The following is a 72,089-nucleotide window of genomic DNA, read 5'->3' as shown; positions in this document are numbered from 1 at the left end:
AAGACCATGAAGAGCGACCTACTGGACGAGAGTTGGCTTCTCTGCCATCCCCGTGCACATGGTCCCTCGACCACCGTGCACACGGCCTCCAGCACCCCCGTGCGCACGGGCCATACAGTACAGCAACATCGACTACAAGGCTATGGCTTCTTCAACACCTTTGGCATCTTCGCCAAGTGACTTCAAGGCATCTTCGCCTTCGGACGTACGGCATCTTCGCCTACTCCACGAGCTCAAGTCCACTACTCCCTCGAGATACTACGACCTCGACACCAACCACAAGATTCCTTTCTATGGGACTCTAGAACCCGAGGAGTATCTCGAGTGGGAGCGTTTGATGGACGACTACCTCAAGCTACATCAAGTCCCTCTCGAAGATCAAGTGAAGTGCGCCTCAAGGAACTTCCACGACTACGCGTCCTCATGGTGGCTTCACACACCTTCGGAGAACTACGACATGAGTTGGCCCAAGACGAAGAGAGTTTTGCGGCGAGAGTTCGTGCCTCCAACCTACATGGAACAACTTCTACGCCAATTGGAGAACACCATCCAAGGATCGAAGTCCATCGACGAGTACTTCAAGGAGATGAAGCATGCCTTGCGATGTGCCGGCGTGGACGACCCCATGTCAATGAAGTTCCACTTCATGATGGGATTGAACAACGACATCTCCAAGCCTATCTTCCTCGAGAACTACAAGTCCCTCGACGACAACTACATTGGTGCTCTCAAGGCGAAACAAGAACTCATGACGGCCAAGGCTTCTCCACCCCAAGCACACTTCTCGAAGACCAAGCTCCAACACGATGAGCATGAGGCTTGTACCACCACGATGTCCAAGCCCGACGAGCTCCAAGACGATGCTCCCAAGTTCGACTTCACCGCCATCCCTCTTTGTGGCATTGATGATGCCGAGTCTCTATGACTCTTTTTCAAGATGGTGCGGCGACGAGTTCAACTACGGAGACCTTCAAGACGGTGCGGTGGCGAGCAAGGATGATGCTTCCATCTTAGGAGGCGAGAGTGATGTTGTGCCATCTTCGGCCTTCATCCACGACGACGACTATGAGACGGTTGAGCATGTGATTTTCCCTTCAACCACGGCGACAAATGATGACTTGAGTGACTTTAGCCACCGTATTGAGAGTGAGAGTGATTTCACCACTAGACCCATATATGATGTGTTTCCACTATTCCCATGTGAGGAGAGCCACAACCCCCACCTCTTGAGTAAGAAGAGTGACTCCACCATATGTGAGTTTGAGTGCACCTATTGTGAGGGAGTGAGTGAACCACCACATAGAGAGAGTGATGTAGTTGATAGGGCATGTGAGGCCACTATGATTTCTAACGACTTGACCTCTACCTCTATTGTGTCTTCTCATTTGGTGCTAGGTCCCTTATATGATGACGCACCGATTCTCGACGACTTCGTCCTACCTTTGGACAAGACAATGGCCATGGTGGAATGTGATGCACCCCCCACATGGTTCCATCAAGATGAAGATGACCACCATTTGGTCTTTCCCACCTCACCTACACCACATGAGTGGAATGACAAAGGTAACATAGGTGAAGGTGATGCTCTAGTCCCACTAGTGGACATTCTTGACGTTGATTGCTTGCATGATGTTGATCAACCTATTTCCATGATTCATGCTAGTGTGACTTCCCCATGCGATGATTTACCCATTTATGATGAGCATGATGATTGCCATGTGGAGTCTATTAGTTGTGATGCCATGTTACATAGGATTTCTTGTGCTAATTCTCTCGTTCACACCATGTTTGCCAATCCGCTTGACTTGTCATATGCTATGCATGAGATCGACCACATGTCATATTTGCAATCTCTTCATAGTGACTATGCATATGCCATTCAGATTAACCCAATTTGCACTTATGGCATAGATGACAAGCCCATGGTTATTGGCATTTGTTTTTCTTGTGATGATATTGATATGCTCCCTTTGCATCATTTATCTCATATGCCATGCCATGAACACCTAGCTTCGGATATGCATTTTTTGGATGTTGTCCATTTTCTCCATATGATGTTTCCATTATTGCTCATGAGGAGACCCCCATAGTTTCCTCGTACATTTTAGGAGATTTTGATTCATCACATTCATTGCATGATCCCAATACTTGTGCGCACAGTATGCTTCCCATGAACAAACATGCTATTGATGTGCCATATACTTGTATGCTAAATTTGCATCCCCATCGTGTCATACACCATAACTATTCTTTCATGATGGATGACATGTTCTTATACCATGCATCAAATTTCTTTGAACAATGCTTATCTGGTGCTAACTCACACGTGCACATACACATCATGATGGATGATGTGTACATTTACCATGCGCACAATTTCTTTGGTTTGTGTCTCTTTTGTGTAGGTACCCATGAATACTTTTCAACCTCGCAATCCCACGAGTGACAAAACGAGCTCTAGAGAGCAATGATGACTTGGGATCCCATGGATTGTCTTTCCCACCGCTCTCTTCGCGAAAAGACTTCGCATATTTCTTCTACATGACCCTCACTTGGCTATGGGTTATTGTTCATTACATATTCTATACCCATCTTGCCATGTTCACTTTGAATGATATACTCATTCATATGCTTTTGACATGCATTTGTGACCCGTGCTTTGCATTACACATGATGATTGATTCTAATACTTGTATGTGTATTTGCAAGCTTGGTGGAGATATTACTTGTTATTGCCATATTTGCTTTGTGCCCCATGCCTATGATTATACTATGATCTTGCTTTGTGTTCGTGCTTGCGATATGTCATGTGCATTGCCTATGACTATTATTTTCTCTCATGACATGATTGCCATGATTTCCTCTAGTATGTTGCATCTTCGCACTACTAGCTTGCACGACTTGTTTCCTATGATTGCTTGCCTTGTTGCAACACCGATGACTCATACTTGCTCACTTCATGCGGTTGATGACAACCATCTACATGCTTATCACATGATTATTATTGCTTCTTGTCATATATCTCCACATGTTGCCTCTCTCATGCTAGATGATTTTCCATGTATTGAGTGCAACTATGCCTTTAGTCTTGCTAATGAGATTGCCCCCATAGCATTCTCGCATATATTTGGAGATTCAGACATATTTCTTGTGAAGCATGCTTGTCTTACCCCTTTGCACCATATACCCAGTGCCATGAATATTGCCATTGTTGCATCATATTATTCATGCACTTGTGCTTCTAATGGTTATGTGCAAAAGAAGAGAACCATCATGATGGATGATGTGTTTATCTACCATGCGCATACGTTCTTTCTTTTGTTGTGTGCATGTGTAGGATACTTGGACTTCGTGTCAACTTCCACGTCACATGAGTTGACCATTCGAGCTCCTGAGAGTGAGCCTCATACATTCGACCACGACTCGCTTCTCCAACACCTTTGCTACCTCTTAGGCATTGTGAAGAATGCCCAAGGACACGCCTTCAAGGTGACATCTTTCTTGAGCATGGCTATTGCGGATCATACTACTTGTGTTGCTTGCACCATGAGACTTATTGTTCATCATGATATATATGCCTTGTGTGTTGCATCCAATTCTTGGATTACTTGCTCCTCTCATATTTTTGGTTGCAACAATGTCATCATTTCACATATGCCATGTCCCATCGATTGCTACATGCTTGCCTTGATTCCCTCACACATGATGAACACTTGCTCTTTCTATTGTGTTGAGTGCCACACTATATTCACTACACCCCATGCACATTATGCTTGGATTGTCTTGCACTTGACCTATGTGTTTAGACACTTCATTTTATTTGGTGTTGTGATGCTTCCTGTGCCTACCATAGACCTTTCATTGAGCAATTTGTGAATTCTTGCTATGATCTTGAGATTGATGCTTGTTCACTTGTCACACATATTTGCATCATTTCCTCACAATTGCATGCTTGTCCCCATGATATCTTTGCTTGTGCTCGATTGATATGCTTACATGCCATGTCACAATCCTTTGTCACACCATATGCTTTGCATGATGACGACACTTGTTTGGTGACTCACCTCTTGAATGCTTGGTTTTGCTCACGCCAACCACATTTGTTTTTCCAAGTGCTTGTTATCTTTGCTCCTTTTGAAGGAATTACAAGACGGTCCGACATTGGGGAGTGCCCATTTGAAACTACAAGATGATGAATGCTTGGTAATCGTCAACTTCTACACGGCAACATCATCTCTTTCCCATGGTGATTTGGATTTTGATCCGAGGTCGGATCTTTCCCAAGGGGGAGGGGATGATGCGGAGCATCCTATGGACATCACCAGGTCAATTGGCAAGTGACACATGCCACATCTACTTCATACATACAAAGGTGAATCATCTCCTTTACACGTGTCCCCTTGTACCTTTCGAGGATGGTATACTACTTGAACCCTCTCTTGTGTGCATACATAGGTGTGAGCGGAGCTACACACTCATCGAGGAGGAGTCAAAGAAGAAGAGAACATCTACACCATCCAAGAGGGAAGCCTCGAAGCAGAGAAGGAAGCGCCAAGAAGAAGGCAGCAGCTCCCAGGCGACCCCGTGCGCACGGGCCCCTCCGACCCCGTGCCCACGGGCCTCCCAAGCTGGCGGTCCTGAAGACCCCGTGCGCACGGGTGTGTACCCTGCCCGCGGGACCCTTGTGTCCACGGGCCCCATGGACCCCGTGCGCACGGGCTCATGCATCAAGTTTCTGGATACCCCGTGCGCACGGGCTCCACTTACCCCGTGCACACAAGCCCCCCTGTGCGTTGCTGTTGGGCTTGGCCCTTGTATCACCATCTCGTCCCTACTTACCCCTTCTTCCCTTGGACCTATATATACTCCCCTTCCTCCTCCATTTAGACTTAGCTAAGAATAGATCTAAACACTAGAGCTTAGCTCATGTATCTCCCCTTGTGGGATTCCTCTTGTGAGAGAGACACTCCATTGGAGTTCAAGGCCTCCATTGGAGAAGATCCCTAGTGGACGAAGAGCCCCCTTGAGAGAAGGATCTATCTAGATCATCAAGCCCTCATCTCCTTCATAGGATTTGGGATGAACTCTACCATGTAGCTTATTTCCCTTTGATTGTTCATGTACCTTGTGGATCTTGCGTGTTTGGTTGTCTAGTGGATGTGTGATTGGACTTGTTCTTGAGTGTTCCTCTTGTTTTCCCTCTTGTGTTCATCTTGTTCTTGGGGATTCCCCCTCCAATTCGTGAATGATCTCCACTTAGGGTTCCACCCTACACCAAAACATCAGCTCCACATCGGCCCTGAACACTCCGAAAAGATGGATCCGACAGTGGTCTCGTACTTGAACGAACTACTAGATCGCATCACCGCCCTGGGAGTCGCAATAGACTATGATCGGATTGGGCTTAAAGCCGATTAGAAAGAAATCAAATCCCCACCGATCACCCATCTCGTAGCGGTCGTGGAGGAACGAGCCGAGAATACTTCTCCCCCTAAGTTAAGAACAAGCTCTATTCAGATTTCCGAGCCCTGCGTGTCGGATACTCGTCCACGGGAAGAGACTGTATGTCCTCCGAACATAGATCAGGTGTCGAGCCTGAAAGTCTCCAAGACCTTTCGGATCCTAGACTAGCGATGATGAGGACATCAATACCATTGTTACACCCACAGCCCCTACTGTTACATCTACTGGACCAATTACTAGAGCTCGCGCACGCCAATTAAATTACCAGGTACTTTCGTTTCTTGGTAATGATTCTAATGTTCATGAGATTATGATGCTGCCTAAATTGGATACATTTGTTTTGCTTACAAATGAAGGGCCTAGCTTAGAGAAGGATGAACATTGGAGCAAGAACACGCATGGAGTTGATGGCATGCGCAAGGGGATCAAGAACGGAGTTACAAGTGATGATTTCAGGACTTTGAAGCCACCATAAGGAGTGCATGAAGCCTTGGACGAAATATACAAGATGCCACTTCATAATATTCGTCCATAGGCTATTCTAGGTGCTGCGTCACCTTATTAATGGGCCAGGCCCATGTAATTTCGAAATACTTAAGTATAGGCTATTTTTAGAGTCCGTATGTGTGGGGAAACAAGAGTTAGGGTTGGTTTCGGACCCCACCCTCAAGGGCCACGAAATTCCCCCCTCTTCCTCCATATATACAGCCCTTAGGGCGTCGTTTAGACTTTGGGTTTTGTTTAGATTAAAAGTTCGCCATAGCTGCAACTTCGCGTACTTCGTTTGTGTCCAACGACCAGACCAAGACGTCACAGAACCCCACCTTGATCAATAAAGCTTTCATCTTATATTCGCAAAATCCCGATTGCAATCTCAGTTTCTTGCTTGTTCTTCGTTTGCTCGCAGGAAACAGACCCTCGTGGTCAGGTTGATCGTGCTCCAGCGTGGTCAATAACCCTCGGAAGTTGGTTTAGCGATTGCTAAGGCGCGACGTCTCGCACGTTCGTAGTCGGATCGTCAAGGTCGACTCCCACAGAAAACGATAGCCACCATCTCATCGAAACATCGGGACACCTTAGCCTCTATCAAGTGGTATCAGATTTCCAGGTTGCTCGTTGAGATTTTACAGTTTTTCGTAGATTAGATCGAGTCTGTTCTTCATACCTACAGTCCACGAAAAAGCCAGAAAAAAAATTAGGGTTAGTTCATCATATCCGAACCAATCTGAGCCTTTGCATAATCTTTTTAGGGTTTTTGCTTTGTTGAATTTGCGGTTGCATCGTCGTGTCAAGTTGCTGGTCTTAGAGTCTAGTCTTTTAGAGTTTCGAGTTCTGGTCATAAGTTGTCACGCCGCCGCCGCACCATCATTATCGCCCATCTACCACTTTTGCCTATCCGCCACCGCTCTGAACCCATATCCATATACCACCACCAATCCGTATCCATATACCACCACCAATCTGTATCCATATACCACCACCGCTACCATATACCACCACCGCTGCCATATACCACAACCATATATCCACCACCAATCCGAGTTCTTCTCATATTAGGTTTGTTCTTGAGATCAATCTAAATTATGATTCGTGTTTCCTTGCCTGCGTAGGTCTCAAAAAAAAGAGTCTGGAGACCCCCGGGCAGTTTTTAGACCAAAATTTTCACGGGCAATTTTTTTCCCTATCCTATTTTTAGGCTTTTCTGAGTCTTTTGAGCCACGTGCCATCATAGTGATTTTTTGTCGCACTTTTTCGTCGTCGCTGCCCTGATTTCCAAAAAAAAGTGCAAAAAAATTTCGTGCTCATCCTATCAGTTTGACGAGGGAAGAGTTTTGAGACACTCGCCATTATAGTGATTTTTCGCAAAAAAAAGAGGAGCGCAAAAAAAAAGGTGCGCAAAAAAAAGAGCGAAATAAAAGAGTTCCAGAGTGTGCTTTTCCCTTATTTACGTGCAGCGCCGTGATTTTGTTAGTGTTCTAGGCTCGCGTCTCTAGCACGGTCTAGCCTAGGACCAGCACAGTACCGTCGTTGAGCGTTTATTCAACTTAGCATCTCTGAATTGATTATTGCTGACCCTTTTTGCTACCATACTATAAGCCTTCCTAGCTCAACATACATCTACGTCGTGCGTTTGACTCTCCCTGGCAATCGCTCTATCCAAGCTTTTGAGAAGTTTTGACTACAACGGTTGCCGATCACCACCTGCTGCTGGGTAAGAACTGGTAAGAATTTGAGATTTGCTTGACGGATTTGTGACACCCGCCACCACCACCACTTGTTAGTAGTCTGTAGGATCATATTCTTGTGTGTTTCTATTGCTGCTAACCATGCCAGGATCACAAGACGACGAGACTGACTGGGAGAACTTGACGAACAAGGAGCTTCATGATACGTTTCAGCAAATGATGAGTGGACAGGTGCAAGATGTGATAAACAGATTTGAAGAGGCCATGGAGAAGATAGATGGCATGGAGAAGACGTTTGAAACAAAGCTCGATAACAAGTTTGCTTAATTGCTTTCGCGTTTTCCACCACCACCACCGGCTGCTCCTGCCGCACCTCTGCAACAACAGCAACAACATCGACTACCTCCATGTCGGGAAACAGCCCTCCGCCGAGCGAGCCGTGTCCCTCTTCAGTCGGGCCAAACTGCTGGTGCTGCTGTTGATACTTCTGTGGCTCCTACTGCTGATGTGGAGGAGGATGATTATGTGGGAGATTATGAGGATGAGGTTGATCAAAATCAGAACTACATGCCACCACCAGCACAGCAACCACCAGGTCGTCCACATGCAAATAATGGCAATGGTAGGGCTCACCCTCAGGTACGAGATCATGACCATCTCCCTAAATTAAAATTGAATATTCCACCATTTGAGGGTAGATATGTTCCTGATATATATCTTACTTGGGAGTTAGAAACTGAACAACGATTTACATGTTTACAATATCCCGAGGAGAGACGTGTTCCTGCTGCTGTTTGTGCATTCACTAGTTTTGCATGTGTTTGGTGGTCTGAGCATTGTAGATTATATCCTATTCCGGCTACTTGGGCTACTTTGAAAACTGCTATGCGTACTCGTTGGGTTCCACCATATTATCAACGTGAATTACTTCAAAAATTGCAGCGCTTAAGACAGGGAAAAAAATTCTGTAGAAGAATATTATCAGGAATTACAAACTAGCATGATTAGATGTGGTATTGTTGAGGAGAATGAAGCTATGCTTGCACGTTTTGTGGGTGGATTAAATAGAGAGACTCAGACCATTCTAGAGTATAAGGAGTATACTAATATCACTCGTTTATTCCATCTTGCTTGTAAAGCTGAACGTGAAGTGCAGGATCGACAGGCTTTGGCGCGGACTAACTTTTCTGCAGGTCGACCTTCATCATGGACACCACGTGCATCATCTACTTCCACATGTTCTGCTACACCGGCGCCTCCGTCGGCTACCACCTCCAACCGTGATACAATAAAGCAGGCACAATCACCACTATCTGCCAAGAGCACACCTTCTGGGCCTGCAAAGAGCTCTTCTTCATCCATGGCATCAACAGGGCAAACATATGATATTATTTGTCGATGTTGCAAGGGTGGAGGTCATTATGCGAGAGAATGCCCATCTAAGCGTGTGATGATTGTTACTGAGGATGGTGGGTATGAGTCCGCTAGTGACTATGATGAGGAGACTTTGGCTCTTATTACACGTGAAGAACACGGTGGAGACGATTCTGATCATGAGACACAATACATGGCTCCTGAAGATGCTGACATGTATGAATGTTTAGTTGCTCAACGTGTTTTGAGTGTGCAGGCTACACAAGCTGAGCAAAATCAGAGGCATAATTTGTTCCATACAAAGGGAGTTGTGAAGGAACGTTCTGTTCGCGTGATCATAGATGGAGGGAGCTGCAATAACTTGGCTAGCATGGAGATGGTGGAGAAGCTATCTCTCACCACAAGACCACATCCACATCCTTACTACATCCAATGGTTCAACAACAGCGGCAAGGTTAAGGTAACACGTACTGTTCGTGTGCATTTTAGTATCTCTACATATGCTGATTATGTTGATTGTGATGTGGTACCTATGCAAGCATGTTCCTTATTACTTGGTAGACCATGGCAATTTGATAAAAATTCTGTACACCATGGTAGAAACAATCAGTATACTCTTGTTCATAACGATAAAAATATTACTTTGCTTCCTATGACTCCTGATTCCATTTTGAAAGATGATATTAATAGAGCTAATAAAGCAAAATAGGAGACAAATAAGAGCGGAAATCAAATTGTGGCAAAAGAATTTGAGCACCAAATGAAGCCTAATAATAAACCATCTACTGTTGTTTCTAAAATTAAATTGAAAAGTGCATGTTTACTTGCCACCAAATCTGATATTGATGAGCTAGATTTTAGCAAATCTGTTTGCTATGCTTTTGTGTGCAAAGAGGCGTTATTTTCATTCGAGGACGTGCCTTTTTCTTTGCCCCCTGCTATCACTAACATTTTGCAGGAGTTCGCTGACGTCTTTCCACAAGACGTGCCACCGGGATTACCACCTATTCGAGGGATTGAGCATCAAATTGACTTAATTCCCGGTGCTTCGCTACCCAACCGTGCACCATACCGTACCAATCCAGAGGAGACGAAGGAGATTATGCGTCAAGTACAAGAACTGGTCGACAAAGGTTATATACGCGAATCCCTTAGTCCTTGTGCTGTTCCTATCATTTTAGTGCCGAAAAAGGATGGTACATCGCGTATGTGCGTTGATTGTAGAGGCATTAATAATATTACTATTCGTTATTGTCATCCTATTCCTAGGCTAGATGATATGCTTGATGAATTGAGTGGCTCTACAATATTCTCCAAAGTTGATTTGCGTAGTGGATACCATCAAATTCGTATGAAATTGGGTGATGAATGGAAAACAACATTTAAAACTAAGTTTGGATTATATGAGTGGTTAGTCATGCCTTTTGGGTTAACTAATGCACCTAGTACTTTCATGAGGTTAATGAACGAAGTTTTACGTGCTTTCATTGGACGATTTGTGGTAGTTTACTTTGATGACATATTGATTTATAGCAAATCTTTGGAGGAACATTTGGAACATTTACGTGCTGTTTTTATTGCTCTACGTGATGCACGTTTGTTTGGAAACCTTGGAAAGTGCACCTTTTGCACCGACCGAGTATCTTTTCTTGGCTATGTTGTTACTCCATAGGGAATTGAAGTTGATAAAGCCAAGATTGAAGCTATTGAGAGTTGGCCGCAGCCCAAAACGGTTACACAAGTGAGGAGTTTCCTTGGCCTTGCTGGTTTCTATAGGCGTTTTGTGAGAGATTTCAGCACCATTGCTGCACCTCTCAACGAGCTTACAAAGAAGGATGTGCCTTTTGTTTGGGGTACTGCACAGGAAGAAGCCTTCACGGTATTGAAAGATAAGTTGACACATGCTCCTTTACTCCAACTTCCTAATTTCAATAAGACTTTTGAGCTTGAATGTGATGCTAGTGGAATTGGATTAGGAGGTGTGTTATTACAAGATGGAAAACCTGTTGCATACTTTTCTAAAAAATTGAGTGGGCCTAGTCTGAACTATTCTACTTATGATAAAGAATTATATGCTCTTGTTCGGACCTTAGAAACATGGCAACATTATTTATGGCCCATGGAATTTGTTATACATTCTGATCATGAATCTTTGAAACACATTAAAAGTCAAGCAAAACTGAACCGTAGACATGCTAAATGGGTTGAATTCATTGAAACTTTCCCTTATGTCATTAAACACAAGAAGGGAAAAGAAAATGTTATTGCTGATGCCTTGTCTCATCGTTATACTATGCTTTCACAACTTGACTTTAAAATATTTGGTTTGGAGACCATCAAAGATCAATATGTTCATGATGCTGAATGTAAAGATGTATTGCAGAATTGTAAGGAAGGGAGAACTTGGAACAAGTTCGTTCTTAACGACGGATTTGTGTTTCGTGCTAACAAGCTATGCATTCCAGCTAGCTCCGTTCGTCTTTTGTTGTTGCAGGAGGCGCATGGAGGAGGATTAATGGGACACTTTGGCGTCAAGAAGATGGAGGATATACTTGCTACACATTTCTTTTAGCCAAAGATGAGACGGGATGTTGAGCGTTTTGTTGCTCGCTGCACTACATGTCAAAGAGCTAAGTCACGACTCAATCCTCATGGTTTATATATGCCTTTGCCTGTACCTAGTGTTCCTTGGGAGGATATATCTATGGACTTTGTTTTAGGTTTACCTCAAACAAAGAAGGGGAGGGATAGCATATTTGTTGTCGTGGATAGGTTCTCGAAAATGGCACACTTTATACCATGTCATAAAAGCGATGATGCTATTAATGTTGCTGATTTGTTCTTTCGTGAAATTATTCGCTTACATGGTGTGCCAAATACTATTGTTTCAGATCATGATACTAAATTTCTTAGCCACTTTAGGAGATGTTTATGGGCTAAGTTGGGGACTAAGCTGCTTTTTAGTACTACTTGTCACCCCCAAACTGACGGACAAACTGAAGTAGTCAATAGAACATTGTCTACTATGCTTAGGGCTGTTTTGAAGAATAACAAGAAAATGTGGGAAGAATGCTTGCCTCATATTGAATTTGCTTATAATCGTTCATTGCATTCTACTACTAAGATGTGCCCTTTTGAAATTGTGTATGGTTTCCTACCTCGTGCACCTATTGATTTGTTGCCTCTTCCATCTTCAGAGAAGGTTAATTTTGATGCTAAAGAACGTTCTGAATTGATTTTAAAAATGCATGAGTTAACTAAGGAAAACATTGAGCGTATGAATGCTAAATATAAACTTGCTGGAGATAAGGGTAGAAAACATGTTGTGTTTGCGCCTGGAGATCTTGTTTGGTTACATTTGCGTAAAGATAGATTTCCTAATCTGCGCAAATCAAAGCTAATGCCACGTGCTGATGGTCCTTTTAAGGTGTTAGAGAAAATAAATGATAATGCATATAACCTTGAGCTACCTGTAGATTTTGGGGTTAGTCCAACTTCTAACATTGCAGATTTGAAGCCTTATTTGGGTGAGGAAGATGCGCTTCCGTCGAGGACGACTTCATTTCAAGAAGGGGAGGATGATGAGGACATCAATACCATTGTTACACCCACAGCCCCTACTGTTACATATACTGGACCAATTACTAGAGCTCGCGCACGCCAATTAAATTACCAGGTACTTTCGTTTCTTGGTAATGATTCTAATGTTCATGAGATTATGATGCTGCCTAAATTGGATACATTTGTTTTGCTTACAAATGAAGGGCCTAGCTTGGAGAAGGATGAACATTGGAGCAAGAACACGCATGGAGTTGATGGCATGGGCAAGGGGATCAAGAACGGAGTTACAAGTGATGATTTCAGGACTTTGAAGCCACCATAAGGAGTGCATGAAGCCTTGGACGAAATATACAAGATGCCACTTCATAATATTCGTCCATAGGCTATTCTAGGTGCTGCGTCACCTTATTAATGGGCCAGGCCCATGTAATTTCGAAATACTTAAGTATAGGCTATTTTTAGAGTCCGTATGTGTGGGGAAACAAGAGTTAGGGTTGGTTTCGGACCCCACCCTCAAGGGCCACGAAATTCCCCCCTCTTCCTCGATATATACAGCCCTTAGGGCGTCGTTTAGACTTTGGGTTTTGTTTAGATTAAAAGTTTGCCATAGCTGCAACTTCGCGTACTTCGTTTGTGTCCAACGACCAGACCAAGACGTCACAGAACCCCACCTTGATCAATAAAGCTTTCATCTTATATTCGCAATATCCCGATTGCAATCTCAGTTTCTTGCTTGTTCTTTGTTTGCTCGCAGGAAACAGACCCTCGTGGTCAGGTTGATCATGCTCCGGCGTGGTCAATAACCCTCGGAAGTTGGTTTAGCCATTGCTAAGGCGCGACGTCTCGCACGTTCGTAGTCGGATCGTCAAGGTCGACTCCCACAGAAAACGATAGCCACCATCTCATCGAAACATCGGGACACCTTAGCCTCTATCAAGCGACCTCAGAGATTCTTCAAGCTCCAGATCCAATGGTGGGTTAGGGTTCGGATTTTTTCCCGCCGACCCACCACAAGCAATACTCCCCAAGAAATTCAGGTCCTCCAGACGTATGTGACATGATGTACATACGACAACAGCCTCAGGAAACGGTCCATCACTTCTGGGCCAGGTTCCTCATTAAAAACAAGATTAAAGATTGTTGCGATGACGACGCGGTTTTAGTCTTTTGCCGTAACTGTACGGACGAGGGAATCCTCAATGCCCTCAACCGCCGCTGCATACTACACTTTGCAGATTGGGCACACATAGTACAAGTACTGCACAATAGAAAGCGCTTGGAAAGCCCAGACGGCCCGATGGGATCCCCTGCCTTCAAGCAGCCCGCCGGATGGGCAAAAATGATGCGGGCCACCCGACTATCATCTCATTGACAAGAGAACCAAATCCTTGACAGGACATAGAACTGTCCTTGATGAACTGCTCGACAAGCCCTATCAAATACACACTACGCCGAGTACCGAACCAACACAGAGCCTTCGGGCATGTTGGGTGCTTCAGCAAGTGGCTAAGAATGGCGAGGCCAGCCTCACCAACTTCACCCCGGAGACGCACTCTTCGGAGGATGACGATCTCAATGTCTTTATGGTCTTCGAGACATTTTATTCAAATAATCGGCGCAAAAGGGCACTCCGCGACCTCGCTGAAGTCAACCACATAGCCACAATAAATCCCTAGAACGATATGGCAATGACTTTTACTGTCGATGATGAACCAAGGGCCAGATCAGTCTAAGCACCTACCGCCTTGGTCTTAAACTCAATTGTGGATGGTTTCGGGCTCACTAAAGTGCTCATGGACGGAGGCAGCGGACTAAACCTCATCTACGAGGATACGCTCCAAAAAATACAACAGACAGGAGTCGCATTGAGCAAAGCTGCACCACCTTTCGAGGCATTATCCCCAGTAGTGGAGCACGAAGCTCGGGGAAAATTAAGCTTGATGTGGTGTTCGACACGCCGGAGAACTACATGTCCGAAGAGTTGCTCTTCCATGTGGCACCATTCAATAGTGGATATCACGCCCTGTTGGGGCGAGATGCATTCACACACTTTCAAGCTATACCACATTACGGGTACATGAAGCTCAAAAAATGCCAGGGCCCAATGGAGTTATCACTATCACTAGTGATCCAGATATAACACTCCGCGGTGAAAACAAAATCGCAGCCTTAGCCCTCGAGGCACCGTCCGAGGCCCTTGCGGCCGAAGAGTTAACCACTCTGCGCTCCATAGTGGACAAAGACGATGTAATCCTCGACAAGAGGTCCAAATCCACATCTTTCAAGCCAGCAAACGAAATAGTTAAATTTCAAGTGCACCCCACGGATCCTAACAAGATAGCCTCCATCGGAGCACAACTGGATCTGACGGTCAACATCTCCTTGTGAGCGTTCATGCGTGAAAATTGGGACATCTTTGCTTGGCATCCTTTAGATATGCCAGGAATCCCACGCAGGCTGGCCGAACACAGCCTCAACATAATAAAGGGGTTCAAACCAGTCAAGCAAACGCTGCGACGATTTCCTGAACCCAAACGACAAGCTTTGGGCGAAGAGCTAGGCAAGCTACTTTAAGCCGGGTTCATCAAAGAGATCAAACACCCGGACTGGCTAACCTAGTCATGGTGCCAAAGAAGGATAAATCCTGGCATCTTTGTGTCGACTTCAAGGACCTCAGTAAGGCTTGCCCTAAGGACCCCTTCCTACTGCCCCGCATTGACCAAATCATTGACGCGACCACAGGACACGACTCATTGTGTTCCCTCGATGCATACTCTGGATACCATCAAATTAAGATGAAGGAGTCCGACCAAGCTTCAACAGCATTCATTACCCCCTATGGGCCTTTCTGCTTCAACACTATGCCTTTGGGGCTAAAAAACGCTGGCACCACTTACCAATGCATGATTCAAACATGTCTGGAAAAACAAATTGGCAAGACAGTGGAGGCATATGTAGATGATGTTTTCATCAAAACTAAACACATCAAATCATTGGTGGACAATCTATGACTCACATTCGACAACCTCCAAACATATGACATACGAGTCAATCCGAATAAATGTGTCTTCGGCGTCCCAGCTGGAAAACAACTCGAGTTCATTGTTTCTAATAGAGCAGTTGAAGCGAACCCAACACAAATCCGGGCCTTGTCACAATTGTCAACGCCAAGAAACTTAAAGCAAGTCCAAAAATTAGCGGGGTGGGTGGTAGCCCTGAGCCACTTTGTCTACAGGTTGGGAGAAAAGGCGCTACCGCTTTATCGATTACTCCGACACACCGACCACTTCGAGTGGACGGATGCGGCTACAGCCGGATTGGAAGAAATAAAAACTTTGCTAGCAAGTAACCCAATCCTTGCCGCACCAAGTGTTGGTGAACCCATGTTGCTCTACATATCTGCGACTCACCAGGTAGTGAGTGCGGTACTCGTCGTCAAACGACAGGAGCAGGGAAATAAATTTCTTCTCCAGAAACTAGTGTACTATGTATCGACGGTTCTAACACCATGCAAATCTAGACACCCAAACTATCAAAACATAGCATATGCGGTCTTCATGGCATTCCGGAAGCTGCGACACTACTTTCAAGAGTGTTCGATCATGGTGGCTTCTGAAGTTCCCCCAATGACATCATAAATAATTGGGATGCCACCGGCCGCATTGCCAAATGGGAAATTGAACTCTTGCCATTTGAAATAACATACAAGCCACGCCGAGCTATTAAATCTCAGGTGTTGGCCGACTTTATTGCCGAATGGAAAGAAGCGGAGCTCCCTAAAGAGTACACCACATACTCTAACTGGGTGATGTACTTTGGCGGCTCTAAAATGTTAGCCGGATTGAGGGATGGTGTCATTCTAACATCCCCTAGAGGGGACATAGTCCGTTATGTGCTAGAAATCATGTATACGGACTCCAATAATGCGGCCGAATGTGAGGCACTATAGCATGGTCTCCGAATGGTTGTTTCAACGGGTATACAATGCCTCGAGGTGCGTGGGGACTCCATCCTCGCAATATCCCACATAAATGGAGATTTCGATGCAAAAGATCCAAAGATGGTGGCATACCACAACACCGTACTCAAAATATTAGCTTGGTTCATAGGGCTCGAGTTTCATCATGTGGCTCGAGACAGTAATCAGGCAGCAGACATCCTTGCTTGAATGGGCGCTAAACTCGACCCCATCCCACCTAACACCTTTGTGGAAAGGCTCTTCAAGCCAACCGTGGTATGGCAGGACGAGAGTGGTAATACCAGTCCGGAGCCGATCATACCCCCAGAAGCCGAACACAATTCCGATATCATCGGGGGCTCGGACACCGAAATGACACCTTCCGCCCATGTAATCATGGCCATCATTGCTCCATGGACTGAACCCTTCCTAGCCTACCATAACAGGCGAGAGCTCCCTGGTGACCAGAATGAGGCTGGTCGCATAGTTCGACACTTGAAAGCCTACAAAGTTCATGAAGGAGAACTCTACAAGAAAAGTACTACTGGAGTTCTTCAAAGATGTATCTCCGAAGAGGAGGGATAGCAGCTCTTGGCCAAAATACGTGCTGGTCTCGGTGGCCACCACGCCGCAGCTTGGGCCCTCATAAGTATGGCCTTCCGCACATGTTTCTTTTGTCCCATGGCCCGAGCAGATGCATAGGCCCTTGTACAGCATTGTGTCGGGTGCCAGCTGTTCGCCAATCAAAGTCACATGCCGCCCCCTGACCTCAAAACAATCCCCATTACTTGGCCTTCCGCTGTCTAGGGGCTAGATATGGTTGGACCCCTTAAAGGGGGTAGCCACAAGAAGAATATTTGCTAGTCATGGTGGATAAATTCACTAAGTGGATAGAGGCTAAACCAGTAAAAACAGTGGAAATTGGGCCGGTGATCAACTTTATATCCGGCATCGTACACTGTTATGGTGTCCCACACATCATCATCACTGACAACGACTCTAACGTTATAGCCGATGAGGTGAAAAACTGGCATGCTCATCTGGGAATTAAGCTCGATTATGCCTCTGTATATAATCCTCAAACAAACGGTCATGTCGAACGGGCTAATGGCCTAATAATGAGCGGCATTAAACCTAGACTAGTGTGATCCCTACGGGAGTCAGATAAACACTAGGTCAAGGAACTTGATTCATTACTCTGGGGACTGCGGACAACGCCCAATCGAACGATCGGATACACACCCTTCTCCATGGTGTATGGTGCAAAGGTTGTTTTTCCTTGTGACATTATTCATGACTCACCAAGAGTGTGCATGTATGAAGAGAGAGAAGCTGAGCTTGATCTGCAGGACGACCTATATGGCCTGGAGGAGGAGCGCGATGTTGCAAAGGCCCATTCCACATTCTATCAACAACAGGCTCGGAGATACCAAAGCAGAGAAGTGCGGGCCAAGACGTATAATGTTGGTGAACTTGTCTTATGCCTCCAGGAGAAGAAAAAGGAAAAACTCAAACCAAATTGGGAAGGTCCCTTCATTATCGGTGAAGACCTCAGAGGAAGATCCTACCGCCTTCGTAATGCATCAGATAATCGCCTCGAGCTGAATCCATGGAACTCTGCTCGGCTCCAAAGATTCTACGCATAAGTTCGGCCATACTTCTTTTTCGTCCCCTTTTCTCTTTTCTTTATTTTTTGTTTTCTCGTTTTTGTATGATTTCCATGATGTGTTCGGATAAGCCAAACACCTAAGGGAGACACATCCTTAAATGTATATATCCCACCATGACTGGGGGCTTCTTTAACCGAAGCTTATTATTGTCCCGAGCCTAGGGCTCACAATATAAGTGTCCTTTGCTGATATATACACTCTTTGCCATTATATTACTTAAGTTTTTTCCAAGATGGGTTGCTTGGCTCATGTGTTTATGCCCTACGTTCCCGATTGTTCAGCTAGGGCGTAAAGGGAGCACCTCTGCGGTTGTTACAAACGGGTCACCGGACATGTACCTCAGACGGGTGAAGCCGAAATCTTGCGTTCTTAAGAGAATAAGTGGTCGGCAATCAAACGACAGATTGTTACATTATTGTAACCATTCCAACATCGTGGCACGCATAATTACAGTATGCCAGCCCAAGGAAAGGAGCCCTTAACGGAACTATTTTCCTTGGAATATGTTTCTTACATATGTAATATAACATATAGCCCGAACTAAAACTTTTTGTCTATTTGAGCATAATGACCGGGTTGCCTAGTTTCCGGACATAATGAATGCTTCTTTTCAAATATCCAGAAGCACTCCACCATTTTTTGGGTTCGGAGGTTAAATCCAAAAGCCTGCGATGGCAAACTCTTTACATGTTCGGGTAAAGGTACAGGTTGATTAATACACTCAATCATAAACCTATTCCTTATCTAGGCCATCTATAAGACTGTCTAATTTACAGTCTTCCTGCGAATACTTTGCAGCTACCATTACTTGGTAATACACAAAATTTATGGGAATTTCTTTCCCGTCTGATCCTTGTGGTTCGACTCAGGCCATATGATTTGGGTTCAGCTTGGTGAAACGTGTGTTCACCATGGCCGAGGCTTCTAGTGCGCCCTCGCGGTAGGCGGACGTCTTACATAGCTCAAACCGCTAATGGGCACCTTTGAACAGGTTTGCCAGGCCCTCCATACTTTCTTGAGGGGTATCGGATGGCCATAAAGCCTTCACCATACTTTTCATGGCCTTCCGGGCCCGAGCATGTACCACAGATAGTTCCTTCAACACGTCACCTTGAAATCCAGATACTTCTTCCTCCGGTCGACCATTCAACAGGCCTGCGGCAACAGAGCCATGACATTCTGAATTAAGGGATTGTACATAAGCACTTAGGATGGTTCTAAATAAGAGAGGAAGACATACCAAACATGCTGCCTTTCTGCTTCCCATTTTCCTTCTGAGCAGCCGATAACTGAGCCTTCAGCCTCTCAATCTCTTCGGATAATTTGTCTTTTTCACTGTCGTGTTTATTCTTCCCGGACGCACTCGTTGCGACCTTTTTCATTTCCGGCAACTCGGCGGTGACAACATTTAACTGTGTCTGATTCGCTTCTAGCTCCTGAGATAGAGTGGTATTCTTCTCTTTAAGAACATGCGGGTCATATCGATCCTTAAATCGTTTTACCTTACCGCTTCAAGTCTCGGGGGCTACTGGCACATGGCTATTAAAAATACGGATAACGATTTCCTTTTAAGAACCCTCCGAATACTCATGATACAGAAGGGATAGAGGCGGGGGTAGTCGGCGGTGATAACCACCTCTGAGCCATCAAGGCTCGCTTGATAAAATACCCTGTTGTCAAACTCTATATATATGTTTGGGTCCATGCAAAAGTCGGGGTCTTCATCACGGTTATGATCCTCTAGCTGGGGAGCGGGACAGTGGACCTCCTCTGTCATCTTCCTCCATGACTATTTGTGGCAACAAAGGGAAAGTATGATAAGTGTCTGTAATGGCAATAAAATAAACATGGACGATCAAAATCTTACCCATTCGATAGGGGTGTACATGGAATAACCCTCCCGGCAGTTTAACCGAAGAAAATCTTCTTTCTCGCCCTTATACAGCTCGGCCAACATTGTGGCCAGTTCGGCTGGGACCCTTCCGTCTGTAACAGGACGCGTCGTCTTCTCCATTGTAACACCATAAGGGAGTTACTCTGGATTGGAGAGGCTGAACGCACCTCTTTATTGCAATCGCCATGACCTCAACTATCGAGAGTTCGGTATGGGCTAGCAACCTGACCTTGCTGGCCAACCTCTTTATCTCCGCACTGTCCTCTTCCTTGAGGCTTCAGGGACGCCAGTTGGGGCACCTCTTTAAAGGTGCACTAGAAAATTCAGGGAGGTCATGCCGAACTGGATCCGGCAATAGAACGTCGCCCATATAGAACTATTTCGAAGACCACTGTGGGCATACCTCTTTAGGTGTTCCTATGAGGTATTTCAAAGAATTTTTAGCAGTTGTATTTGCTTGTGATAAGTTTAGATCTTATATTGTTGATTCCAAAGGAACTGTTCACACTGATCATGCTGCTATTAAATATCTTATGGAAAATAAATATGCTAAACCTAGACTTATTAGATGGGTTCTCTTGTTGCAATAATTTGATTTGCATATTATTGATAGAAAGGGAGCTGAGAACCCCGTTGCAGACAACTTGTCTAGGTTAGAAAATGTTCTTGATGAACCACTGCCCATTGACGATAGCTTTCCTGATGAGCAATTAGCTGTCATAAATGCTTCTCATAATACTCCATGGTATGCTGATTATGCTAATTACATTTTTGCTAAATTTATACCACCTAGTTTCACATACCAACAAAAGAAAAAGGTTTTCTATGATTTAAGATATTACTTTTGGGATGACCCACACCTTTATAAAGAAGGAGTAGATGGTGTTATTAGATGTTGTGTACCTTAGCTTGAACAGGAATAGATCCTATGCAAGTGCCACTCCAAGTCTTACGGAGGACACCACGCTGGAGACATAACTGCACACAAGGTATTACAATCTGGTTTTTATTGGCCTACTCTCTTAAAGGATGCTCGTAAGTTTGTCTTGTCTTGTGATGAATGCCAGAGAATTGTCAATATTACTAGACATCAGGAAATGCCTATGAATTATTCACTTGTTATTGAACCATTTGATGTTTGGGGCTTTGATTATATGGGACCTTTTCCTTCCTCTAATGGGTATACACATATTTTAGTTGTTGTTGATTACGTTACTAAGTCGGTAGAAGCTATTCTGACTAGTAGTGCTGATCATAACACTTCTATTAAGATGCTTAAAGAAGTTATTTTTCCGAGCTCTGGAGTCCCTAGATATTTGATGACTGATGGTGGTTCACATTTTATTCAAGGTCCTTTCCGTAAAATGCTTATTAAATATGATGTCTACCATAGAATTGCATCTCCATATCACCCTCAGTCTAGTGGTCAAGTGGAATTCAGCAATAGAGAGATTAAATTGATTCTGCAAAAGACTATTAATAGATCTAGAAAGAATTGGTCTAAGAAACTTGATGATGCATTATGGTCTTATAGAACTGCTTATAAGAACCCTATGGGTATGTCTTCGTATAAAATAGTTTATGGAAAAGCATGTCGCTTACCTCTCGAACTAGAACATAAAGCTTATTGGGCTATTAAAGAGCTCAACTATGATTTCAAACATTCCGACGAGAAGAGGTTATTTGACATTAGCTCGCTCGATGAATGGAGAACCCAAGCCTATGAGAATGCCAAGTTGTTTAAAGAAAATGTTAAAAGATGGCATGACAAGAGGATACAAAAGCGTGAGTTTAATGTAGGTGATCATATTTTGCTATACAACTCTCGTTTAAGATTTTTTGTAGGAAAACTTCTCTCTAAATGGGAAGTCCTTACATTATTGAGGAGGTCTATCATGCCGGTGCCATCAAAATCAACAACGCCGAAGGAACATATCCGAAGGTGGTAAATGGTCAAAGAATCAAACATTATATCTCAGGTACTCCCGTAAATGTTGAGACAAATATAATTAGTACCATGACACCGGAGGAGTACATAAGGGATACTTTCCAAAACATTTCAGACTCCAAAAAGGAATAGGTATGTGGTACTGTCGGTGTCAAAACCGGCGGATCTCGGGTAGGGGGTCCCGAACTGTGGGTCTAAGGATCGATGGTAACAGGAGACATGGGACACGATGTTTACCCAAGTTCGGGCCCTCTTGATGGAGGTAATACCCTACGTCCTGCTTGATTGTTCTTGATGATATGAGTATTACAAGAGTAGATCTACCACGAGATCAGAGAGGCTAAACCCTACAAGCTAGACTGTGGAAATGTCACGTGTTGTTCCTTTAAGTCCTTGTAGCTTGCTACGACTTGGGTTCATACATTGATGACCGATAATGCATTGCTGGGTCATGTATACTTGTCCCCGTAAGTTAGTGCCACCTTGGGTTTACGAATAGTCATGTTGGCCCAGGTTCTCTGTCATATGGATGCAAGTGACACTCATATACATGAGCCAAAAGGCTCAAACTGTCCTGGGCCAGGTAAGGTGACACCCGTGGGGATACTGTGTGTGAGGCCGCAAAGTGATATCATGTGTTACATGCTAGATCGGTGTGCCAATGCAGAGGTTCTGAGGGCCTCTAGACTAGAAGCTTCAAGAAGAAGCTCGAGGCATGCAGCAGGGGTTGCCTAGATGAGCTGCAGTCCGTGTTGTGGTCCGTCCGCACCATCGCGACTAAGCCCACCGGCGAGACCCTGTTCTTCCTCGTTTACGGGGCCGAGGCGGTCTTCGCGCTCTAGATCAAGCATTGTTACCCACGGGTCTTGGCATTTGACGAGGCACATTATGATGTCTCGTGGGGGACTAATCTTGTGCTCAGAGAGGAGGCCCGCCGCTAAGCCTCTCTCGGTACCGTAAGGTACCAGCAAGCATTGTCGCGCTTCCACTGCCGCAACATCCGCCCTTGGACCCTCGAAGTTGGAGACCTCGTCCTGAGGCAGGTCCTCTCCAGGGAGGGCCTTCATAAGCTCTCGCCCATGTGGGAGGGCCCATCTAGGGTCACCCGCGTCTCCAGGCCTGGCACCGCGCGCCTTGAGACGGAGGACAGGGTCCCCATCCAGAATGCCTGGAACATCCAGCACTTCCGCAAGTGCTACCCGCGTCACTCTCATGTAATAATGAGTGGGGTTGTACACGCCCCGGAGTCTCCCGGCGCATCGTTTTGCAGCCTCGCAGGAGCTCCCACCCACGTCCAAGTGGAAGCCCCATGCTCCGTCCTAGCAGAAACGGTCGAACAATGACTATGCCCACACACAAGTGGAGGCCCCATGCTCCGCGCTAGCGGGAAGACTAGTATAACCATCAGACGCAGTCTTTTTTGCCATCCTCTCTTGTAACCGAATTTGCAGTTTCTTGGAATAAAGTTGAAGTTTTTCACATATTTGTTTGAAAAGGGTCAGGATTTTCTCCTTTTGGTGTTTCCTTTATTGACTCTTGTCTTTTAAGAGAAGTGGCGGCTACCCATGGCTCCCTCCAGCGCGTCCCACGGGTGGCGGCTGGGCAAGGTGTGTACACATGGGCTAGCCCCAGTGGCGTTGAGGACCCAGGCCACAGCAGCCACGAGTCCACCCGTGCACACGCCTCGCCAAGGCTTTGGCGCCTAATTCCTCACGCGACGCTCTCGAGCAAACTGGCAGGCGCGCCTCACCTTCGGCCCTTGGCTTCGGGAGCGCTCACCCCCTGGCCTTGCCGGGCACCATGAACCGGCATACCAGCGGCGACTAACCCTCGCTCGAGGGCTCCAGAAGCAAGATGGGCACCGAGGAAGGGCCTGACGCCTGGAGGAGGTACCTTAAGAGGTCCCGAGCCCTCGCGACCCCCCGCCCCCCGGACCTTGCGAGCCTCCGGAACCGTCCGACCCATGAGGATGAAGCCCCCCGACAAGCTTCACCAGCTACCTCAACACTCCAGTAGCATCATTGTCGGAGCAGGAAGCGCACATAGGACCAAAAACCCCGAAGAAGCATGTTCCACGATGCAGGAGCCCGCCAGGGCCACGAGCGCACCAAGCTAAGTTATCATATTCACGTCAAGTGTGAACCTTACCATTAATGCTCTTTCTAGACTCTCACAACCTCGTTCGGGGGAGGAACCCCCATTCTTTTATCTGTGGGAGTTGTTCGCGTGTCAAGAATGGCCTCGTGAGGAGCGCCTCATGAGCTCCCACTGGACTCAGGGTCGCTTGCCTCTTGGCCCTACACGCAGCATCTCGGCCTGGCATACCAACGATGGTAGGAGCCGTCCGGGGGCTGGGTGATACCAGCGCAGAGCGCTAAGCTATCGGGAGGTCACAAGGGGACTCATGCCCGAACAAGAGGCACTAATATGATTAAAGAGCATGAGCGGGAAACACTAATTTAAAGGGCGAGCGCTGCAGTTCGTAACACGCCCCCACGGGGCTCTTCATGATTTCAGGTGCCGGAAATAAAGACAAAGGAAGCAGCCTCACGAGGGCCTCAACTCCTGAGGCACTGGCTCTGACGTCGCAAAACATAGTTGGATCCCCCCTCCTCCTTGATCGAGGCGCGGCGACACGAGGGCTCATTGTAATTGTCGTCGCTCGAGCTCCCCCTGGAGGAAGCACTACTAGGGAAAACCTTATACACAGAATCTTAGCAGCAGCGCAGTTTAAAAACAGACACTACTGCTATTTAGCAGTAGCGAGCTTCAAGAAACCGTGCTACTAATAGCACGGTAGTAGTAGCGGTCTAGGTGAAACAAGCGCTACTACTATAATTGCCACGGCGTTGCCCCCCGGCTAGATACAGTAGTAGCGCCCTTCCAAGGACGCGCTACTGCTAGAGTACTAGTAGCAACATTTTTCTTCAAAACACACTGCTGCTAAGTATTGCACCTAATTAAGTTTAGTCCCATACCGCTAAGCGAACGAGGTGTTTACCACCTTAAATATGTTACTTCTCAAACTATCTCGAGCACTTGGTCTTCATTGAACTATATGTGTAGGATTTGTGGCTGCAATATGAATCTTCACCAGTGCCTCTACAGGTACTGTGAGGATTCATGTTGACTATTTAGATTCTACACAAAAAGATCAATGATGACCAGTGTATATATTTGAAGTTTTTACATGCTTAGACTTCGTAGTAGCGTTTTTTCAGGGCAAAGCGCTACTGATATTATAAAACAGAAAGGAATAGCTATAGCGCATTTCGCTTAACACGCTATAGCTAACTTAGCTATAGCGTGTTCCAGCCAAACGCGCTGCTGCTAGTTTGAGTTAACCCCCGGCGCGCGGGCTCAAAATTTTGCTAAGTCCTTCCCCTCTACTTCCCCCTCTCGGCCAACTGCTCCATCGCTGTCGTCGCCCTGCCACTCTCGACCTCACTGCCGCCGCCCGCTGCCACCCTCAACCTCACCACTGCCGCTGCCTGCCGCACACATCTCGACGCCGTCCCCGACCCTGACCTCGACGCCGCCCTCCGCCGCGCGCCCGAGCCCCGACCCCGACCTTGACGCCGCCTGCCCCTCCCTCGCCGCAATCACCGTAAGGCTCCGCCTCTCCTCTCCCCTACCCTCCTCTCTCTCTGCTCTCTATTGTGATGATTTATTCATATATATTTGTTCATATGAACGCTAGCTAGATGTGTTCATATATATGTTGCTGCTGTGATGATGTTCATATGAACCCTAGATTTATTTAGGACAGTAGGATTTTTTTAGCATTAAGGAAAAACAATTAGATTTGTTAGGAAATTAGCTAGGGCAATTTTTTTATGAAAATGCCTAAACAGTAATTCCATTTAGCTTTAAATTAACAGAGGGTATATAAATAATAGCATTTAGCTAGGGCATTAATAGAGGGTATATACATTAGCTATAAAAAATAGCATCATTTATCTATAAATAAAACAATAGCATTTAGCTATAAATAAAAACCAATAGTATTTAGGTATATAAAATAGTAGCATTTAGCTATAAACAAGAAACAATAGCAGTTAGCTATAAATAAAAACAGTAGCTATGGCATTTAGCTACAAACAAAAAACATAATTGTTTTTCTTTCAAAAACTTGGTTAAACTAATTGTTGCTATGTAAACAAAAAACAAGATTGTTGTTATATGATATATGTCATTGATGTTCATTTGCATATTCCATTATTGAAGTGGTTCGATTGTGCCCAAGTGGCTTTGTTGTTTCCATGGAATGAAGTCGACTGGCCTATGTTTTGCCGGAATGTTGATTCATTTTTGTTCCGACAAATTTCAGGTTCTCAATTTGTCCACTTTTGAGTAAAAGTCATGCTAAAATTATCCGTGCATTTCGGCATGACTTGTGCTACAAACTTGGACATATCGAGTGCCTGAGATTTGCCGCACCGGGAAGGAGTCAACATTCTTGCAAAGCATAGGCCTTTTTTGATGTCATTATTCATTTTATTAGGTATAGAACTAATTGACTAGATTTAATCATAAGAACTAGTTGAATTAATAGAACTAGTTGAACATGTCATATTTGTTGTTATTTTTTTAGTTAAAGCAATTATTCCTGCATCGACGTCGACGATGCCTACCCCGCATCCTCGTCATTGAGTCGGTGGGAGGACACCTCCGTCACTAGATGGTCCATGTCGGGGACTGGGCTCCACCGGGGTGGTACTGGGAGGCGCTACCTACCGGGGTGGTACTGGGAGGCGCTACCTACCTTCTTTGGTGGCGGTAGCATGGGCCGGTGATGGTCCAGAGGCTCGAGGACCCCGCGGAGGTGGTGCGTCACGGTGTCAGTGAGGATGCGCACGTCCGTCGCTACTTGTTTGCGTTGGAGCACAGGTTCTCCAATACCTGGCAGGTTCTCCAGGGATGATGTAGGGTAGAACCCTAATCGCCCGATCTTTCACGAAAGGAGCGGATCCCGCGAAGAACACGAGGAACACGAGGGGAAAACATGGGAAATCACGAAGGGAAACACGAGAGAATGACTCAACCAACAAGAAATAGTCACACATGTGCTAGATCCTCGAGTACATAAAGTAAGATACACGATCCACAATCAACTAGGGACGATACACGGTAACCGGTCTTCTCCGTGAGGAGGTCTTGAAGTTCTTCTCCAAAAGGACGTCTTGAATCCAACGGGATCTTCTCCGTAGAGGCCGCGGTCTCTCTCGTGGAGTAGATCCGATGTGGATGAGTAATGCTCTATCTCTAAATTGAGCTAAACCAATGCTACCCTAACTAGAAGGAGGTGGGGGAGTATATATAGTCTAAGCCACGAAGGAGTAAGTGGGAAAGAGGGATATATGGGCCCTTGGCCCGTTCACTGTGCGCAGATAGGCGCCGGATATCCGGACTGGGGGCCAGATGTCCGGGGCTTCACGACGGGCCGGATGTCTGGGCTAGCCTGGTTCTTCCAGATGCATTTGGTGATGGAGTGGCCGGATTTCCGGGCAAAGGGGCCGGATGTCCGGGGCTTCAAGAGGTGCCGGATGTCCGAGGTGATGGCCGGATGTCCAGGCTGCGGTGGACCTTTGCGGTGTTCTCTGGATGGCCGATGCCGGATTTCCGGGGCTGGGGCCGGATGTCTGGCCGCTGTAGTAGCTGGCCCTTCTTCCTTCTCCTTCCTTCACTTCCACGCACGCTTGGCCTTGGTCCTTGGGCTCTCCATGGTCTCCTCGGGTGTACTTGAGTATGCACAATGTAACACCCCGAGACCCATGTGCCAGGTGTCCTTCAGTTATTCGCTGTTGTTTCCTTGTCTTTTGCTTGCGTGTCGCATCTTGCCATGTCATCATACGCATTGCATCATCATGTTTTTCAAAACTTGCATTCGTCCGGGTTCTCCGAGTTCTTTCCGTTGTCCGTTCTGAGCCCAGACACATTTGCACGCGCCCGTGGCAAGTCCGAAATAGTATTTTATAAGTGGCCGGAAAATGTTCTCGAAATGGTTTGAAAGTTGGCATGTGGTGTTTTTATGTTGTAGGTAGGCCGCTTACCAAGTTTCATCGCATTCGGAGTTCGTTTGATAGCCCAACGGATAACTATAGCGACATTATAGTCGGTCTAACGTCGGACGTTTTCGGTCTTTGGAAATAGTAGCCGAGCTTCCCTCTCTTCTCTTCTCTCAGCCCGAGACCGTCTACACAGCTCACTACCTACTGCCAGGTCCAACCTAACCTCTCTCGTCAGCCCGCAGCTCCTCGCGCGCGCGTCCGAAAGTTGTCCCGAACCCGACCCGGACAGTCATCACCGTTGTGTCCGGATCATCCCCAAACCTCTACAAAACGTCACCGTTTTCTTATTTGGACGCCCTAGCTATTTTATCCGGAATCGTCCGATTGCGATCGTAGGGTCGAGATAGCCCCTAACCTAATCCGTGATGTATATATATAGTCCACCCCTAGTCTAATTTCAGACCAAATCCCTAATTTCTAGGGATCCTCCTAGCCGCCGCCGCACTCATTCCCCTCTCCGGGATCCTCTCATTCCCCCTGCAGCAACCACTAGCCATCTCCCCTTGATCCATCGATCCACCCAACTGTTCGCAGCCCCCCTCACCTTTTGGATCGGTAGGAACCGCGCCTGGATCCCCTCCCTCTCGGGTCTTCCTTGGGGCTAGCCGTCCCTGCCGGTGATGAGCAGTAGCGCCAACAGGACCTCTCCGTGCGCCGCCAGATCCAGGCCGGGCCTCCTCGCGCCATCCTTCCTCCCGTTCTTCTTTGCCTCTGTCTCTAACCTCTCTCTCTCAGATACGCATGAGCAGCGCCATGGACTCCTCCAGCAGACGCCATGGACGCCAAGTTCCTGCCGCGGCCCTCCTCCAATTCGCCGGCCTCCCTGTTGCCGCGCCTGCATCGCCCTGTTGCCGCGAGTGGAGACGCCAGTGAATCCTGTAGGTCGTCGCCTCGACAAGTCCCTCACCTTGCCGTCCTGTGCCTGGAGCCGCACCCCCCTCCGTCGTCTCTTCCTTGAACCACCGCAGCAGGCGGACCTCCGCATCCGGCCACGCCGCCGGCAAGCCTGCCTCCTCCGCTTCGCCATGTCCCTGCTGCCTCTATCGCGAGGGAGACGAGCGCCGCACCTACACCCGTTGACCGCATCGCTCGCACGGGCCGGCCTTGCTCCGTGCCTTATCCGCCCCGCTCGCGGCCCAGCAAGACGCTGTGGCCCAGTCTCCCCAACCGCAGGCCTCAAGGGGCCCAATGTGAGCAGTTTCCATCCAGCCCAGATCCACCAGATTCGGCCCGATATTGTTTTCCCTGTTGCTTGTTGGGCCAGCATCTATTTCGGCCCATTCATGTTTTTTTCCAGATCCACGTATTTTTTTTCGATTTATTCCAGAGACTGCAGTTTTTCAGAAAAGACCCTCATGTTCATGCATATAATAACTCACAGTTCGTGCATCGGATTAAAATGATTTATATATGAAACTTGCTTAGAATTTCATCTAGTTTAATAATATGCAACTTTCATCCATGTTTAAAATGTCTAAAATGATGTTTGTTTAAATTTGCTCCTATGCCATGCTAAAATGATTTAATTCATAACTAAATAACCGTAACTCCGAATTTAATAAACTTTATATGTAAATGGGGTAGAATTTTGTCTAGTTTAACATGATGGCCGCACTTTGCATGTTTAAAAACTCTAAAATATTGTTTAGGGAAGAACAATACCAAACTTTAAAATATGCATATGAGGATTTTCCGGAAATTGTTGTTCGTTGTTTCCGGCCTCATTTAAACTTGACTAGATAGGTAGTTTTCATTTGCTTCACCTCTTGCCATGCTAACAACATTTAATCTTGTTGGGTACATAAACGAGAGAGAACTAACTAAGTCATGTGGTGTTTCGTCAATATGCAACGCAGTTGCATATTGAGCTCCACTTAATCTGTAGGATTGTTTGTGCACTTTGCCATGCCATGCCATGTATCATTAAACCGGACATGCACCATACTTGTTTGCGCATCGTGCCATGCTTATGTGGTGGTTGTTTACTATGTTGTTTGCTTCTTTCGGGTGTTGCTTCTTTGGGTTGGTTCCGATAACGTCGTGTTTGTGAGGACCCGTTCGACTACGTCCATTTGTCTTCTTCATGGACTCGTTTTTCTTCCTTGCGGGATCTCAGGCAAGATGACCATACCCTCGAAATCACTTTTATCATTGCTTGCTAGATGCTCGCTCTTTTGCTATGCCTATGCTACGATACCTACCACTTGCTTATCATGCCTCCTACTTTGTTGAACCAAGCCTCTAACCCACCTTGTCCTAGCAAACCGTTGTTTGGCTATGTTACCACTTTGCTTAGCCCCTCTTATAGCGTTATTAGTTGCAGGTGAAGATTGAAGTTTGTTCCTTGTTGGAACATGGAGATCTTTCCTTGTTGGAACATGTTTACTTGTTGGGATATCACAATATATCTTACTTGGTAAAGGGTGGAAGGCTCGGCCTTATGCCTGGTGTTTTGTTCCACTCTTGCCGCCCTAGTTTCCGTCATATCGGTGTTATGTTCCCGGATTTTGCGTTCCTCACGCGGTTGGGTAATAATGGGAACCCCTTGATAGTTCGCCTTAAGTAAGGCTCCTCCAGCAATGCCCAACCTTGGTTTTACCATTTGCCTCACCACCACCTATTTTTCCCTTGGGAGTCGCTCTCTCGAGGGTCATCTTTATTTTAACCCCCCCGGGCCAGTGCTTGTCTAAGTGTTGGTCCGAAATGGGCAGCCTGCGGGGCCACCTCGGGGAAACTTGAGGGCTGGTTTTACTCGTAGCTTGACCTATCCGGTGTTGCCCTCAGAACGAGATATGTGCAGCTCCCATCAGGATGTCGGCGCATTGGGCGGTGTTGCTGGTTTAGTTTTACCCTGTCGAAACGTCTTGTTGTACCGGGATACCGAGTCTGATCGGAATGTCTCAGGAGGAGGTCTATTCCTTCGTTGACCGTGAGAGCTTGTGATGGGCTAAGTTGGGACACCCCTGCAGGGATTTGAACTTTCGAAAGCCATGCCCGCGGTTATGGGCAGATGGGAATTTATTAATGTCCGGTTGTAGATAACTTGAACCTTAACTTAATTAAAATGAATCAACAGCGTGTGTTACCGTGATGGTCTCTTTCCAGCGGAGTCCGGGAAGTGAACACGGTGTTGGAGTTATGCTTGACGTAGGTTGTTTTAGGATCACTTCTTGATCATACTTTTATCGACCGTGCTTTGCCTTCTCTTCTCACTCTCTTTTGCGTATGTTAGCCACCATATATGCTAGTTGCTTGCTGCAGCTCCACCTCATACTTTTACCTTACCCATAAGCTTAAATAGTCTTGATCGCGAGGGTGCGAGATTGCTGAGTCCCCGTGGCTCACAGATACTTCCAAAACCAGCTTGCAGGTGCCGATGAGTCCGTGTAGATGACGCAATCTAGCTCAGGAGGAGCTCGATGAAGATCTTGTCCTTTGTGTTGTTTCATTCTAGTTGATTAGTAGTGGAGCCCAGTTGGGGTCGATCGGGGACCTTGTTGCATTTGTGCTTCTTCTTTTATTTTCGTTCCGTAGTCGGACCTTGATTGTATTTGGATGTTGTAATGCTTTATTCATGTATTTGTGTGAAGTGGCGATTGTAAGCCGACTATGTATCTTTTCCCCTTATGTATTACATGGTTTGTGTGAAGATTACCTCACTTGCGACATTGCTTTCAATGCGGTTATGCCTCTAAGTCGTGCTTTGACACGTGGGAGATATAGCCGCATCGAGGGCGTTACAAGTTGGTAATCAGAGCCTTCCCCGACCTTAGGAGCCCCCACTGATTGATCGTTTTTAGCAGCCGAGTTGTGTCTAGGAAAATGTTTTGAGTCATTTAGGAATTATATATCGGAGGGTTTAGGAATTCTTTTTACTTCCCAGTCTCCTCATCGCTCTGGTAAGGCATCCTGACGTAGAGTTTTGACTCTTCTCTTCTTAAATTTCACTAAAAAAAATTTAGGATCACGCGGGTATCTTGGAATCGTTCCAATGGTTTTATGATGAGAACATTGTCTTGGTGCCTCCTGTCAGGGGTTTTGTGGAAGTGTCCCGGAGAGTTGAGCTCCGAGGTGTTGTCGTCATAATTTTATCGTTGCAGTTCTGGAATACCTGAGTTTAGTACGCCGACATCGAAAATCTCTTTTATGCAGTTCGTTGGTGAGATAACCTCGACGCCACCCAGTACTGGGGCGGCAGTTCGGGAGTATTGCCGTAACTCGTATAACGGATGCTTTTCGAAGGTTGAGGTAGATGATTTCCGAAGGTTTCTTGGTTATGTGTTGAAGGATGGATACAGCTGGATGTAGGATTTGTTAGTTTGGGTGAGATATTATGCTTCCCCTGTATCCCCAACACCTGATTGCATAACCGGAAAAGTTTCGGGAGTTTATAAGTGGGAATTCAAGTAGCTCTTAGGATATCTTTCTGACAGATGTATGACATGAAATTGGGGTTCGACGTCTAGTGGTCCGCCTATTCAAGGTCGGTTTTACAGTGGTCTCGTTGTGTCTTAAAGAGTCCTTGGCTATGCCGACTCGGGGACGCTTCGTATGTCATGTGCACTGCCTTGTACATGATGGTGTTGTACGATCGAGCCCGTGTAGGCCCCACCACAAAAACTTCGGGCGAAATCTCTATCATATGTTTGTTCCGGCTTATTCTACAAGCCAATCCTTTGTTTTTTTTGTTTTCAGTTGTGGTATTCGAGTTGCTTCAATGTCTAAATCTTGATTCCATACCTTTTGTAAACGGTGTTCTCATACTCCAATGTGGATACCAATCCTTCATGATAATCGAGATTGTCATGTCAATCCTTTTCAACCGGTGTGCTTCTCTTCAAGTGGATCTGATCATTTTCAACATCCACAAGATCAACTCAAAGTCTTCTCAACGGTGTTCGTTTCATCCGTTTCCAAGTTGCCTTTGTTTTCCCGCCCTCCCTCCCTTGTTTTTCTTCAAGGACTCAGATTTCTTAATCGAGTATCCATTTTATAATGGAAGCCTCTCCATTCTTTTTCCTTCAGGTTCTTATCCAGTGATTCTCTTGAAGATACTAACGGAGCTTCTAGTTCATCATTCTTCGTTTCTTTTATCTTCCCCGGTGGTTTCAAGTCAAGTTTTGGTGATCTTACCCTTTCCTCATTTCAATGCCTTCTCATACCGGTGCACCTCATAATAATTCACTTCTCACTATTCATTTGTCCCGGAGTGCTCAAAATATCTCAGAAGGCTCGTCTTTTCATTCAAGATCAGTTCAACCTATTTCGAGGATGTTATCTCATTCAAGTCATTTAATTCAACCGGTGCAATCTCTCTTTTAAATCGTTCAATGGTGTTTATTTTCAGTGGGCCCTAACCCACAGGTCTTTTCCCAGGATCTTACCTGACTCTTCCAATCTTCCCGGAGCTATCCTCAAATTGCTTTTCGAAGTTTGACGTAAGAATGAATTGTCATCAGTCAAATGTCTTTCTCCTAGATCTCCCAATTCTTTTCATCGTTGGCTCAACCTCTTCGTTTTGATTCTTCCGGAGTGTCTAAATAATTCTTGGTGGTGTTTCTCATCGTCATTCTCGGATTTTGAAGACCGAAGAAGAGTTTCTCTTTAATCTTGCTCCATTCTCTTCAAGATTCGTGATTCTAGCTTGTTGCCATCCTCTCGTATTTGTTTTGATCGTGAGAATTCTTTTCACCTATCCGGAGTGATTCAAGAGTCTTCTCAGTTTGTTATCCGGAGTCCATCAATTCAGGTTTATTCATTCTCAGCTTGCATCTCTCGTTCCCCAAATCTTACCGGTACATCATTCAAATATTCTCTATTAAGCTCGTGACCTATTTGTCCTCTTGTATCTAAATTCTCTCAAGCATCTTCGTTTAATTGCTAATTCTTCCCAGTGTGTCTTCATGTTTTAATCGTTCTTTTCAATTCTTACGGTGGTTCGTTCAAGAGTTTTCTTCCTTCGTGTATCATATTTATGCATTCGTGCTTTTCAAATTCTACCGATGGATCGTTGAAGACTTTCTCAAGTTTGCGCCATATCTCTCTTAATCCTTTCTACGAGAATAAGTAGTGTGCCAAATCCGTTGCTTGTCATCAATTAAATTGGTGAAGGTTAAGCATAATGTAATTCTTATTCTTGTTCCATCCATATGTTAATCTTTTCCTCCGGAGTTTTCTCATGACGAATAGTTTCTTGATCGCTTTGGTTAATCTTTCTTTTACGGAGCTCCAAGTTATTTCAATTATATCATTTCAAAGCTCCATCTAATCATTACAAGGTTTCAATCTTATTCTTTTCATCCTTCACTTCCTTTTGACCATCCTTTTATTACCGGAGATCTCACGAAGGTTCTACATGATGGTTCATCAAGGATTTAATTCCTTCTTGAAGTGTTCATCAAGATTCTTTTCAGAGGAGCTCCAGCATTCTTCTTCTTGCTATCCGGAGTGCAATTCTTTCTTCCGTATCATTGGAGGTGGTATTATGTCATTCTTGATATCTTGAGTTCATGTTTCATGATTCACATGTTATCAAGAATGAGATATTTTAAATCCATCAATCTCGTCATTGGAGTTATCTTAGGTCATATTTCACCTAAAGCCTTCCCTAAGGATTGTTGCTATTTATGGTGCCCATAAATGACCCAAATTCTTCGTTTATCCTCCCGGTGAAATAGTTTCTCGTCCCCTTGTATTATAAATCCAATCAAATCTTTTCCATGAGTGGCAAGTTGTCACCGCATAATGTTGAGATGCCTTCTATAAGCCCACTTCAAGCTTGTCCTTCCGTTGTTGGTGTTCCAACAATTCCGTTCAACCCTTCTCCTAAAGATGCCTTTTCAGGCTCTTTTGTAGCAGAAGTTGGCATTGTCTTCTACATTCGTTTGTCTCAATTATCTTTACTCTACTCTTTCGTTCCGGAGGCATTGTGATGTTGCTCTCTGAAACCCATCTTCTTGTTTTGTCAGGATCGTGTTCTTTTCGTCCTTATCCTTTTAACCGGAGTGTCGTGCCTGCTTTTCGAATTTTTCCCATTCTGCCAAGTTTTGCCTCCCTTCTCAGACAGAGTGCTGCTCAAATTATATCATTCTTAATCCTTCTCTATCTTGTTTTAACCGGAGTGGTTTCAATATACATATTGCCCTTCAACCTCAAGGTTTTTCGCAGTGTTCTTTGTCCCTCTTTTCTAACCGAGTGTTTTCAAATTTGTCATCTCCGTTATTCTTTTTCTCGAAATGGCTTAACCTTTTCAAGGTTCTTTGGTCTCACTCGTTTGTCAAAGAAGCAACTTAGTTTTACCTCTCCTCTTCCTCTTTAGTTTTCCCTCCGGTGCCATTCTAGATCTCGAGACGAGATCCTCTCATAGTGGTGGAGTGTTGTAACGCCCCGAGACCGATGTGCCAGGTGTCCTCCAGTTATTCGCTGTTGTTGCCTTGTCTTTTGCTTGCGTGTCGCATCTTGCCATGTCATCATACGCATTGCATCATCATGTTTTTCAAAACTTGCATTCGTCCGGGTTCTCCGAGTTCTTTCCGTTGTCCGTTCTGAGCCCAGACACATTTGCACGCGCCTGTGGCATGTCCGAAATAGTATTTTATAAGTGGCCGGAAAATGTTCTCGGAATGGTTTGAAAGTTGGCATGTGGTGTTTTTATGTTGTAGGTAGGCCGCCTGCCAAGTTTCATCGCATTCGGAGTTCGTTTGATAGCCCAACGGATAACTATAGCGACATTATAATCGGTCTAACGTCGGACGTTTTCGGTCTTCGGAAATAGTCGCCGGGCTTCCCTCTCTTCTCTTCTCTCAGCCCGAGACCATCTACACAGCTCACTACCTACCGCCAGGTCCAACCTAACCTCTCTCGTCAGCAAGCAGCTCCTCGCGCGCGCGTCCGAAAGTTGTCCCGAACCCGACCCGGATAGTCGTCACCGTTGTGTCCGGATCATCCCCAAACATCTACAAAACGTCACCGTTTTCTTATTTGGACACCCTAGCTATTTTATCCGGAATCGTCCGATTGCGATCGTAGGGTCGAGATAGCCCCTAACCTAACCCGTGATGTATATATATAGTCCACCCCTAGTCTAATTTCAGACCAAATCCCTAATTTCTAGAGCTCCTCCTAGCCGCCGCCACACTCATTCCCCACCTCGGGATCCTCTCATTTCCCCTGCAGCAACCACCAGCCATCTCCCCTTGATCCATCGATCCACCCAACTGTTCGCAGCCTCCCTCACCTTTTGGATCGGTAGGAACCGCGCCTGGATCCCCTCCCTCTCAGGTCTTCCTTGGAGCCAGCCGTCCCTGCCGGTGATGAGCAGCAGCGCCAACAGGACCTCTCCGTGCGCCGCCAGATCCAGGCCGGGCCTCCTCGCGCCATCCTTCCTCCCGTTCTTCTTTGCCTCTGTCTCTAACCTCTCTCTCTCAGATACGCATGAGCAGCGCCATGGATTCCTCCAGCCGACGCCATGGACGCCAAGTTCCTGCCGCGGCCCTCCTCCAATTCGCCGGCCTCCCTGTTGCAGCGCCTGCATCGCCCTGTTGCCGCGAGTGGAGACGCCGGTGAATCCTACAGGTCGCCACCTCGCCAAGTCCCTCACCTCGCCGTCCTGTGCCTGGAGCCGCACCCCCCTTCGTCGTCTCTTCCTTGAGCCACCGCCGCAGGCGGACCTCCGCATCCGGCCACGCTGCCGGCAAGCCTGCCTCCTCCGCTTCGCCATCTCCCTGCTGCCTCTGTCGCAAGGGAGACGAGCGCCGTGCCTGCACCCGTTGACCACATCACTCGCACGGGCCGGCCTCGCTCCGTGCCTTATCCGCCCCGCCCGCGGCCCAGCAAGACGCTGCGGCCCAGTCTCCCCAACCGCAGGCCTCAAGGGCCCCAATGTGAGCAGTTTCCATCTAGCCCAGATCCACCAGATTGGGCCCGATATTTTTTTCCCTGTTGCTTGTTGGGCCAGCATCTGTTTCGGCCCATTCATGTTTTTTTTCCAGATCCACGTATTTTTTTCTATTTATTCCAGAGACTGCAGTTTTTCAGAAAAGACCCTCGTGTTCATGCATATAATAACTCACAATTCGTGCATCGGATTAAAATGATTTATATATGAAACTTGCTTAGAATTTCATCTAGTTTAATAATATGCAACTTTCATCCATGTTTAAAATGTCTAAAATGATGTTTGTTTAAATTTGCTCCTATGCCATGCTAAAATGATTTAATTCATAACTAAATAACCGTAACTCCGAATTTAATAAACTTTATATGTAAATGGGGTAGAATTTTGCCTAGTTTAACATGGTGGCCTAACTTTGCATGTTTAAAAACTCTAAAATATTGTTTAGGGCAGAACAGTACCAAACTTTAAAATATGCATATGAGGAGTTTCCGGAAATTGTTGTTCGTTGTTTCCGGCCTCATTTAAACTTGACTAGATAGGTAGTTTTCATTTGCTTCACCTCTTTCCATGCTAACAACATTTAATATTGTTGGGTACATAAACAGAGAGAACTAAATAAGTCATGTGATGTTTCGTCAATATGCAACGGAGTTGCATATTGAGCTCCACTTAATCTGTAGGATTGTTTGTGCACTTTGCCATGCCATTCCATGTATCATTAAACCGGACATGCATCATACTTGTTTGCACATCGTGCCATGCTTATGTGGTGGTTGTTTACTATGTTGTTTGCTTCTTTCCGTTGTTGCTTCTTCGGGTTGGTACCGATAATGTCGTGTTTGTGAGGACCCATTCGACTACGTCTGTTTGTCTTCTTCATGGACTCGTTCTTCTTCCTTGCGGGATCTCAGGCAAGATGACCATACCCTCGAAATCACTTCTATCTTTGCTTGCTAGATGCTCGCTCTTTTGCTATGCCTATGCTGCGATACCTACCACTTGCTTATCATGCCTCCTACTTTGTTGAACCAAGCCTCTAACCCACCTTGTCCTAGCAAACCGTTGTTTGGCTATGTTACCACTTTGCTCAGGCCCTCTTATAGCATTATTAGTTGCAGGTGAAGATTGAAGTTTGTTCCTTGTTGGAACATGGAGATCGTTCCTTGTTGGAACATGTTTACTTGTTGGGATATCACAATATATCTTACTTAATTAATGCATCTATATACTTGGTAAAGGTTGGAAGGCTCGGCCTTATGCCTGGTGTTTTGTTCCACTCTTGCCGCCCTAGTTTCCGTCATATCGGTGTTATGTTCCCGGATTTTGCGTTCCTCACGCGGTTGGGTAATAATGGGAACCCCTTGATAGTTCGCCTTAAGTAAGGCTCCTCCAGCAATGCCCAACCTTGGTTTTACCATTTGCCTCACCACCACCTATTTTTCCCTTGGGAGTCGCTCTCTCGAGGGTCATCTTTATTTTAACCCCCCCGGGCCAGTGCTTGTCTAAGTGTTGGTCCGAAATGGGCAGCCTGCGGGGCCACCTCGGGGAAACTTGAGGGATGGTTTACTCGTAGCTTGACCTATCCGGTGTTGCCCTCAGAACGAGATATGTGCAGCTCCCATCAGGATGTCGGTGCATTGGGCGGTGTTGCTGGTTTAGTTTTACCCTGTCGAAACGTCTTGTTGTACCGGGATACCGAGTCTGATCGGAATGTCTCGGGAGGAGGTCTATTCCTTTGTTGACCGTGAGAGCTTGTGATGGGCTAAGTTGGGACACCCCTGCAGGGATTTGAACTTTCGAAAGCCGTGCCCGCGGTTCTGGGCAGATGGGAATTTGTTAATGTCCGGTTGTAGATAACTTGAACCTTAACATAATTAAAATGAATCAACAGCGTGTGTTACCGTGTTGGTCTCTTTCCGGCGGAGTCCGGGAAGTGAACACGGTGTTGGAGTTATGCTTGACGCAGGTTGTTTTAGGATCACTTCTTGATCATACTTTTATCGACCGTGCTTTGCCTTCTCTTCTCGCTCTCTTTTGCGTATGTTAGCCACCATATATGCTAGTCACTTGCTGCAGCTCCACCTCATACTTTTACCTTACCCATAAGCTTAAATAGTCTTGATCGCGAGGGTGCGAAATTGCTGAGTCCCCGTGGCTCACAGATACTTCCAAAACCAGCTTGCAGGTGCCGATGAGTCCGTGCAGATGACGCAATCTAGCTCAGGAGGAGCTCGATGAAGATCTTGTCCTTTGTGTTGTTTCGTTCTAGTTGATCAGTAGTGGAGCCCAGTTGGGGTCGATCGGGGACCTTGTCGCATTTGGGGTTCTTCTTTTATTTTGGTTCCGTAGTCGGACCTTGATTGTATTTGGATGTTGTAATGCTTTATTCATGTATTTGTGTGAAGTGGCGATTGTAAGCCGACTATGTATCTTTTCCCCTTATGTATTACATAGGTTGTGTGAAGATTACCTCACTTGCGACATTGCTTTCAATGCGGTTATGCCTCTAAGTCGTGCTTCGACACGTGGGAGATATAGCCGCATCGAGGGCGTTACACACAAGGTCCGTGCTTGAAGTAGCATCCATGTCTTACATGCGGAAAGGGAAGATTCAGAAAGGAGCGAGCTCATGTTGTGTCCAATGGCGTTTGCTCGAGTGTACATGAGGATGATCGTAGGATGCTCCGCATCAAGGGATCTCACTGGAGCTATGATCTTGTGATAGTTGCTTCTCTGTGGGTGTCCACCGCCCGCGCCGATACCCGTCGTGCGCTAGGGTTTTAGTTGTATTAGTGATGTTATATGTATGATACTATTCGGGATGTATTAGTGATAATATTCGACGATGTACGGACACATGAGATGATTTACTTTTGCTTATTGAATGCATGCTAATTTGAATACTTATTTATTTTACGATTTGGTTTTGCTTACTGAGTGCTCTTGTCAATATGACTCCTATAAGATATTTCGAAATGCATATCTTGTTTTGCTCAAATAGGATATGTGCTTGCCCAAGTGGCCGGTCATGTTTGCAGGTTACACCTCCAAGTGGCCTATGTTTTGCTGGAGTGTTGATTCATTTCCGTTCTGGCAAATTTCAGGCGCTCGATATGTCCTATTTTAGCAAAGGTCATGCCGGATTTTTTTGTGAACTTTGGCATGACTTGTGCCAGAATATGTAGGAAATATCGAGTGCCCCGGATTTGTGTGTTGAGTATCATGGTAGTTGTCTTTGATCGATTTTCAATTAATGTTTCAACTATGAACATAGGAAATGTATGACGATGAAAAGGATTTCAGTATTTGCAAATACTGCGAAGACGAGCGCGGCATGTGTGACGGAATCTTCTTAGATGATGATAGGCGCTTCAGCATCAAGCTGGACGAGAACTTCGAAGTGGATACAGTAAGTCACAACGACAAGTCTTTTTTCGTAATTAAGCATGACATATGCTTCATTTGCTTCAACTTATAATTTAATTTGTTTACTATTCTACTAGCGTATCCCTACCATGCAAGAGTTTTTGTCTTGGATAAGATAGGTTTCAGTTGTACTATGGAGGTAAAGAGAGTTTACTTGAAGACCGAGCATGGTTGTATTTCCACGCAAAATTATACAACGCAGATGACTACACCTATTTTGGATGCAAAAATTGGCAAGCACTATTGAAGACTTATGCATTTGAGCTTGATATGGTTATCACCTTTGATATTCGTACGAAAGATGATATTGAAGGTAATATCGACATCTGGGTCGATGTGCAGAGACCTCCAGTTATACCATTATGTGTGTTTCTCAACCATATTTATGTCTTTGATATTGTTTATTCAAAAATAGTTGACAACTAATTTCTATTGTCAGCTTATTTCCGTTCAAGCAAACATGTCCAGCGCTTGGTAGACAGGACCTACTAATGTCCCGGGGCTGAACTAAACTGCGAGGAGGTAAGTCATTATGTTTCATGGCTTGAGGATCTTCATACTATCAAGACAAATTTTCTTCCTGCACTTAGAAATGTTAGTAGTCAAAACATGCGACCAATAGTGTTCTATTGAACTACGGTCACATCTACTTAGGAAAGATGGTAAGATTTTTACTATTTGTCCTCAGTGCATCTTTTGCATACATTATTTTTTAAGCTAAACTTCATTGCTAAGTGTGTTACTATACGATGTTCTTCAACAGGGACTCCCAATGAATGTTGTGCCTCATTGGATCGATAATAAAGGTACCATGAATATTGTTAGCTTATGGCCAAGATATCCTACAATGCACTTTAGTTCATTCAGGATTTCTAATAGCGAGGAATGCTTAATAGTGAAAGACTGGAGCAAAATCATGAACGATCACAGAGAAGTACTAGGGGGCAGCAATCAGAAGCGTAGCCCATGATTAGGAGACAGGTTCATCTGCATGCTCCAACTTGATGAAGGAGGAGTGCTACACATGTTTTATGTTATTTTACCTAAGAGAGAGCAGCAGGAGTGATTAGCTAGCTAGAAATTAGTTTGAAGATGATGATGTGCTACACTATGACTATGATTATTATTATTAGCTAGTGTTGGTGGTGATTAGATAGCTACCGTAGCTAGTGTTGGTGGTGATTAGCTAGCTAGAATGAGTTTGAAGATGATGATGTGCTACACTATGACTATGATGATGATTAAATAGCTTGTGCTGGCGGATTAGATTCAAGTGGAGGCAACATGTGGTGCACATCGAAAGTACTACTAGTCCAAACTAGATCAAGTTTGTATTAGTAGTATACTTTTGACATGCACCATATATTGCCTCCACTTGAACCTAATCCACCTTCATTTGACACACTGTTATGGACATAATGATATAAATCTCATAATTGGTATTGTACCAAAATTTGTATAACGGCGTATAAATACACTAAAAATAAAAAAATAAAAAAGAATACTAGTACCGATGGATAGTAGACATGCTGCTACTAGCTAGATTAGCAGCAGCGCGGTAGTGGACAAGCGATGCGGCTATGTGTCTTAGCAGTAGCGCATGTCGCACGCGCTACTACTAAGTAATAGCTATAGCGCCTTATTAGTAGCGCGGCTGACCGCGCTACTAGAGGGCATTAAACCTGCGCTACTACTAGGGTTTTCCCTAGTAGTGAAGTGTCGTCGCTGCTGGACGTGTCGCGGCCGTTGCCAAGGGAAAGTTTACCGCCGAGGATGTTGCCCCCGGGATGATCGTCGTTGTCGGAGAGGCGGCCCCTGCCGCTGCTATCACCCTCCGGGCAGCAGCATAGGCGCCCGCCGTCCTCCTTGGAGATCTTGACAAAGAGTGATGCCGCCCGATCATACTTGAAGTGGAGGGTATGCCTCCCCTTCAAGCAGCAGGTGCGGGCAAACGTCTGCCACCAGCGGGTCAGGTACACCAGGCCCGAGGAGGTAACCTCAACCTCCACCCATGAGGACCGGTTGCAGCAGCCGTCGGGCTGTAGCCACATCCCGACGGGTCCTCCAGCCGGCAACTCCTCCGCCAAGGAGCGTGGGAGTCGGACCCATGCACCCGGCAGCCTCTCCACCCACACCATGAACTCGCAAGCCGTGTCATCCGAGTGGGCCCATGGGTGAGGTGGTCGGGCGGCCACCGCATGCCTCCCCCCTCGGCCTCGCCCTCCGTAGCTTCCATGGCCGCTTCCGCGGGAAGGACCATTCCCATGGCAGCTGGAGCAAGCGGTAAGCCCTAGAGGGCCGCTGCGGGGCGTTGCGATGGTCTTGCGGCCGCGGCCACGCCCTCTCTTCGGCGGGGGAAACTCTGGCTCCTCCTGCGGTGCCTTCCCCTTCTCGACAGCAGAAAACCTTCTCACCGGCTCCATGGCTGCTGCGGCGGAGGTGTGGAATGGAGGAGCAAGAAGGCACATATGAGTTTAGGGCTCTGCTCCCCTCGCCTTCTTATAGACGAACGAAGAAAGCCAACTAGTGTCCATTCGCATTCGGTCAATGATGGCCCTATAGTGCGCGCCACTCTTTTGTCAGCCTGTGTAGTTGCCGAGGCGACATGGGGAAGTGGAGGCATCCGTGTCCCGTCGTGCACCACGCGTCAAGCCTGGCCCGCAGGCGATTGGGGCCTGTACCGCTTTGCACTTTGCTCCTTGCCTTCGCCTCGAAGCCAACCCGAGCGCGCCTTGGATCCGGGGGCTACTGTCGGTGTTCTGGGACCGGGGGTACCCAGACTTTCCTGCATGCGACCCAGCGCGTGGCCTCACCGACGGCCCAGTACGGCCCAGCTACAAGACCCTATCGACATTCTGGGAATGGGGGTACCCAGACTTGCCTGCATGCGGCCCATGGCATGGCTCCATCGACGGCCTAGTATGGCCCACCTTAGGCATCAACAACTCAAGACCCTCGCGAGGGGCCAAGCCTCGCGAGGCAGATGACACCAAGACCTCCACAAGGAGCGGCCTCCTCAGGATGGCTCCTAAGGAGCGGAGATTTCTACGCAAGCCTCACCTCGCGAGGTTCGGATGATGTGAGCCGTGACGACCAAGGCCAGGCGGGCGCCAGTGGGCGCAGTCCACTGGTTTCCTCTTTGTTGCTAAGGAGGCAAGCGCATGCGCGGAGTCCTGAGGAATCAGCCAAAGGTTTCAATTTTCATGCAAGAAGACTAAGACTGCTAGGACGGCAGGACGGAGGTCATCACAGAGCCCAGCGCGGTGTCATGACTAGAGGCTTTTGCAGGCAAAGACTACTTTTGTCAGGATAGCATGTACTAGATGTCCCCCTTCGAATTTGGCCGTTGTGCGATCCCTTCCCGCCTTCATTTGGGAAGAGGACCAAGGCCTTAATAAATAGGGCCTAGCCACCACCGTGGAGAGGGATCCGAATCCTGGAGATCATCCTCTCCCCAACCAGTTCAAGAACACACCTCCTGGGGTTGTTCTCCCACTATAGTCGGTCATCCTCAGCCCCTTGAGGCCAATCCACCACAAAGGAGGAGTAGGGTTTTACACCGCAAGGTGGCCAGAACATGGGTAAACTGCTCTGTGTCGTTTCCTTCCTGTTCATCGAGTTAGGCCGTGAGATTGGTGAGTAGGCAGACTAGTGATGTCGAGTTCTTCACACGCACCCCAGAGTTCAAACTTCTCAAGGGTCTATGGAACCCGAAATCCGACATTTGGTGTGCCAGGTAGGGGTGTGTCGAAGATCTGCCTCTCTGTCCGCTGCACTCGGTTGTTCGGCTCTCACAGCGGACCCTGCTCCATCAGCCGGACCGACACACGCTTTCGGGGGAGCCGAGGGCCTCCACACTTTCATGCCCAGCCTGCGGTGGGTGCAGGGGGCACCCAAGTTCAGGCCGGAGCTGCCGCCCGATACGGCGGTGCAGCGGACCCGGCAGGATTTCTCGGAGCATATGAGCAGGCAGTTTGGGCAGCCGACGGCGACGACAAAGTCATGGCCAACTGGCTCCCCATGGCCCTTGCGGGTGCGCCGCACGCCTGGCTTCTCAGCCTGCCAGGGTCTTCGGTGGCCTCCTGGGAGGAGCTGCGTGGCCTTTCATCATGCGCTTCGCGGCACTGGTACCCCACACCATCGCAGCCCTGGCACCCCACGCCGTCACATCCCTCTTGGTGGTTCGCAGGCGCCGCCCTCGGACCGACATGTCAAGCAGTTCTTTCACTAGGTGGGTGCCACCCACGTGCAGCGGGGAGCTTCTCCGGGCTGGGCGGCGCCTAAGGCCGACCTCACCTTAGTCTCAAGGGACCACCCCGCGACTACCACAGGAGCCGGCGCGCTCCCGATGCTCTGCACCCCCACCATCTGCAATGTGGCAGTCACCAAGACCCTCATTGACGGTGGAGCTGGCCTTAATGTGCTCTCCGTGGAAGCATTCAGCTTGCTTCACGTGCCCCATGGCCGGCTCCGCCCCACCAAGCCTTTCTCCAGAGTTGTCGACGGATCCACCTGCCCCCTGGGGCAGATCCGCCTCCCCGTCACCTTCGGCACCTGCGACAACTTCCACACTGAGCTTTCGACTTCAGCATCGCTAGCATCGGCCTCCCGTACAACACCATCCTCGGGTACCCAGCCTTCGCCAAGTTCATGGCAGCAACTCACCCTGCCTACAATCTCATGAAGATGCCAGGAAGCAGCGGCGTCCTCACTGTGGCTGGGGACACCAAGGAAGCGTTGCTGGCCCTCAAGCTCGCCTTCAGGGCCGCGGCGGCCACACGGTCAAGTGAGGAAGGAGCCCCGGAGGCTCCGGGGGCTGCGCCAGCGAACAAGTAGTTGTTCTCTCAAGATCGTGTCGAGACAAAGCAGGTGATGGTTGATGAAGATGGGGCATCGGGCACCACCTTCACCATAGGCGCCGGCCTCCCTCCAGATCAAGAAGAGGCGTTGGTCAGCTTCTTCCACAATAATAAGGATGTGTTCGCATGGGATCCCAAAGACCTGGTTGGAATCCCAAGGGGAATAATCGAGCATCACCTAAGGGTGTGCCCTAACATGCACCCGGTGAAGCAGAAGGCGCGGCGGCAATCCACAGAGAAGCAATCAATCATTGTCCAAGAGACCTGCAAACTACAAGAGGCTGGCGTCATTCGAGAGGTGAGGTAGCCGTAATGGCTGGGGAACCTGGTTATTGTCCCCAAGAAAGGCGGGAAGGAGCGCATGTGCGTCGATTTTACCAACCTCAACAAGGCTTGTCCTCAAGACCCGATTCCGCTCCCACGCATCGACCAGATCGTCGACTCCACCGCCGAGAGCGACTTGCTGTGTTTTTTGGGCGCCTTCTCGGGCTATAACCAAATCAAGATGGCGGTGCGGGATGTTGAGAAGATGGCTTTCCTGACCCCTTGCAGGGTGTATTGCTACACATGCATGCCGTTTGGTCTGCGCAACGCCAGAGCAACCATCCAGCGGCTGATGCACATTGCCCTAGGTCAGCGGCTCAGGAGGAATGCTGTGGCCTACGTCGACGACATAATGGTGAAGTCTCAGGAGGCAAGGACCCATATTGAAGACCTGGAGGAGACATTTGCCAGCCTGCGCAAGGTAGATCTACGACTCAATCCAGAGAAGTGTGTGTTTGGCGTCCCCTCCGGGAAGCTGCTGGGCTTCCTGGTGTCGCACAGGGGGATCGAGGCCAACCCCGAGAAGGTCAAGTCAATAGAAAGGATGAGCCCGTCACAAACCCTAAAAGAGATGTAGAAGCTGGCGGGCTATGTGACCTCGCTGGGGCGCTTCATCTCCAAGTGGGGAGAACGCGCCCTCCCGCTCTTCAAGTTGATGAAAAAGAAAGGACCGTTCGAGTGGACTTCGGAGGCTGACACGGCATTCCAAGAACTCAGGAGGTATCTCACCAGCCCACCGGTGATGGTAGCCCCGTGTCCACTTGAGCCCTTGGTGCTCTACCTGGCCGCCACGCCCCACTCTGCCAGCGCAGTGCTGGTGGCGGTCCGGGAGGATCCCCTGGCCAAGGGATTGCAGAGCGGCACTTCGCACCTGGTCGAGACGCTGCGGCCTCAGGACGGCGCTCCTGAGGCCTCGACTACCCCAACAAGTGACCCAGCTCTTCAGGGTGGCGCTCGTGAGGCCCCGGCTGCCCCAACCAATGACCAAGCTCCTAAGGTCCCCCAGTCTCAGGAGGTACAAAACTCCGCCCACACTTCCGCCCTCGTCGAGCACCCGGTGTACTTCCTCGGCATGGTACCCCATGTCGCAAAAGCTCTTGTTCGTGTTCCTTGTCACCTCCTGCAAGTTGAGCCACTACTTCCAGGGTCACCCCATCATGGTTGTCTCAGCTTACCCACTGGAGAGGGTGCTCCAGAGCCCCAACGCCGCGGGAAGGGTCACGGAGTGGAACATAGTCCCCCACCCGGCCCCTCCCCCCTCGAACCCTAGCTTGCGGATGCCGCCGGCACCACCGCCAACCCCTGCTGGTCTGCCCGTTCCTCCTAGCTTAGATAATAAAGTTCAGGTTACCTAGTGATTCCCATACCATCGCCCCACTCCCCTGAGTTTTTAGATGTGGCCTGCGGTGTCCCTCCCCGCCAGATCCACATCCCAGAATGTCACAGCATAAGCTCAACCACGTATCCCAGGTAGCCCGACGAGCGTTCGTCCTAGAAGAGGTTTATCATGGCCTCTCCGGCGGACGTTGGCAAGGTGGCCGCCGTTCGCCCCGACCTGTCGATCCCGGAGCAACACGTCGGCGCAAAAGCCGGCGAAGACGTTAACTACATTGCCATGCCGAAGGCTTCATGTCAATGGGCTAGCGTATTACTATATGTCGAGAAAGCTAGCTACGACATCAAGCTCATCCACAACGACGGCTTCACGCGGGCAATGTCACAGGTTAAGTGGTCCATCCCCAAACCCTCTAGTTCAACCGCCGTCGATCTCTTCGACCGCCCTGCTGATGATCTCCTCCGCCAAGCGGTCAAGGATTTGTGAGCTTTATACGCCATCGAGCCCATTTTGTCATTCCTTAAGGACACATTCCACGGCGGCGGCTTGGGATCCTCAATTGCCAAGTCAGATCTCATCGATGATGACCACGACCACGAGGAGGGCACCCACGAAGGTTCTTCCAAGGTGAAACAGCCCATCTATGACATCAGAGAGCGCACGATGCATAGCATCCCACGACCATGCCCATGGACGCCACCTCAATTATCCACGCTCCAAGTGGGCCCATAACAAGAGCAAGGGCACGTGCTATTCAATACGAGGTGACATCACTCCTACTTGAGTTTCCCTCCTCTTCAAGTGAGACATGGCTACTGCCTAAGTCCGAGATGCTATGTGTGATCAGGTACAATGCTCAAGACACGGAGCCGAGGACTGTAGAAGAAGAGACAGGCGTCAACACTCTGGACCACCCAGAACCTCCAGCCGAAGCCTAGAACTTCCGACCCCGGACATTCCGGCCGACCCGGAGCTTCCGGCCTCCGATGACTTCGACCAGCCCAGGCGTGCCAAATCTCTGGTTAGCCCGGAACCCGTCCTGGACCTTCCGGCGCCCGGAACCTCCGGCCAGCCCGGACCTTCCGGCCACCGGATGCCAACCCAGCTCCACCCGCGCCAACTCTCGGGTTAGGCCGGACCCTCCCCAGAACCTCCGGCCCTACCTGCGCGCAGCGACTTCGGCCGAGGCCCGTGTACCCTTTCGTCACCTAGACTATAAATACTCTTCTCCTACCTATGTTTTAGGGTTAGCAAAGAGATAGCTCATGATTGTGTGAGAGCTTTGCTCATCCACTTGGTTACCTTCTCCTTGGAGATCTCACCTCCTCGGATAAGATTCCCCAAGCGGACTCAAGACCCCTCTCTAGGGAAGAACATCAAGACCTCTTCACAGAGAAAATCGGCTACCGTGTATCGTCCCTAGTTGATCGTGGATTGTGTATCTTACTATATGTATTCGTGGAACTAGCACGTGTGTGATTATCTTGTTGGTTTGAGTGTTCCTCTCCTTTTTCCCTTGTGTTTCCATCGTTTTCCCCTTTGTGTTCTTCGTGTTCATCGCGGGATTCTGCTCCTTTCATGAAAGATCGGGCGATTAGGGTTCTACCCTACATCATCTTGGTATCATGAGCCATGTTGATCACGATTTCGGATCCTCCACGTTGTGTTTCTAGCCTAATTTTGTTGTTTTTCGTCCTAATCCGAAAATCCCCACCATAAATAGCCCCAAATTTTCTTTTGTGATTTGTTGGTGTGTGTTTTGTTGGATTTGATCCGTAAATTTTGTGTGTGGCTCGTAGATCTAGCCTCCTCACCCTTATTTTCCACCAATTTCCTAGTTTTCCCCCTGTGGATTTGGGTTTTTCCTCAAGTTTTTTCGCCCAAGTCCACGATCCCCAATTCTTTGTTCTTGCCAGTTTTCGCGACCTACGGACCTTCCGGACACGCCCGGACCTTCCGGCCGCACCGGAACCTCCGGACCCCGGACATTCCGGCTTCGACAGAAAGTCCACACATCTTCGACGATTTCCGCTACTTCGACAACTCCGTCCACGGTGCAGCGGCATCTTCCCATCGTACTGAAAACCATGCACTATGACAATGACTACAATCTCATCCTTTTGACACCTTCAACTATAAGCAAGAGCGGTAACCTCATCTTGGTAGTGGACATATCACTCTTGCCATTACATTGATAGCCATCATAGCCTTACTTCTTTGCGTTGCTTACCAATCGAGACTAGCCTTTAAGTATTGCCGGCAACGAGACTAGTGCACATTAGTGATCATACTTCCCATAGCATACATACATCATTGTTGCATATATTGGTATCATCCCTTGTGTCACAAAGTTGTTACCGCATACACAATCGCTATCTTGGTTCGTCAAGCATTGCATGAGAAAAGAGCTCAAACATCAAAGAGCCAAACAAGCTTTTAAGCAAAAAGGAAAGACAAGAAAAGAGATTTTAAGAAAGAACCATAGCATCATACAACATTAAGATGGTCATACTATATCATGTTGGGTCATATCATCGGAACACCTTGCATAGAACATACTTGGGATAGAAGTCGTTGCATTTTTGCTAAGTAGGTTGTGCACAAGTTCTTGTATCCGCCTATTGTGCAATCGTTCTAGCGTCTCTCTAGTGTTGTGCAACACGAGCATTTTTGTGGATTCCACATTTTGGCTCATCCTTGGTTGCCCAACCCCACTTATATTTTTGCGTGTGTGTTTCCGTGTACTTTATATGCTTGGTCTACTTGTTACATTGCATCTTGCGAATCTTTTCCAACATTATTGAAGCTCACTTACAAATTGCATCAAATTTTGTGCCACCATCCAAACCAAGCTCCACCATAAGCTTTTACTTGTGTAGGTGTGAGAAACCGACAAGAATTGGTACCAATCGTGCTATTTCCTTCTCCTACATTAGAGAGATCATCGATCCACTTTCAACTCCGGTCAAGGTTCATTTGGTATTCGTTCTTCTCTTTCTAGCACTCACATTTGTCTTGGAATGATGGATAGGCCAAGTACTTCTACATACCCACTCGTCATGGAGCAAGACGATGACATGAACTCCTTCGTCACCAAGAGTCACCTCTTTGGTGCACAACATGCTTTGCATCAAGAACAACAAGCCATGAGTGACCGCATTGACAACCTCGCCACCGACTTGCGACTCTCCGAGCAACATACAAGGGACTACTTCGACCACAAACTCGACGATCACAAGCAAGAGAATGACGCAAGGATGGACGAGATTCACGCTTTGTTGCTCAACCGCTCTTCTTCCACTTCAACAAGGAGCCGTTCAAGTCGCCACTCCAACTTCACCCTCTCCGGCTCAAGTACACCGACATCAAACACTCTTTGTCGTGCCGCGTGCAACGAGCATGAAGCAAACCTCAATCCTCTACGCGACACCGACTCGCAAGAGCACCGACAATGTCAAACCAAGAAGCCTTTGTGCTAGCACGAGAACGGCAACGACAACGCCAACATGAAGAGGAAGAACGGGCATGTCTACACCAAAATGCACAAGATGCCGAGGCACAACGTCAAGAACAACAACTCCGTGACACTCAAGCACTTGAGGCACAACGAGCTCTATGCGTTTCAAGTCGAGCCGTAGCCGACCGAGGCAGACAAGCTCGTGAACATGCAGAAGCACTTCGCGAAGAAGTCCGTGAGAGGATTTATCAAGCTCGCGTGCACCATCAAGTTCCTCCTCGAGCTCGAGAAGCTCCTCCACAAGCACGCCAAGAACAACCAGTTCCTCAAGATCATGAAGACAATGGAGATCCCCCACGACAAGAGCAACACGTGGCTAACAACCCTCCGCGCCAAGAGCATCACGAGTAGAACAATCATCAACAACATGGGCGTCATCATCCCCGACCCCAACACAATGAATAGCAACGCTACAGCAAGCTCAAGTTCACCATGCCCAACTTCAACAGAAGCAACGATCCCGAAGAGTACCTTTCATGGGCATTGAAAGTTGACAAGATCTTCCGTTTGCACAATTATGAAGAAGATAAGAAGATCGCAATGGCATCCCTTGAGTTCCAAGACTATGTGCTCATTTGCTGGGAACAAATCATAGAGCGTCGAGAGGCAAGAGGTGAACCACCCATCACTACTTGGGCGCAAATGAAGGATGACATGAGAGCACGCTTTGTACCTACCTACTACAACCGCGACCTCTTCAAGAAACTCCAACAACTCAAGCAAGGAACCAAGAGCGTTGAAGAATACTACAAGGAGATGGAGATTGCAATGATAAGAGCCAATGTCTCGGAAGATGATGAGCAAACAATGGCACGCTTCTTGAATGGACTCAAATCTCATCGAGCTAGTGCCCCAAGCTACCAAAGCGAAACGCCAAGTGCAAGATGATTTCAAGTATGCCAAGTTCTCATCCAATTCCTACGGTTTCTCCAACAACCAATCTTCAACGACGCCAACACCGACTACAAAGCCTTCTTCTACCAACATTGACAAGTCGACTTCCAAGAAAGCTTCGTCAACTACAAGCCATCCTACTATGAGCAACTTCAAGCCGAGAGCTTCATCATCATCAACCCCAACCGATGAGACCGTCAAGATGAGTTCCTTCAAGTGTTTCACTTGCAGAGGCCGAGGCCACAAGTCCTATGAGTGCACCAACAAGCGAACCATGGTCTTCAACAACGATGGCACTTATGACTCCATGAGTGAAGGCGAAACAGAAGCCCTTGAGCGAGTCGCCATGCACTGCCAAGTGAACAATGAAGAAGAACAAGTCTTTTGTGATGAAGACTCAAGTCCTGGACTTGTTGTATCCAAAGTCTTGACCCTCCAACACCACCAAGAAGAAGACCAAAGATGCCACATATTCCACACCAAGGCCGACTTCAATGGACGATCCGTCAAGGTCATCATCGATGGAGGAAGTTGTCATAATCTCGCAAGTGAAGAACTTTGCTCCAAGCAGCAATTGCCCAAGACGAAGCATCCACATCCATACAAAATGCAATGGCTTAGTGACTCCGGCACCATACAAGTCGAGCACCGAGTACAAGTCTCCTTCAAAATCGGCGCCTACGAAGACACCTTGGAGTGCGACGTCGTTCCAATGTCCGTTTGTCATCTTCTCCTTGGACGGCCATGGCAATTCGATAGAGGATTCGTCCACAACGACCGAACGAACCACTACATCTTCAAGATGAAGGGAAAGGAGTATGTACTTCATCCCATGTCCCCAAGTCAAGTGATCGCCGACAAGCAAGCCACCCATCGTGGAGAGAATAGTGAGAGATTGAGCCAGCAAAAAGAGAATGAGCGCCACAAGCCCAAATCGAACACCTCCACGATGAGCGAAAAGAAGAACTTAGTCCTATTTGCCACCAAACGTGAGATACGAGGAGTGTGTGAGAACTGATCTAGTGTCCTACACTACGTCCTTGTGTGCAAGGACAATGCACCACAAACTAACACTTCTCACCCTCTTCCTCTAGTGTTGTCTTCTCTTTTGCAGGAATTTCACGATGTTTTCCCCGACGAGCTACCTCCGGGACTACCTCCACTCTAAGGCATTGAGCACCGCATCGACCTCATCCCCGGAGCACCGCTTCTGAACAAAGATCCCTACCGCGTCAACCCCAAAGAAACCAAAGAAATACAAAGGCAAGTAAAGCATCTCATAGACCATGGACATGTGCGTGAAAGTTTGAGCCCTTGTGTCGTACCAGTCATTGTTGTGCCAAAACGTGATGGTAGCTTTCGCATGCGCTCCGATTGTAGACCTATCAATGCTATCACCGTTCGCCATAGGTATCCCATTCCACGCCTAGATGATATGCTAGATGAACTTAGTGGTGCCACTATCTTTTCAAAAATTGATCTTAAGAGTGGTCACTATCAAATCCGCATACAAGAAGGTGATGAATGGAAAACCGCCTTCAAAACCAAGTTTGGTTTGTATGAGTGGTTAGTCATGCCTATGGGTCTCTCGGAAGCACCGGACACTTTTATGCATCTTATGAATCATGTATTTCGCCCTTACATTAGTATATTTCTTGTGGTTTACTTCGATGACATTCTTGTCTTTAGCAAATCTATCAAAGAGCATGTCACCCATGTCCCCACCGTTTTGCAAACTCTTAGAAAAGAGCGCCTCTATGCTAATATGGAGAAATGCCATTTTGGTGTTGATAAGCTCGTTCTCTTGGGTTTTGTTGTTTCTTCTAAGGGTGTTCATGTTGATGAGTCCAAGATCAATGCTATTAAGACTTGGCCGCAACCAACCAACTTCCATCAAGTGCGCAGTTTTCTTTGCCTTGCGGGTTTGTATCGTCGCTTCGTGAAGGATTTTAGCTCCATTGCTTCGCCTTTACATGCTTTGAGCAAGAAGAATGCACCTTTCGTTTGGGGACCATCCCAAGATACCGCATTCAATGAGCTTAAGAATTTGCTTACTCATGCTCATGTGCTTGCTTTACCCAACTTCGACAAGCCTTTTGAGATTCATTGTGATGCTAGTGGTAATGGCATAGGCGGTGTGTTAACACAAGAGAAGCGCCCCATAGCTTACTTTTGTGAGAAACTTTCCGGAGCGCAACTCAATTACCCCATCTATGACAAAGAGCTATATGCTTTAGTCCGTGTTTTGCATGAATGGGAACATTACCTTCATCCCCATGAGTTTATCATTCATACCGATCATGAGACTCTCAAGTATCTTATGGGCCAAACCAAGTTGAACAAGCGTCATGCTAAGTGGAGTGAATTTATCGAGTCTTTTCCTTATGTTATCAAGTACATCAAGGGTAAATAAAACATAGTAGCGGATGCTCTTTCCCGCATATGCATGCTTGTTACACAACTTGAGTTAGATGTCATTGGCTTCGAGCATATCAAAGACTTGTATGAGCATCATGCAACTTTTGCTACTCCTTATGCTAAGTGTTTGTCGCACACCTCTTGGGAACGCTATTGCATCAAAAATGGATATCTTATGCGAGCTAACAAACTTTGCATCCCCGAGTCTTCTCTTCATTTGTTGCTTTTGTAGGAATCTCATGGAGGAGGATTAATGGGACATTTCAGACGCGACAAGACGTTCGCCACGCTCTCGAAGAACTACTTTTGACCCAAGATGTTTCGGGACGTCAATCGTTTCACCAACCGATGCTCTACATGTTGCAAGGCTAAGTCCAAAGCTCAATCTCATGGCCTCTATATGCCTCTACCAATTCCATACCAACCATGGGAAGACATTAGCATGGACTTTGTACTTGGTTTGCCTAGGACTCAAAATGGGAAAGATTCCATATTTCTCGTCGTGGACCGTTTCTCTAAAATGCCACATTTCATTCCTTGCAACAAGATAGATGATGCTTCACATGTTGCTAATCTCTTTTGTAGGGAAATATTGCGTCTACATGGTGTGCAAAAGACTATCGTCTCGGACTGCGACGTCAAGTTCCTTAGCTACTTTTGGAAGACCCTATGCTCCAAGCTCAGTATCAAGTTACTCTTCTCCACGGCTTACCATCCTCAAAACGACGGCCAAACGGAGGTGACCAACCGCACACTCTCCGCTCTACTTCGAGTACTCATAAAGAAGAACATCAAGGAGTGGGAGGAGTGTCTACCTATCGCCGAGTTCGCCTACAATCGGGCAAGACAATCAACAACCGGCAAGTCCCCTTGCGAGGTCATCTACGGATTCAACCCGTTGTCACCGTTGGACATTCTTCCTCTACCACTCCAAGAGTGCATCAATTTGGACGCAAATGCACAAACGACACATATCAAGAAGGTGCATGAAGATACAAGAAACACCATCGAGCGCCAAGTACAACGCCTTGTGGCCAAGCTCAACAACAATAAGCAACCTATGGTCTTCAACATTGGTGATCTCGTGTGGCTACACCTTCGCAAGGACCGCTTTCCCCAAGAACGCAAGTCTAAGCTTCGACCACGAGCAGATGGACCCTTCAAGGTGCTCGCACGCTACAACGACAACGCTTACAAGATCGACCTCCCGCGCGACAAGTACAACGTGAGCGACATCTTCAACATCAAAGATCTCTCTCCCTTCCATGGTGATGAAGAATTCAATCCGAGGACGGATCTTCCCCAAGGGAGGGGAGATGATGCGGAGCATCCCACGACCATCCCCATGGACGCCACCTCAACTATCCACGCTCCAAGTGGGCCCATAACAAGAGCTAGAGCACGTGCTATTCAATCCGAGGTGACATCACTCCTACTAGAGTTTCCCTCCTCTTCAAGTGAGACATGGCTACTGCCTAAGTCGGAGATGCTATGTGTGATCAAGTACAACGCTCAAGACACGGAGCCGAGGACTATAGAAGAAGAGACACGCATCAACACTCTGGACCACCCGGAACCTCCGGCCAGAGCCCGGAACTTCTGGACCTTCCGGCCGACCCGGAGCTTCCGGCCTCCGACGACTTCGACCAGCCCAGGTGTGCCAACTCTCTGGTTAGCCCGGAACCCGTCCCGGACCTTCCGGCGCCCAGAACCTCTGGCCAGCCCGGACCTTCCGGCCCCCGGATGCCAACCCAGCTCCACCCGCGCCAACTCTCGGGTTAGGCCGGACCCTCCCCAGAACCTCCGGCCCTACCTGCGCCCAGCGACTTCGGCCGAGGCCCGTGTACCCTTTCGTCACCTAGACTATATATACTCTTCTCCTACCTACGTTTTAGGGTTAGCAAAGAGATAGCTCATGATTGTGTGAGAGCTTTGCTCATCCACTTGGTTACCTTCTCCTTGGAGATCGCACCTCCTCGGATAAGATTCCCCAAGCGGACTCAAGACCCCTCTCTAGGGAAGAACATCAAGACCTCCTCACAGAGAAAATCGGCTACCGTGTATCGTCCCTAGTTGATCGTGGATTGTGTATGTTACTATATGTACTCGGGGAACTAGCATGTGTGTGATTATCTTGTTGGTTTGAGTGTTCCTCTCCTTTTTCCCTTGTGTTTCCATCGTTTTCCCCTTTGTGTTCTTCGTGTTCATCGCGGGATTCTGCTCCTTTCATGAAAGATCGGGCGATTAGGGTTCTACCCTACATCATCTTGGTATCATGAGCCATGTTGATCACGATTTTGGATCCTCCACGTTGTGTGTCTAGCCTAATTTTGTTGTTTTTCGTCCTAATCCGAAAATCCCCACCATAAATAGCCCCAAATTTTTTTTTGTGATTTGTTGGTGTGTGTTTTGTTGGATTTGATCCGTAAATTTTGTGTGTGGCTCGTAGATCTAGCCTCCCCACCCTTATTTTCCACCAATTTCCTAGTTTTCCCCCTGTGGATTTGGGTTTTTCCTCAAGTTTTTTCGCCCAAGTCCACGATCCCCAATTCTCTGTTCTTGCCAGTTTTCGCGACCTATGGACCTTCCGGACACGCCCGGACCTTCCGGCCGCACCGGAACCTCCGGACCCCGGACCTTCCGGCTTTGACAGAAAGTTTGCACATCTTCGACGATTTCTGCTACTTCGACAACTCCGTCCACGATGCAGCGGCATCTTCGCCAACGTACTGAAAACCATGCACTATGACAATGATTACAATCTCATCCTTTTGACAGCTTCAACCATAAGCAAGAACGGTAACCTCATCTTGGTAGTGGACATATCATTCTTGCCATTACATTGATAGCCATCATAGCCTTACTTCTTTGCGTTGCTTACCAATCGAGACTAGCCTTTAAGTATTGCCGGCAACGAGACTAGTGCACATTAGTGATCATACTTCCCATAGCATACATACATCATTGTTGCATATATTGGTATCATCCCTTGTGTCACAAAGTTGTTACCGCATACACAATCGCTATCTTGGTTCGTCAAGCATTGCATGAGAAAAGAGCTCAAACATCAAAGAGCCAAACAAGCTTTTAAGCAAAAAGGAAAGACAAGAAAAGAGATTTTAAGAAAGAACCATAGCATCATACAACATTAAGATGGTCATACTATATCATGTTGGGTCATATCATCGGAACACCTTGCATAGAACATACTTGGGATAGAAGTCGTTGCATTTTTGCTAAGTAGGTTGTGCACAAGTTCTTGTATCCGCCTATTGTGCAATCGTTCTAGCTTCTCTCTAGTGTTGTGCAACACGAGCATTTTTGTGGATTCCACATTTTGGCTCATCCTTGGTTGCCCAACCCCACTTATATTTTTGCGTGTGTGTTTCCGTGTACTTTATATGCTTGGTCTACTTGTTACATTGCATCTTGCGAATCTTTTCCAACATTATTGAAGCTCACTTACAAATTGCATCAAATTTCGTGCCACCATCCTAACCAAGCTCCACCATAAGCTTTTACTTGTGTAGGTGTGAGAAACCGACAAGAATTGGTACCAATCGTGCTATTTCCTTGTCCTACATAAGAGTGATCATCGATCCACTTTCAACTTCGGTCAAGGTACATTTGGTATTCGTTCTTCTCTTTCTAGCACTCACATTTGTCTTGGAATGATGGATAGGCCAAGTACTTCTACAAACCCACTCGTCATGGAGCAAGACGATGACATGAACTCCTTCGTCACCAAGAGTCACCTCTTTGGTGCACAACGTGCTTTGCATCAAGAACAACAAGCCATGAGTGACCGCATTGACAACCTCGCCACCGACTTGCGACTCTCCGAGCAACATACAAGGGACTACTTCGACCCCAAACTCGACGATCACAAGCAAGAGAATGACGCAAGGATGGACGAGATTCACGCTTTGTTGCTCAATCGCTCTTCTTCCACTTCAAGAAGGAGCCGTTCAAGTCGCCACTCCAACTTCACCCTCTCCGGCTCAAGTACACCAACATCAAACACTCTTTGTCGTGCCGCGCGCAACGAGCATGAAGCAAGCCTCAATCCTCTACGCGACACCGACTCGCAAGAGCACCGACAACATGAAACCAAGAAGCCTTTGTGCTAGCACGAGAACGGCAACGAAAACGCCAACATGAAGAGGAAGAACGGGCATGTCTACACCAAAATGCACAAGATGCCGAGGCACAACGTCAAGAACAACAACTCCATGACACTCAAGCACTTGAGGCATAATGAGCTCTATGCGATTCAAGTCGAGCCGTAGCCGACTGAGGCAGACAAGCTCGTGAACATGCAGAAGCACTTTGCGAAGAAGTCCGTGAGAGGATTTATCAAGCTCATGTGCACCATCAAGTTCCTCCTCGAGCTCGAGAAGCTCCTCCACAAGCACGCCAAGAACAACCAGTTCCTCAAGATCATGAAGATAATGGAGATCCCCCACGACAAGAGCAACACGTGGCTAACAACCCTCCGCGCCAAGAGCATCACGAGTAGAACAATCATCAACAACATGGGCGTCATCATCCCCGACCCCAACACAATGAATAGCAACGCTACAGCAAGCTCAAGTTCACCATGCCCAACTTCAACGGAAGCAACGATCCCGAAGAGTACCTTTCATGGGCATTGAAAGTTGACAAGATCTTCCATTTGCACAATTATGAAGAAGATAAGAAGATCGCAATGGCATCCCTTGAGTTCCAAGACTATGTGCTCATTTGCTGTGAACAAATCATAGAGCGTCGAGAGGCAAGAGGTGAACCACCCATCACTACTTGGGCGCAAATGAAGGATGTCATGAGAGCACGCTTTGTACCTACCTACTACAACCGCGACCTCTTCAAGAAACTCCAACAACTCAATCAAGGAACCAAGAGCGTTGAAGAATACTACAAGGAGATGGAGATTGCAATGATAAGAGCCAATGTCTCGGAAGATGATGAGCAAACAATGGCACGCTTCTTGAATGGACTCAAATCTCATCGAGCTAGTGCCCCAAGCTACCAAAGCAAAACGCCAAGTGCAAGATGATTTCAAGTATGCCAAGTTCTCATCCAAGTCCTACGGTTTCTCCAACAACCAATCTTCAACGACGCCAACACCGACTATAAAGCCTTCTTCTACCAACATTGACAAGTCGACTTCCAAGAAAGCTTTGTCAACTACAACCATCCTACTATGAGCAACTTCAAGCCGAGAGCTTCATCATCATCAACCCCAACCGATGAGACCGTCAAGACGAGTTCCTTCAAGTGTTTCACTTGCGGAGGCCAAGGCCACAAGTCCTATGAGTGCACCAACAAGCGAACCATGGTCTTCAACGACGATGGCACTTATGACTCCATGAGTGAAGGTGAAACAGAAGCCCTTGAGCAAGTCGCCATGCACCGCCAAGTGAACAATGAAAAAGAACAAGTCTTTAGTGATGAAGACTCAAGTCATGCACTTGTTGTATCCAAAGTCTTGACCCTCCAACACCACGAAGAAGAAGACCAAAGATGCCACATATTCCACACCAAGGCCGACATCAATGGACGATCCGTCAAGGTCATCATCGATGGAGGAAGTTGTCATAATCTCGCAAGTGAAGAACTTTGCTCCAAGCACCAACTGCCCAAGACGAAGCATCCACATCCATACAAAGTGCAATGGCTTAGTGACTCTGGCACCATACAAGTCGAGCACCGAGTACAAGTCTCCTTCAAAATCAGCGCCTACGAAGACACCTTGGAGTGTGACGTCGTTCCAATGTCCGTTTGTCATCTTCTCCTTGGACGGCCATGGCAATTCGATAGAGGATTCGTCCACAACGGCCGAACGAAACACTACATCTTCAAGATGAAGGGCAAGGAGTATGTACTTCATCCCATGTCCCCAAGTCAAGTGATCGCCGACAAGCAAGCCACCCATCGTGGAGAGAATAGTGAGAGATCGAGCCACCAAAAAGAGAATGAGCGCCACAAGCCCAAATCTAACACCTCCACGATGAGCGAAAAGAAGAACTTAGTCCTATTTGCCACCAAACGTGAGTTACGAGGAGTGTGTGAGAACCGATCTTGTGTCCTACACTATGTCCTTTTGTGCAAGGACAATGCACCACAAACTAACACTTCTCACCCTCTTCCTCTAGTGTTGTCTTCTCTTTTGCAGGAATTTCACGATGTTTTCCCCGACAAGCTACCTCCGGGACTACCTCCACTCTGAGGCATTGAGCACCGCATCGACCTCATCCCCGGAGCACCGCTTCCAAACAAAGATCCCTACCGCATCAACCCCGAAGAAACCAAAGAAATACAAAGGCAAGTAAAGCATCTCATAGACCATGGACATGTGCGTGAAAGTTTGAGCCCTTGTGCCGTACCAGTCATTCTTGTGCCAAAACATGACGGTAGCTTTCGCATGTGCTCCGATTGTAGACCTATCAATGCTATCACCGTTAGGTATCCCATTCCACGCCTAGATGATATGCTAGATGAACTTAGTGGTGCCACTATCTTTTCAAAAATTTATCTTAAGAGTGGTTACTATCAAATCCGCATACAAGAAGGTGATGAATGGAAAACCGCCTTCAAAACCAAGTTTGGTTTGTATGAGTGCTTAGTTATGCCTATGGGTCTCTCGGAAGCACCGGACACTTTTATGCGTCTTATGAATCATGTCTTTCGCCCTTACATTGGTATATTTCTTGTGGTTTACTTCGATGACATTCTTGTCTTTAGCAAATCTATCAAAGAGCATGTCACCCATGTCCGCACCGTTTTGAAAACTCTTAGAAAAGAGTGCCTCTATGCTAATATGGAGAAATGCCATTTTGGTGTTGATAAGCTCGTTTTCTTGGGTTTTGTTGTTTCTTCTAAGGGTGTTCATGTTGATGAGTCCAAGGTCAATGCTATTAAGACTTGGCCGCAACCAACCAACTTCCATCAAGTGCACAGTTTTCTTCGCCTTGCGGGTTTGTATCGTCGCTTCGTGAAGGATTTTAGCTCCATTGCTTCGCCTTTACATGCTTTGAGCAAGAAGAATGCACCTTTCCTTTGGGGACCATCCCAAGATACCACATTCAATGAGCTTAAGAATTTGCTTACTCATGCTCCTGTGCTTGCTTTACCCAACTTCGACAAGCCTTTTGAGATTCATTGCGATGCTAGTGGTAATGGCATAGGCGGTGTGTTAACACAAGAGAAGCGCCCCATAGCTTACTTTTGTGAGAAACTTTCCGGAGCGCAACTCAATTACCCCATCTATGAAAAAGAGCTATATGATTTAGTCCGTGTTTTGCATGAATGGGAACATTACCTTCGTCCCCATGAGTTTATCATTCATACCGATCATGAGACTCTCAAGTATCTTATGGGCCAAACCAAGTTGAACAAGCGTCATGCTAAGTGGAGTGAATTTATCGAGTCTTTTCCTTATGTCATCAAGTACATCAAGGGTAAAGAAAACATAGTAGCGGATGATCTTTCCCGCATATGCATGCTTGTTACACAACTTGAGTTAGATGTCATTGGCTTCGAGCATATCAAAGACTTGTATGAGCATGATGCAGCTTTTGCTACTCCTTATGCTAAGTGTTTGTCGCACACCTCTTGGAAACGCTATTACATCAATAATGGATATCTTATGCGAGCTAACAAACTTTGCATCCCCGAGTCTTCTCTTCGTTTGTTGCTTTTGCAGGAATCTCATGGAGGAGGATTAATGGGACATTTCAGACGCGACAGGACGTTCACCATGCTCTCTAAGAACTACTTTTGGCCCAAGATGTTTCGGGACGTCAATCGTTTCACCAACCGATGCTCTACATGTCGCAAGGCTAAGTCCAAAGCTCAATCTCATGGCCTCTATATGCCTCTACCAATTCCATACCAACCATGGGAAGACATTAGCATGGACTTTGTACTTGGTTTGCCTAGGACTCAAAATGGGAAAGATTCCATATTTCTCGTCGTGGACCGTTTCTCTAAAATGCCACATTTCATTCCTTGCAACAAGATAGATGATGCTTCACATGTTGCTAATCTCTTTTGTAGGGAAATATTGCGTCTACATGGTGTGCCAAAGACTATCGTCTCGGACTGCGACGTCAAGTTCCTTAGCTACTTTTGGAAGACCCTATGCGCCAAGCTCGGTATCAAGTTACTCTTCTCCACGGCTTACCATCCTCAAACCGACGGCCAAACGGAGGTGACCAACCGCACACTCTCCGCTCTACTTCGAGTACTCATAAAGAAGAACATCAAGGAGTGGGAGGAGTGTCTACCTATCGCCGAGTTCGCCTACAATCGGGCAAGACAATCAACAACCGGCAAGTCCCCTTGCGAGGTCGTCTACGGATTCAACCTGTTGTCACCGTTGGACATTCTTCCTCTACCACTCCAAGAGTGTATCAATTTGGACGCAAGTGCACAAGCGACACATCTCAAGAAGGTGCATGAAGATACAAGAAACAACATCGAGTGCCAAGTACAACGCCTTGTGGCCAAGCTCAACGACAATAAGCAACCTATGGTCTTCAACATTGGTGATCTCATGTGGCTACACCTTCGCAAGGACCGCTTTCCACAAGAACGCAAGTCTAAGCTTCGACCACGAGCAGATGGACCCTTCAAGGTGCTCGCACGCTACAACGACAACGCTTACAAGATCGACCTCACGCGCGACAAGTACAACGTGAGCGACATCTTCAACATCAAAGATCTCTCTCCCTTCCATGGTGATGAAGAATTCAATCCGAGGACGGATCTTCCCCAAGGGAGGGGAGATGATGCGGAGCATCCCACGACCATCCCCATGGACGCCACCTCAACTATCCACGCTCCAAGTGGGCCCATAACAAGAGCTAGGGCACGTGCTATTCAATCCGAGGTGACATCACTCCTACTTGAGTTTCCCTCCTCTTCAAGTGAGACATGGCTACTGCCTAAGTCGGAGATGCTATGTGTGATCAGGTACAACGCTCAAGACACGGAGCCGAGGACTGTAGAAGAAGAGACACGCATCAACACTCTGGACCACCCGGAACCTCCGGCCAGAGCCCAGAACTTCCGGACCTTCCGGCCGACCCGGAGCTTCCAGCCTCCGACGACTTCGACCAGCCCAGGCGTGCCAACTCTCTGGTTAGCCCGGAACCCGTCCCGGACCTTCCGGCGCCCGGAACCTCCGGCAAGCCCGTACCTTCCGGCCCCCGGATGCCAACCCAGCTCCACCCAGCTCCACACGTGCTAGTTCCCCGAATACATATAGTAAGATACACAATCCACGATCAACTAGGGACGATACACGGGCGCCTAGAACTTCCGGCCTTCCCTGGAACTTTCGGCCCTGCCTGCGGGCAGCAACTTGGGCCGAGGCCCGTGTACCCTTTCGTCACCTAGACTATAAATACTCTTCTCCTACCTACATTTTAGGGTTAGCAAAGAGATAAATCATGATTTTGTGAGAGCTTTGCTCATCCACTTGGTTACCTTCTCCTCGGAGATCGCCCCTCCTCGGAGAAGATTCCCCAAGAGGATTCAAGACCCCTCTCTAGGGAAGAACATCAAGACCTCCTCACGGAGAAGACCGGCTACCGTGTATCGTCCCTAGTTGATCGGGGATCGTGTATCTTACTCTATGTATTCGAGGGTGTAGCACGTGTGTGACTATCTTGTTGGTTTGAGTGTTCCTCTCCTTTTTCCCTTGTGTTTCCCTCGTTTTCCCCTTTGTGTTCTTCGTCTTCATCGCGGGATTCCGCTCCTTTCGTGAAAGATCGGGCGATTAGGGTTCTACCCTACATCAACGCACCATGGGTCTGTGTTCTTCCAACTGGAAGGATCCCGTCCATGAAATATGAGGTAACATTCTATCAAAAAATCATACCTTTTCCAACTTGCCAACCCGTACCCTTTGTTGTAGTAGCATTTGTCGTGTGGTTCTTTAACTGTGTCGTGTTTAATTATTTCAGTTATGCAAAAATGTATTGTTCAATAGGGCTATGTGATGTTTAAGTATGAATTGTCCACTTCAGTTCCACGAATGGCTATATTTGGTTGTCTATAGTGAGTAGATGCCTTGCGTATCTGTATTTGGTTGTTAGGTTGGTTGGAGTGAGCATTTTTCCAATTATCAAGCAGATGCCTTGTTTATATGTATTCGGTTCTTAGTTTGGATGCAGTGAGGATGTGTCCAGTTATCAAGCAGATGCCTTGTTTATCTGTATTTGGTTGTTAGGTTGCTTTTTTTAGCATTTGTCCAGTTATCAAGCAGAGGCCTTGTTTATCTATATTTGGTTGTTAGGTTGATTTTTTTAGCATTTGTCCAGTTATCAAGCAGATGCCTTGTTTATCTTTATCCTCTTGTTAGGTTGGTTATAGTGAGCATTTGTCCACTTCTCAAGCATATGCCATTTTTATCTGTATTTGCTTGTTAGGTTGGTTGAAGTGAGACTCTGTCCAATTTTCAATGGCTATATTTGGTTGTTATACTAGTAATTTATGCCTTGTTTATTACAGTCATTCACAATGTGTTGTTCATTATGTGCAAGTCAGAACTGTGCCGCTTGACTACATTAATACTAGTTTGAACGGCTATATTTGTTTCCAGTTATTCCTGGTGTAGTTAACACATGCCCTTTATTTCAGTTTTACACATTTATCTAGTGTGATGTTTAAGCATTACCTATGTTCTATTCATTTTCGACAATACCAGTTTGAATTGCAATAGTTGATGGCTGTTAAGCCTGCTGTCGGTAACATTGCCTTCCATTTTATATCTGCTTTAATAGCATGCTGAAACCAACACATTCAAGCTATCATTTGGAGATGATGTTGTTCACCTTTGCTATATTTGTTTGATGTTAAGGTTGCTGTACTTATCATGCCTTTCCACTAATGCAGGACAACAACGTGACTTGCCACCATTTTCCGCCGAGGTTAGCTTCATCCCTCGGCTTGTACTCTCCTCGTCATTCCATAATGTAGCGCATATAGATCCAAGCCTAGACACTTGTTAGCTTCTAATATTGACTTGTTGCTTGTAGGTACATATGCCCTTGGCAACGATCCACGCATCGACCCTTTTTGCGTATGGGGTAATGAGATATTCATGAACAAGCATCAAGTGAGGAAACCGATAAGGATTATCAGCAAAAAGATACGAATGGTGGAAAGCAAATTATTTGTTTATGATCTATCAACACAACAGTGAGCTGCAGGATGGTAACTACAAACTCTGCAGCCTTCTCTTTTTAGTGCCCATTATGAGTTGTTAGACAACAATGTCTTAATCTTTTTTGTTCCTAGTGGTTCCCGGAGCAGTTCACTCAAGATTACCTCACAAAGTACATGATTGGTGGACACACAATGAAGGTTAAAGTATTTCATCCAGACTACAATGAGCATAGAGAAGTCGTAATGAAGACAGTGAAGGATGGACGGGCAGCCATCACAAGGGGTTGGCCTAGAGTCATGCACGCATTACGCATAGAGGAGGGCATAATATGGGCATTCCGCTTCACCTTCTCCAGCAACCAGAATGTCTTTCGCCTCTCTCTTTATAGTCTTTAGTACAACTGTGGTTCATCATTATTTACTTGGTGCTTCTGTAGTTCTTCAGTATATGTACCTGTGCATCGAATTATGCATTCTTGGTTGAACCTATATTTGTAATAAACATGGTTGGATATGAAATAAGTGATTGCCTACTTTCAGATTCAAAACATGCGATTTTTAAATTAGGGATTAATTAGGGATTACACTACACACGGTTTGCGAAAGCGAAACGTCTGCGATAGATGTGGAGATCAGAAACATTTCTAGGATCCACTACGTGTGCGATCAATCTCCACTGCACACACGACATCCTCTTGAAAACTGTTTACGTTAGGCCACCTTGCGCAAACGTTTACCACATAAAAACTGTGTGTGATGGACAGCCTTTGCCACACAGTTTCTTCTACGGACCATGTGTGATGCATTCAATAACGCAAACGATAAAATTGTTAATATCATGTGCAATGGCACAAACAATTTAACACGAAAAATTGTGTGTGATGTACCTGTGAACGGAAACGTTTTCCTTGGAGTGAGTGTGTGGGATGTACATACAAACGGAAATGTTTACCGGGGACTGACTGTGTGGGATATACTTGCTACCGGAAACAATTTCGCCAGTATAATTGTATTTTTTAGCTCTACTGTACATATTTCCGTATTTGAGCGTTCGCCGGTCACACATGAACTCATTTTGCCAAGCGTGTGTGCCAGGAGGGCCATATCCCCGACGGTTTCTGGGTTGTGTGGGAAGGTTCCAAATGCCATCGCAGAAAGGGGTTTAAAACCTTTTGTATAGCACCGACGCGTACTAGTGTAAGTTACCCTAACCGCACCTGCTCGAAACATAGATATCACGGCACAACATCAAAATAACAAACATAGCATAGTGGCATAAGTGCAATGGTTCGTTACACACCCCAGCGGGGCCCTCTACTTTTTTCAAAATGCAGGAGAAAGGAAAGGTTAAACAAAAGCGAGCTGCATGCCCGTAGCAGCTCCCGAGGCTAGGCTTCAGCAGCGCCCAAAGCTCAGTCCGGGCCTTCCTCCCGCTTCACCGGAGCATAAAGTGAGATGGCCCGTCGCCTTCCCCGATCCGAGCCCGGCGGCAGGGCGACTGATCATAGCCGCCGCTCCTGGTGCTCTCGCCACAGGAGGAGCCACCACTACTGGAGGTCACGCGGCCGTTGACAAGGGCAAGCTCACCCTCCTCGTCATTGCGGCCGTCGCCAAGGCCAAGCTCATCGTCGCTGCTACCATCCTCGGGGCAGCACCCCGCGCGGCGGCCGTCTCCCCTGAACACCCTTACATAGAGGGTCGCGAGGCCATCGTACTTGAAGTGGAGGGTGCACCTCCCACTCAGGCCTCGCGCACGACAAAATGCATGCCACCCGCGGGCCAAGGACACGCCGCCTGTGTCAGTGACCTCGACCCCAACCCATGAAGCCTTGCTGGAGCAGCCATCGGCTTGTAGCCAGAAACCGTCAAGACCCATGGGCGGAAGCTCGCCCGCGAGGAAGCGCGGGAGCGGGAGCCAGGTGCTAGCAGACCTTTCCTACCACATGACAAACTCCGGGAACACATCAGCGCAGTGGAAGCGCGGCCGAGGAAGCCGGGCGACCACGACACGCCTCCCATCATCACAGGGGCTGCCCCATCCTTGGCGGCTTCCACCGCGAGAGGAAGCGCCACCGCGACTGTCCAAGACAACGCCGACCTCCGAAGGGGTGCATCCACGCCCCTGAGGATCCACCATCGGGGTCGCAGCATACATGCGGGGGCGTCCATGAACTCTCTTAGGCGGTGGTGAACCCGGCCCCTCATTGGGGGCCTTCCCCTTTTCGGCGGTGGAGAACCTCCTCGTCGGCGCCATGGATGCTATGGCAAGACGGGGAGGCGAAGAAGAAGAAGGAGCGGGCAGCGAGAAGATGGAGATGAGCGAGGGGGGCTCCGCTGAGGGAGTCCTAGATAATGGGGTCCTTGGGTGTCCAGGCTATGTGACATTGGCTAGACTGATGGGCCATGAAGATACAAGGTAGCAGGCCTTCCCTCGTGTCCGGATAGGACTCTCCTTTGCGTGGATGGCATGATTGGCGTCCGGATTTATGCTTTCCTTTCTCCGTAAACCGACCCTGTACAACCCTAGGACCCTTCGGTGTCTATATAAACCAGAGGGTTTAGTCCGTAAGAGGCTATCAGAATTCATATAGGCTAGACATCTAGGGTTTAGCCATTGCGATCTCGAGGTAGATCAACTCTTGTAACCCCTATACTCATCAAGATCAATCAAGCAGGAAGTAGGGTATTACCTCCATTAAGAGGGCCCGGACCTAGGTAAACATCATGTCCCCTTTGTCTCCTGTTACCTTCGATCCTCAGACGCACAACTCGGGACTCCCTACCAGAGATCGGCCGGTTTTGACACCGTCATTGGTGCTTTCATTGAGAGTTCCACTGTGTCGTCAGCTGAAGGTTTGATGGCTCATTCAATCATCAACAACGATGCTGTTTCCGGGGAAACCTTCTTCCCCGGTCAACTTTTTGTGTTTGGTGGCTTCGCTTTGCGTGCGAATTCGATTGGTCAACTCGAATAGACCGATAGCTACGCCCCTTGTCATCATATCAGATTCAGGAGCCCGAATTACATCACCAATGTCCGAGGAGACTTGATCTTCAAAGGGTTCACGACCTCGGCCGTTGTTCCTCCGTTCCAAGAGGAAAAATCATCGGACTCGTCATCAGGCACCGCTCAAGGGCCAACTATCATCCCTGCCCTGGCCTTAGATCCACAGCAGACTACTTCTTCTGAATATGGGTATCTAAAACCCACCGGACCCTCTCCTATTATGGAACTTTTCTACGGAGACCTGGAGGTAGCTAGGTCTTCGGCGAGCCGGAGTCAAACAGGACTCTCCCGATCATCCGACACCGAACCTGCCTCAGGATGCAAACTACGAACTCTCGAGGCCCGCATCTGGTGGGCACAACCTGGAATCTGCCATGCCTAGCCCTACAGGTCCTCGGTCCCCCGTCTGGCCTTCGCTCTTAAACGAGGTCTTGGACTTAATGCAATCCCTCGCCATTACGGAAGCGTCACCTACGAACCATGCCTGGCCCGGACTATGGGCTAAGAGCGGGGAATTTTACGTCCCACCCACCACCCACTTAATAGCCACTGTCGAGGATCTAACCGACATGCTAGATTACGCCTTCGAAGACATCGCGAGTATGGATGACGATGCCGGAGACAAACAAAGCCAAAACCCGCCATTTACCGGGCGCTGGACGGCTACCTCCACATATGATGTATATATGGTGGATACACCCAAAGATGACGACAAAAGTAGGAAAGATATGAGTGAGCCCGCAGACGCATCACCAAAACGTCGACGTCAGCAATGCCGCGCAAAATTGCGTCGCGAAAAGGACAGTAATACCGGCACCAGAGACAATAAAACTCTGGACAATGCCGAGGATCTCGAAGACCCCGTCGAGCCTATGTCTGAACATGATGACTGGGAGGAGGGACAAGTCAACCCCGACGATCCGGTCGGGAATGCGGATTCGGATGATAGTAACTATCTACCAATCTCTGAGTATGATGTCAGCCTTGGCAACGAAGACTTCATCGTCCAGAGGAACCCCTCAAGCAAGAGTGCTTTAACCATCAGCTAATCGCAACTGCACGAAGCCTAAAGAACAAGCAGTAACAGCTCCAAGCGGAACAGGAAACCCTCAACATTAGATGGACCCAAGTCCTAGCTGTTGAAGAATACGGCCTCGAGCGCCCAACAAAGAGTTATCTGAAGAGCCGGCTACTACCACAATTCGACGACGAGGCCCTCGAGCCAACACCGTCGAGATATGACCGCGCTGATGAACCAGACTAACCACCACCTGGGCGAGATAAAGCGACTACTTATGCCGAACACCAACCCCTACCACCTCGTCGTCGAGGCAAAGAGGTAGCAGCTCCGGGCTATACCTATGACTTACACCAGGACCTGGACAATAGAGCCGGTTAGGCCAGATCAATGATGGATCAAGGGGGCATGCCCCAACGCGTGACGACGACCATCAAGCCTGGCGCGATAGGCATAACCTCACCCAGGCCGAAAACCGAATACGGATGTCATCCAAACTCCGTCGCGACATTGCCTGTTAAAGAGGCGCCACACACCCTTTATGCTTTACCGATGAGGTAATGCAGCAATAGTTCCCAGAAGGGTTTAAACCTGTAAACATTGAAGCATATGATGGAATGACTGATCCCGCGGTATGGATTGAAGACTTTCTCCTCCATATTCACATGGCTCGCGGCAACACTAGTTAAACAGCCTCCCAGAGAACTCCGTTGGTAGCTGGGAAGATCTAGAGGATGCCTTTAGAGACAACTTCCAAGGCACCTATGTCCGGCCTCCGGAAGCCGATGACATCAGTCATATAGTCTAGCTACCCGGAGAATCAGCCCTCAAACTCTGGACTAGATTCTTAATTAAAAAGAACCAATTCATCGACTATCCAGACGGCGAAGCCCTCATGGCCTTCAAACATAGCATCTGTGACGAATGGCTCACCCGACACCTCGGCCAAGAAAAGCAGAAGTCCATGGTTGCCCTTACCGCACTTATGAACTGCTTTTGGATGGGATAAGACAGTTGGTTGGCTCGTAGAGGCAACGTACCAGTGACCCAGGCACCTCCGAAGCCATGGACGGCAACGGCAGGCCACGACGCAATAGACACAAGCATAGAAGCAACAACAAAGATACCGAAGACACGACAGTCAACGCCGGATTCAATGGCGCTAAATTCGAGCAGCGGAAGAAGCCATTTAAAGGAAATAAAGATGTTCCATCCAACTTGGACAAAATACTCGATCGGCCTTGCCAGATTCATGGCACCCCTGATAAGCCTGCCAACCACTCCAACAGAAATTGTTGGGTCCTTAAATATGCCGGTAAGTTAAATACCAAGCATAAGGGGAAAGGACCGCCAAGCGAGGACGATGAAGAGCCCCCCCACCGAACACATGGGGCCAAAGAAATTTCCCCCTGAGGTGAAAACAATGAACATGATCTACGTCAAGCATATTTCCTAGAGGGGGGCGCAAACGTGCGCTAAGGGACGTCTATGCCGTAGAGCCTATCGCCCCTAAATTCAACCCGCGGTTGGCTTGTCTGATCACCTTCGATCGCAGGGACCACCCGACCAGTATCGGTCATGGAGGTTCGGCAGCTCTAGTCCTTGATCCAATCATCGACGGATACCATCTCACTAGAGTCCTCATGGACGGGGGCGACAGTCTTAACTTGATTTATCAAGACAAGGTCTGCAAAATGGGTATCGACCCATCAAGAATCAAGCCAACTAACACCACCTTTAAGGGAGTGATACCCAGAGTAGAAGCCCGTTGCATGGGCTCAATAATATTGGAAGTAGTCTTCGGTTCACCGGATAACTTCTGAAGCGAAGACTTGATCTTTGACATCGTCCCCTTCCGAAGTGGTTATCATGCACTGCTCGAACAAACCGCCTTCGCCCGCTTTAATGCGGTCCCGCATTACGCTTACTTAAAGCTCAAAATGCCCAGACCCCGCGCTGTTATCACATTCAATGGAAACACGGAGTGTTCCCTCCGAACTGAGGAGCACACTGCGGCCCTCGCGGCTGAAGTGCAGAGCGGCCTCCCTAGGCCGAATACCTCATCCGCCATCAATCCCCCACACACTGTTAAATGCGTCCGGTCTACTATGCATGACGACAGCTCGGTGACTCCTGAGCTAGTCTAGCAGTTTTGCCTCCGTCGAACGCCACACACATCCGCAACATATGTACCACGTGCGCATAATTACGCACTCAAAATACCCTGGGCAACGACGGAGGCACAATACGGATAAGTCCATAGTGCGGCTCGACCCTATGTGACCTTGACCCTTTTTCCTTTGATATTTTTCTTCTCAAATACCACAGGTGCATTAAAGCCTAGCTACTTCACGGTCGTGCAGGGACTCTTTCTGGGCTCGTTTTCGTATAAATGACCGTGGATCATTCCTCTCAAGGAATCTTTTCCACAAGGACGAAAGCGATGCAGACGTGCAGTATGGCATCAATGAGGTCTTCAATAACATCTTTTTTACGCCCCGTATACAGCTTTCCCTTGTGTACAAATTTTGGCATGTAAAATAGCCTTGTCACTATCTGTATTAGCACGTTTTGACGGATCAACCAGATTACAATGAAAACAAGTTTTTACCAACCCTCGTTCGGTCTTGGTTTGTTTCAAAATCTGCATTCCTAGTTTGTGTTAATATTGCCACATATACATTTTGGTACAGATTCAATACCAGGGGCTCTATTAGGCCACACACACGTTCAAGAAATAAAAGTCTAAATACTTTTAGAAGTACACTTCGGCGTACCAAATATTGCATTGTATGCATCAGCTCTGAATCATGTCTTTGGTCAATAGTTGGGTTGCCCGGCTCCTGTGGTTGCTACCTTACGTTCCACTTGTTCGGCTAAGGTGGTAAAGGGAGAACTACTGCGATTGTGTTTTTGGCTCGTCCGGTCAAGCACCTCAGTAGAGAAAGACAAAAACTGACTGTCATGATATGGTGAGAACTGGTCAGCGATTCGGTGACTCACCATAAATCTCTTGCAATTTCTTATGTACTATACGAAGGACTGGCCTTCATCCAGTCATGCGCCTAGGGCATCCAAGTTCGGACAGCCGCAC

This window comes from Triticum dicoccoides, chromosome 2A, assembly GCF_002162155.2.
Source record: "Triticum dicoccoides isolate Atlit2015 ecotype Zavitan chromosome 2A, WEW_v2.0, whole genome shotgun sequence".
Taxonomy (NCBI): Eukaryota; Viridiplantae; Streptophyta; class Magnoliopsida; order Poales; family Poaceae; genus Triticum; species Triticum dicoccoides.
Note: the sequence above shows the minus strand (reverse complement) of the source record.